This window comes from Stegastes partitus, unplaced genomic scaffold (assembly GCF_000690725.1).
Source record: "Stegastes partitus isolate 25-593 unplaced genomic scaffold, Stegastes_partitus-1.0.2 Scaffold29, whole genome shotgun sequence".
NCBI classification, from domain to species: Eukaryota; Metazoa; Chordata; class Actinopteri; family Pomacentridae; genus Stegastes; species Stegastes partitus.
This window is the reverse complement of record NW_007577760.1, coordinates 142943-215031: the sequence shown is the minus strand read 5'-3', so window position 1 is coordinate 215031 and position 72089 is coordinate 142943. Positions and strand designations below refer to the sequence as shown.

Below are 72089 nucleotides of genomic sequence, written 5' to 3'. Positions count from 1 at the left end.
GATACAACACTAGATGTCTCAGTAAGAGACATGAGATTCCCAGTGGATGACTGTCGATACAAGCCCTGTCACCCGCCAAACCCCAGGGATGAAACACAAGACCTTCTCTTTCAGCTATCTATCAACCTTAATTAAAATCAGAGTCACAACCTATACATACACAACCACAAGCTATAGACTCGTGTGTCAGCTGTTGGCTAATTAAAGTCAGAGGTGAGATAATGATACAAATGCTGCTGTTATCAGATTGTAAAGGTTTTCTGACCTGGTTTGCATCACAGCCTGAGAATGTCAAACCATAACATCTAAACCAACACGTCATCACCACCTACACTTGTACACTCACATGCAGACAGAAAGATGTGGTAGCTAAGTATTTCAACTCGTGACTTTTTTTGTTTGTGACATGTTTCAACGTAATTTGGCCAAAAATATGTAGGACTGCACAATTTTTAGAATTCCGCAGCTGAGCTTTAATCATTTCACCAAAGAAGTTATATATGGCATAGCCCAACAAAACATTAAAAAAAAAGAAAGAAATCTGGCCTATGTGGCCTAGATTCTTACAAAACAGGCGCTGCTACATTTCCAATGCTAAAAGAAGCTCATTGGCAAAGGGTTCAAAATGCTGCTGTTTGCCTTCTAACAAAAATAAAGTTGCAGGAAACCTTTTTCACCATTGGACTCTCTGCTAGCTGCCAGTGGAGTTCAAAATTCAATATAACATTTTTATTACCTATCAGGCTCTGGATGAAACCCCTGAGTACGTCTTTGAAATGCTGTGTCTGTGATGTAACTTAATGTGTGTCGGCCAAACAGCTTCTACTGAGAGTCCTTAGAGCTTGGCTTAAAATGAAAGTAGACCGAGCATTTGCTGTTTTTGCCTGCAATCTTTGGTGGAAGGATATATCTCTCACTATTAGATCAGCCAATTTAATGTTACAATGTCAGATTCATACTTAAAGTGGCTAAAGTTTCAAATACTGAGGTAAATGTATTTTAAAAGAATCTCTGAACACCAGTTTTTTAAACACTTTCTTTCATCAAGGAATACCATTTTGCCAGTTACATTAGCTTGGTATTTCCTGACAAAAGACGTCTTTCACTTTATTTGATATTTTAGACTTAGTGCAGTTCCCACATGTGCACCTACAAAAAAAATATGCATACAGTTTGTGACTGAAACATTAAATCCACTGTTATGTCACACAAAAAGCATGTAATGGACATATTTTTTATTTTTCTAATACTGAAACAAAGATAATTTGCTTTATTATGTTATATATTTTTTGTTGCTTCACGTGTTAGTGTTTTCTACACTCATAGATCAGATTCAGGCTCAAACATGTACAGATGATTTGGAGAAGCTGCCAGTTTCAATAAAAAATGAGAAATTATGTTACTTAGTAGGTTTACAGTTTGTTCTCTGAATCTCCACACTATTAAAATGATGAGTGTTCACAAGCACTGGATGCTGCCCATTGGGAGGCTTCTGGAAACTGTCCAATCAGAACAAAGAAGACGTTCTGAGGCTCTTAAAGGGCTGAACTCAGGGTCTGCTTAACAGCCAGTATGAGATAAATAAAGATTTTCATTAACTGTAAATTATGTAAAACTACTCAAGGGGAGACCCAGAATTATTAAGCACAATATGTCCCCTTTAATTACCTCTGTTTTGAAACGTTGCATACAAATATTTCTCACTAATCTTTATTTCTGCAGATCATTTGATTTTCAGGGCTGCAGGGTGGTGCAGTTGGTTAGCACTGTTGCCTCGCAGCAAGAAGAAGGTTCCCCCCGGTGGGGGCACCGGAATCTTTCTGTTCTGCGTGGGTTCTCTCCGGGTTCTCCGGCTTCCTCCCACACAGTCCAAAGACATGTTGAGGTTAATTGGTGATTCTAAATTGTCCGTAGGTTTGAATGTGAGTGTGCTCGGTTGTCTGTCTCTAAGTGTAGCCCTACGGTAGACTGGTGACCTGTCCAGGGTGTCCCCTGCCTTCGCCCTGAGTCGGCTGGGATAGGCTCCAGCCCCCCGTGACCCTAACGAGGATTAAGCGGTGAATAGATAATGGATGGATGGATTTGATTTTCAACCTCAGTATGACTGTTTTTTTTTTTCTCCTTTGTACAGTTCTAGCAGTTTTCCTGTTTTATACAACTGATAAAACAATGGCAATGAAATTTCTGTCTGTCCTTTCCAGTGGTGTTGCTAAAGCACGTGTGATGGCCTACTTCGGGGAGGGGACAGGGCCAATCCACGTGGACAACGTGAAGTGCAGTGGTGAGGAACGTTCATTAGCAGACTGTATCAAACAGATGCCCGGGACACACAACTGCCGCCACAGCGAGGATGCTGGGGTCATTTGTGACTATGGTGAATCACAACCTCACTACTCTAAAGAGGTCAAAGGTGAGTTAATTAATCAGATGTTTTTGACTTGTTGTTGCTCTGAAAATAAATAGAGCTGCAGTGATTTGTCAGGAGTGCTACAAAAACTATAAAGTGTTTAGTAAACACATCCAATACGTCATAAACACTGAAAAACTAATGAAAAACAAAGGACGATGAAAAAATGTAGAGGTACGATTTTTAACAGAAAGTGTTGGACTTCTGTGAGTGTATATGTCCAGATGGTAAAATTGTGAGAGCTGTATTATTGCTTCACTCTGTCTGTCACACGCTAGGGCAGAATCATGCAATGATATCTATTACCGTTGCTTGTGCTATCGCTACCATTTCTGTATCAGATCACACAGGAGGGTGTTTTGTCTTTTCGTTTAAACATCACGTACAACCGGACTATGAAACTGATCTTTCATTTATTTAATTTTTCATTTATTTCAGGTTCATATGTGGTACTAAAAGATGAATTTCAAACATTATCATTTTGAACCAGTCTAAATATGTAATAAGAGCATCTGAGCTGGAATGTATGGTTTAGTAATCATCATCCCCCCACACACTCTCACATATACACAACCAATGGTTCCTCTTTTGTCTCTGTCAGATCCTGTCAGCTCAATTTGTGGTCTGCGGCTCATACACACTCGCCAGCGCCGGATCATAGGAGGAGAAAACTCTCTGCGGTAAGCTGGAAGGGACAGGCGGGATTAATAACAGCACATAGAAAGCCTACCAGACACTTATTGAATAAAGAATAATGGTCACATTTTCAAGCCAACAAGTCTTAGATGGAAAGCAGCTGATTTCAGGCTTCAGGCAAAGACATTGCAAATTGAGTGTGTAGATAAACATGAAAATACACTACGTGTGGCTAAGTGAAAGCATGCAAGTAAATATGTGTGAATATAATGTAGGAATGTGAGGCTAAAATGTGGGTTTGCCATCTAGAGTGATTTACAGTATTTTACAAGAAACAGGTGTCTTTTATGTGTGTGTAATAAAGAGAGGGAGAAAGAGAAAGGCAGCCGGATGTGTAGATGTTTAGATCTGTATGTCATTCATGTATTTCTTAGTAAATGTTAAACTGTGTGTGTGTGTGTGTGTGTGTGTGTTTGTGTGTGTGTGTGTGTACACATTGAGAGGACATGCTGCATGTTTGTACTTGAAACAGACTCATATAGACTGACTCTGCCAGGTGAACTAAGGTTTACTGTCATCCCATAAATCCAGCACATAAATCGTATTTGGATGTTGCTATTTTGGCTGTTTACGGCTTTGTTTTTATGAATCACGGTACAATAACCCCATGTGCTGATTTTACAACACAGTAAAATGTCATTCGGTGTCATTGTGAGCATTGTCTGACCCAGTTTGCTCCTGTTACAATGCGGTACTGTTTACTCTATCTACACTCTTGGAAGTAAAAGAGCTTCAAGGGAACTTTAGGGTTCCTTACCATTGCCACTATGGAGGAACCTTTTAAGTTCAAAATGCCTCCTTGAGGAACCAATGCTACAGACTATTTTGGGGTGTTTAGGGTTACATTTTGATTATTATGGGATTTTTTTCCCTCTCTGGAGTTCCTCCAGTAACCTCTTTTCTGAACTAAGCTGTTGAAGGTTTCACAACCCCTAAGCCAGCAAGGTTCCTTGAATGTTTCCAGAGTTCCTGGAAGTCTTTGACAGTGTGTTTTCATCTCTTTTTTTAATTGCTTGTGTATTTATGTGTGTGTTTGTGTACATGCTTGGCTGCAGGGGCGGCTGGCCATGGCAGGCTGCGATTCGTTTGCGAGGATCTCGGGGAGACGGGAGGTTAGTGTGTGGGGCGACTCTCATTGACACCTGCTGGGTCCTCACCTCAGCACACTGCTTCAAAAGGTAAAAAAAACAAACACACATCCACTCATACACAAACTCAATTACTTGTTGCATACGTTAGAATTTAGAAGCTATTTTTTCCATGGAAATGTGAGTCTGCCTTCACATACTACATACGTTACTCTCTGCCTGTTCAGACTTAAAGATGTTTAGCATTAACTTGATGTTTTTGTTTGAAATTTGAACTCACCTTAAACTCAGCCACACAACTTACATTTGTGTGCAATATTTTCCCGGTCTGACAGAGGCCTGAACAATGTTAGCATTAATCAGAGGTGGTTTGGCTGTCGTTGTGGTGCAGGGGGTGGGGAGACAGGCAATGAGTTCATCTCAAATTCACCTAGTCTAGGGGCCTATCACCTAATGCAAACAGTAGGAAGGAAGTAGAAAGAGAGAGCTTAGAGACATGTTAAGACACCAATGATTGAGTCTGCATTTAATGTTTATACGGTTAATGGTAGATTGTCCGACTGTACTTTAAGGATAATACGTTTTAGCTGTGTTACCAGGTTTGGTTCCAATGTTTGGTAGGAGAACCTTCACTCTTCACAGGCCTCAGCAGCACAACCACTATAAATCCTCATGTTTCCACATTAACGAGAGGAAGAAGTCATTCACTAAATCTTTTCCAGTGTCATTACTTGAGCCATTCCCAGGCTACTTTCTCAGTCAAAGATGTACTTTTTATACAGGGACCTCTACTCTGGGATTTCAAACTGCAATCTACCTTCTTGAAATGACACAAGCAGGAACTGGGTGTTGCAAATTAAGACCATTTGGGATACAGCAATCGATTTCTGGGACTAATTATTTCTGTGATTATTTAATCAGCAGTGTAATCACAGGTTGACATGAAGAAATTTACTCTCACTCAGTGGTACGTAATTTAAAACCACACAGTCGGCATAATAGTAGCAAATTCAATTAGCCTCTAATATAATCCTGTCCTATCCACATGTCTTTGTGGTTGCATTCCACAACTTGCTTGCACAAAAAAAACATTAAACAAATGGTAGGCTTGAGCCAAACAGAATGATTTATTGTTATTGTGCGCTTAATGACTCACCTACATGGCTGTTACATCGAATCGCTTGTAATAGAATGCCTTTATTGTCACTATACACAAGTACAATAATGACAGATGCTCGTGGAATTAATTTGTCAGTGCCATTGTTGATCTGAGAACATTGTTATGACTGTCATATGCTAATGCCTGCATCAAATAGTATAAGGCCACATAGTTGCCACTCATTCAAACAGCTTCTTAATGTAACAGCTGCACCCCTAAATACCAAACATAATAAATAACAGACTATACAAATATGTTTGGATTTGCTTTTGTTATTGTAGATTATGTAATCGTACAAGAAATTACACAGACAATGCTGCAGACACCGTGATTTGATACATTGCATTCTTCGCTATTCATTTTATTGTTGAACAAATGCAATGCTCTGAGTGAATCTAAAATGTTATTGAACCTCAAACCTGAATGTTTAACAAAAGGAAACAAGAGTTTTGTCTTTCATGTAGGAATATGTAAGTGTGCAGATTTACTATGCAAAGTCATAAAAAAGTAACACAAAATGACTGTTACTGAGCATTTTTGGACTTTCAGAAATATTCAGTGATCAAAATAGCAGTCCTTCTTTTCAATAACTGCCATGAGCCTTCCATCCATGGAGTCTGTCAGTTTCCTGATTGGTTCATGGTCAAATACGACTGAAGCAGCAGCTGCAGTCTCCCAAATGCTGTTCAAAGTGTTGTCTTCCCTCACAGTAAAACCTACATTAGAGAAGTTCTTTATGGAATATAGAGAGCAGTACATTTGACGAATCATTGTCCCGCATAGAGGGCACGGCATTTCTTGAGTGCTGTGGACTTCTTCCTGTATTGTAGCACTGATTGAAGAAAGCGTTGGGAGTTGATTTTCAGTCCTTCTTTTGCCTAAAATGGTCTGTAACGTTGCCCCTCCTCCACCTTGCCGGCCCCTGACTTGATGTGGTACTCTTTGTACATTAGTGATCCAGCCACAGGCATCTCATCCGTTTGAGAGTCACTTTTATTTCATAAAACCTTTCAAAAGTCTGTCTTCATATATTTCTTTGCCCAATCTTGATGTGTGTCTCTTGACACCATCTACTTCCCAACATTCGAAATGGGTGTCAGTTCTTGAATATGTTGGCACTGGAGGATAATGGCTTCCTGATAGCTTTGCTTTTAATTGTTCTCAAGTCTTTTGCAGTTAATTTGCACCCTTCTTTTCATCTTTGCATACTTTTCACATGCATGTAGGCAACTGATTGTCTGATGGCTTTGCCTCAATAGTTTAGCTGTTCAGCTATTTTTTGACTCTCCGAAGGCATTTTATAATTTATTGACTTTTCAGTGTCAGTTACATCTCTTTTGAGGCCCAGTTCACCCAAGGTAATGAAGCTGCATAACAATTATGCACACTTTAATATAAAGTGTTATTCACTTTTGGCCATACCTACCCTCGTTACACCGAAATGATTTTAAAAAGTTGAAATGATTAAATCGAATAAGTGTTTAAATTTTTATGGTTTGTAGTTGGAAAGTGTACAGAGAAATACTTGCCTGCTAATTGAGCACAAAGTATACTAACTATGTCTCCCTCCTGCTTGGTCACATATCAGTCGTCACTGCTGCAAACCTGCTATGACAGCTTTGAAAAGAAATTTGCTGTAAGCAAGCCAGAGCATGCAAGCCAAGAGAGAGACTTCCGACTTCACAGTGTCACCTTTCATGTACGGTAACCGAAATAGGGTGATGCATAAACAAGTACACAGATACACACAGCAACAAACAACAAAAGTACACTTATACAGTCACACAGTGCAGAGAAAATACTTCTGCTTGTTCACATTTGCACACAAGCACAGACGAGTTAATAGTGATAAGTTCAGGTACAGCTATCCAACATTACAAGCATGATCATATTACGTGATTCCTTACACTAGCATTAGTAGGTTCATAAAAACTGACCTCAGGTCAGTGGTCACATGCAGTCAACGCATTAAACCTATTTATACCTTGTAACTATACAGCAGGGGGCTTACCGACATTAGCTGTAACTGTACCAGATTTTTAACTGTTTTTAGCAACAACAACAAGATGTGAAAGGTCTGTTCTAATCCTAAGATTTTGCCTTTAGCACAGGATCAAGCTTGGTATCTTGTGCTCCATTACTGCAATCAGCTATGTATAGTCAGAGTGATTTATTGTAGATCAAATTGTGTGTGCCTGTGTGTGTGTGTCTGTGTGGATATTGATGTACTTGAAAGGCTGGTTAGCAATGTCTCCTACCAGAAATGTCTACCAGAAACGCATTGGCTTTCACAGGTCAGGAGATCTTTCCGGAAACACTGCACCACATGTAACTGGACACAGAGACTTGGCTAAGTGAAAAGGCCTCCTTCTTCCACTCCTCTCCTTTTCATTTTATTTTCGTTGTACCTTGTGTATGACGACAATGAAAGCATTCTATTCTATTCTATTCTATTCTATTCTATTCTATTCTATTCTATTCTATTCTATTCTATTCTATTCTATTCTATTCCTTTTGTTTTTTTTCTCTGGCTCAATCTACTCTTATCTTTCTTCTACCACTTTTCAAAAAGGCCAAACATCCCTGACATGTAAACAGAAAGTGTACCTAACAATCTGTTACGTGAACCAAGGAGTCAGATAAAAACAACACACGGACAGAGTGACAGATTTATTGTTACCATTCTCTACACATTCTCCGTCCAAGTTAGAAATGTTTTAGTCTTTCGAGGTATTGCAAGAAGTGTGCAATCCTTTCTTATCCAAGGTGACTCACCCCCGGTAATTACGTAAACTGTCATGAGACCAGTGTGCTCAGATCTCCGGCTGCACTGTTTCTCATAAGAGGCCAGATATACAAAATCTTGCTAAGGGGACAACACTTTAAAACCTTGCAAATTTATAGTCAAAGTTTAAAATCTCTTCATTCCGTGCAGAGGATTTCACAGCTCAGTGTAGCATGCTTGTACTTTTGCCAAGTCTTTCTGAGGTATCCTGAATTTTATTGCCTGTGCTTTATGTATCCCCCAGTGGGATTGTCGATACAAACACACCCTTTATTTCTAATGGCCTCCCTCCATCCTTCCCACCGCAGGTATGGAAACAGCACCAAGCAGTATAAAGTTAGAGTGGGCGACTACCACTCCCTGGTCCCTGAGGAGTACGAAGAGGAGTATGGCGTCGATCAAATTGTCCTCCATCCAAGCTACCACTCCCACAGCAACGATTACGACCTGGCCTTGGTTCGTCTGTCACCGGGGGCACTGGGCCAGATGCCGGGGGAGTGTGTGTCATTCAGCCGTCATGTCCTTCCCGCATGTCTGCCCATGAGGAAGGAGAGAGTGCTCAAACAAGCCAGCAACTGTCACATTACTGGCTGGGGTGACACAGGTGAGGATATGTGTGTGATTTTGAGGGGTGACTGGGAAACACTGAGTGCATAATTTCCCAAACAACAAATGCCATATAAAAATAGTGATATGTTTGTTTTAATTAGTCAACTTTTAACATCTCAGGGTCACAGTATCTGGAAATTTGTCAGGTCTTCGCACCTTTAAATCCTCTCAAATAAAGGCTCGTAGAGAAAATAAAAGACAATTTCAGATAGATTTGGTGTTGTGCTCACTTATACAGTTTCCACAAGTTTTATCCATCATCTATACACCACTTAATCCTCACTAGGGTTGCGGGGGGCTGGAGTCTATCCCAGCTTACTCAGGATGAAGGCAGGGGACACCTGGACAGGTCAGCAGTCTATCACAGGGCTACACGTAGGCCACGTTTGTACACAGCTGGGTATTTACATAAACGATCTACGTTTTTAAAAATAACATTGTTTACGCCAGATCATTTTCAGAAAAAAATCTTTGTTTACCCAAACCCACATAAACACGTGGTTAAGAGCTGCTATGCGCATGCCAAACCTATAGGGGGCAGTGTCACGCGAAGCATAAAGCCATGCAAAAGCCAGCTAGCCACTTCCTCTTACTTCAACAGTAATGGCGCGAAAGTCGTTTGTTTGGACCGACAGAGAAGTGAAGCTACTCCTAAATGTGGTGTTAGAGTACAAAATAAGTAAAATACTTAAAAATATTGACTTTCTATCATAGTAGCTAAACTGTAAACATGGGTCGCACACATATGACGCCGATGACACTTTTGTCGCATATTGTGATGCCAAACTCCGTCTCCTCCTGTCTACATGCACCATTTTTGCTATGTGGGGCCTTAGAGACAGACAACCAAGCACACTCACATTCACACCTACGGACAATTTAGAATCACCAATTAACTTCAACATGTTTTTGAACTGTGGGAGGAAGCCGGAGAACCCGGAGAGAACCCATGTTGCACAGAAGAACTTGCAAACTACACACAGAAAGATCCCAGACGTCCTATCCGGGACACTAACCAGGGATCTTCTAGCTGCGAGCCACCGTGCAGCCCCACAAGTTTCATATTAATTTAAAACATTTCATAATAAATACATATGATGTCATAAAAACATTGATTTAAAAAATTATACTGACAGCTGGAAATAATCAGATGTCTTACAGTGTGAGGAAACCGTCATCAATCAATTCGCTGTGCCGTAGTGTGAAACAGGGAGATAATGAAGAAAAACAAAATAAGAGCACATTAGCTGTGGTTTATTATTTTGAGGTTGATTACGCATTTTTCAAAGAATATAAGGCAATTATTTCTTTCCTCCATTTAAAAGTGATTTTGAAGGTCAACTGCAAAGCGGGACAAAATTGATCCGTCACCAGTAAATAGTTTTGTCCAACCTGACTTAATCTTTTGTGTCTGACCAGACACCTGACTGTGTACACAGACACACATCTGTTAGCGATCTTTAAATTACATGCTGATGTCATTAATCATAGCAGCTTAGTCACAAAGGGCTTTTAAAGGTCAATGAACACGCTTATGCCGAAGCATGTACCTCCCACTGAGAGGTGTAACTTGTTTCTTTTAATGCCAGTACAATTAAAGTGTGACATAATATGTATGTCTGGATGGGAGAATGAGTTTTTATTAGCTTACTTAAGCGAGTCGTGAGTCAACACAGGCTTTTCAGTGTGTGTGACGTTCAGCAATGGCTATTTGACTTAAGGCCACATGTCTGCTTTGTACAGCTGTTTGTGTTTGGCTGTCTGCTGCTCTGATGTCACACACGCAAGCAAATTTTACACATGCATACCACTGTAAGCTGCTTTGTTAATAACACTGTGTGGTCATGGAGAGAGGCAGGGGAATAAAACAAAAAACAAAAAAACACCCACCACTGCAGAGGCTGGGGTTCGGTTTTCAGCAGTGGTTCCCTGCAGCTTGATTGCGTGTTCCAACTACGCAATCGTAGAAAGCCAGGACAGATAATGTCCATGCCGCTGCTGGTTGTTTGAGGTGCAAGCAGACATCTGCATGCAAGGAAATTGGATTAGTCTTTTTTTTTTTTAGGCACAGACTGGGAACCACAATGGAATGGAAGAAAGCTGCTCTTATACTTTATCAGAAAGCTTGAAATTGATTCATCTGTAAGTTAAAGCCCTCTAATTCCCTTAATAAGACTGTGATAAATGAAATTCCTCAAGTGGAGTCTGCTGCACACTGCTACACACTGCTCAGGCAAGCAAAATTAAAAAATATATTTAGCACAACTCGCGAGCATGTGGATCACTGTTTGCTTCACATCCACAAATCTCAAAAGCCCAAAGTCGGGAGTGCTAACATGCTCACAGTAATGATGATGGCAAGCTGATATTTACCAAGTTTAATGTTTAACATCTTAGTTTAGGGCTATTCAGCTAACTAAACCCAGATAGTCATGCAGGTTTTGTATCGTAAATCAAAGTGTTTGGATAAACAGAAATTGTTGAACTGAGGATTGCACTAGGTTTCATGTGCAATTAATCATCTGAATGTCTGTACCAAATGTCATGGCAACCAATTTAATGCTTATCCAGATATTTCACTGTGAGCTAAGAATATCAGGCTGCTGGTTACAATATGTGGAAAGTCTGAGTATTACCATCTGTCATTAGAAGACACAAAACTTCATGCCAAGTTGTGAAAATGTTGAGAGTGACAGAGAAAAAAAAAAAAAAAAAAAAGTATGCTGCTGTGACTTGAATCAGCGCCATTTCCCTTTGGGACATAAACTCCACAAAAACTTTTCCCAACCTCTCATTCTGAGCTCTTTTCTTTTTTACAGGCCGCTCATACTCCAAGACCCTGCAGCAGGCCCCTCTGTCCCTTCTTCCCCGTCGCCATTGCCAGCAGCATTTCCACAGTGCCTTCACGAGTCGCATGCTCTGCGCCGGCAGCATCCAGTCAGAGAGGCGCGTGGACAGTTGCCGTGGTGACAGCGGCGGTCCACTGGTGTGTGAGCGTCCTGGAGGGGGTTGGGTGGTTTATGGGGTCACATCCTGGGGTCATGCCTGCAGGACGCAACAGTCTCCTGGTGTCTACACTAAAGTCTCTGCTTTCAGCTCCTGGATACGCAAAGTAATTGGACGTGAGGAGAAACAGCGATGAAAGGTGAACGAAATGATGCAACGGACTTCTCAGTCAGATTAAATGACTCTTAAGACTCCATCAGCTGAGTGCCAGCTGACGCACCGCTATTTTTTTTAGCCATGAATATTGGATGTCATCATATCATTACCTGATTTTATGGTGTTGTAAGTTACAACATGACTTTTAAATCCAACAGACAAAAAGGCGATGCTGGACCTTTTTCTCCTGGAAACGTTTTTATATTCTTTGGAGAGACAAACACTTTTCTCTCATCTAAGTCATTAGCACTTATTTTAATTATTAAATAATCTTAGAAGGTGAAAGCTTTTTAATGGTATTCAATCAAGATTTGTAAAAACATGCCATTGTTGTGGCATTGCCTACTGCACAATTTTTTTTCATTTTAAAAAGTGATGTTTTCTGTGCTTGCTTTTGTTATGAAGGTGTATTGTAAGTTATGATATGAAACATGTGATTGAAAAGGGACCACAGTGTTAAAACAAACACAGTATACATGCATGCGCTCATGCATTCACAGTAAGCGATGGAATGACACTAATTTGCGTACTTGCACTAAGAACCCTTCTTTGGTACTTATTGCATGATATTCCGTGCTTCTGTGTTCAGCATTCTAGTCATATTGACATTTGCCAAAAGTGAAATACGTCTTTAAACCTCATTTCATTTATGTTTTTGTAAATTGTCTCTTTTGTGCTCTTTGCTTTACTTTGTGTGAAAGGCAGATTTCAGGTCTTAGTAATTCTCAGGCTTTTATCATTTATAGCAACAATCAGTGTTTGTCCTTGACTCGGTGCTGCTTGACATTTGCAGAGAAAGGAAGGGACTAAAGTGTTTCCAAATCAAAGCACAAATACAGTATTTCCAAGTGTTGATTAGTCACAGCGACACTTTTGTCAATTCAAGTTCTTTTGTCCTGGTGGGGTAATTCACTGTTGGCATGCTTATGACAACACAGAAGGGAGACAGTCCGGTACACTTGAAAAAACAGACACTACACTGCCTTCTTTTGTTTTGGTACTTACTTTGTGTTATGTTGTAATGTACTGTAACATCTCTTCACAAACTAAACTTTTGTGAAAAGTCTGCGTTTCCTGTGTGTTTAATTTCTACGCTTAAAATATTTGACTCGTGATGGCTGTAAGTTGTGTAAGTAGAAACATTTTTTTGTGTTACCGTATATGCTTTCTAAGTGGTTGCTGCACTGTAGGACACGTTGTCTCATTCATTCCTATATAGGTGACAACAGCTGGAACAAAAGAGCTCTTTCAAGTTTGCTTCTAACTGCAAACTGTCAAAGTGAGCACGCCCATGTCAGACAACATGTACCCCCACACAGTCGTACAGTGTGTCACTGGTATGTCGCACAGTGTCTACAGTAACGGCAGCCAGTCTCTGAGTTGTCTTAATTTACAAGGCAAACAAGAACTGGGACCAACTGTGACAGTAGGAACCTGCATGGAATCTTGACAACAGAAATAAAAATATGCCTTTCCAGAATTTCTTGTTTCTTTGGTTTTAATCATCACGTGCCTGAAAATATGTTGAACAACAGAAGCTATCTTGTGGTGGGATCATGCTAGTCGGGACGTCTGTGAATTCTCCCATCACGGCCTTCTCTGAAGTTTGGCCTTTGTTTTAACCTCAACTGCACTTCTGTTAGATTTCGTGTCTGCATCTTGTTGTGATGTTATTGAATTGATAAAATCTAACAGACGAACGTAAAATACCTGCCATAATACTCAAACCCAATTTTGCAGTAGCTACAATGGGTGTGTTCAGCAGTAGGGCCATGACGACTCATATACAGACTCAGAAGGTGAAAAACACACTGGTGGCTGGGAGATGTGCCATTTGTTTCATACAGTGTTTACAGCTTTGCTCCTCATAAGCCTAATACTCTTTTATCAGTGTACAGTATATATTGGTCTGTGTTTTTGTTTTTAACAAATGAGGGCTGCATGGTGCTTCAGTGGTTGGGACCGTCGCCTCGCAGCTAGAAGATCCCCAGTTTGCGTCCTGGTGAGTGTAGCCCTGTGATAGACTGGTGACCTGTCCAGGCTGTCCCCTGCCTTCACCCTAAGTCAGCTGGGATAGGCTCCAGCCCCCCACGACCCTAGTGAGGATCAGTGTTAATTTTGTCAACGAAACCCTTTCGTTGACGACCTTTTTTTCCGTGCCTCATTTGTGACGGGAACGTAAATTTAAGAAGTACTGACAACAAAAATTAAAACGGAATCTCTGTTTATTATCAACTGACGAGTAAAGATGTGACAGACAACCTGGATTACAACCATCCTCTATGCCAGTGTTTCTCAAAGTGTGTGTTTAACAAATGAGCCCCATCTTCTGGTCATGCACTGCAGTTCCATCCAACCAGAGTTCCAGTCTCCACATTTTTCCTTGACTGGTTGTATTTATTTCTCCTCTGCGTAAAACAGTTAAACTACAATAGCCTTATTAAAGTCAAATATATGATCATTTTAAAGAAACAAAATTGGGATAATCATTGAGTCTTACAAGGTCATGTCAAGTCTTGTCAAAAACTTTAAACAGACAAAAGCTGGTTCCAGTTTGGAAGGAATCTGTCAGCTATCATTGACATAATTAACTATTGTAACTCTAAATGATGTCTGTCCTCGCTCCGCTTCCAGATAAACCTTTAGATAAGATGACATGTTGAATTTATAAACCATATATGAAAATAGATAAAGTGTCCCCATGCATTTCTGCCTCTGCATCTCCAAACCGTCCCTCCTAGAGTTTTGCTAAAACCAAAGACGTTTAAAAACTGAGCTCCGGATGCACAATGTGTTGTAGATGAATGTTTATGAGAGAATTCGTCCAAATTTATATTGCTTTACTTCTGCTAAATTGATCACCTGAACTCCAAGAAGAAAGTCTTAGCCAGAACTTGGTTGTGTTTTCAATCTAAGAGCGCCCTCCTGTGGTCATTATGACTCACTGCAACAACAGATATTGGGTCTACTTTCAAATGGTAAGTATTATTGAAAATCCAAAACTTTTCTTATATTCAGTGTGCAGAAACACAGTGATGAAAGCTTTATGACATTACTTTAGATGATTACTACGACTAACTGACCAACATGATGGATAAAAAATAAAAATGCAAATGTAAATGCATTTATATGTTAACTGACTGTATGGTTTAGCTGATTTTAATATTGCCAGATATAAAAATACATGGCTTTATTGCATCAGTGGCGTTATATACTTTATATAGAAAGCAATTTGCTGACTGCACATTTGTTTGTCTCGTGTTGTTTTTGGTGACATAAAAAGCACTACATTAGTAGTATGTGCTGTTATTTTTACTATTATATGTCTAACTCAGGGGCTGCAGGGTGGCGCAGTTAGTAGCACTGTTGCCTCNAGTATGTGTGTGTGTCCTTTTGCTACACATCTGCCATTCTGATTTGTCGAGAAAGAGGGAGATTCGGTTGACCATTCTGACTCTGTTGCGCTGCAGGATTGTGATAAGGTGCCACACGCACAAAATCACTCACCTAGTCAGCGACTGCATTCGGTGCTGCAGTGGCCTGCATATACAGTAGATGGCGAGGAATATAAAACACGCGAGTGCTGCAGGAGCAACAGTTGGCTCAAGCTCGCGCCCCCAAACCCACGAGGCCTCCTTTCAGAGACCCCAGAGACCTCAGCCTCCATCCTAATACTCCTCCATTCCTTTCCAATTCACCCTCTCCTCTGTTCCATCCCTCCCCCTCCGCTGCCCTTCCCGCCCCAGAGAGTTCTCAGTTCTGACAGAACAGTTAATCATACACTCTCTGCAGGTCTCATCCGATGTGTGTGCATGTGTGTGTGTGTGTGTGTGTGCAGACATGGGTGTGTCCAGATGTACACCTTCATTTTCAGCAAAACAGAGGATCTGTCTTTCTCACCTCTGTTTTTTCTTATTTCCTCTCACTTTTTTTCAATTCCCTTTTCCCCTGCTTTCATATCTTACCTGTGTGAGAACAACATAAACTAAAAGACAGTTTTCAACATTAAAACACCAGTGAATGATTAGTGTAGTGGTGGTGATGATTAGTGTAACTTCTTTTTGGGTGGGGGGGTTGTTGGTGTAACCTTTGACTTCTACTTTGGTAAATTACCCTCCTGGCTGGCTCTAATTCTTTTAAACAGGGTGAAATAGCCAGCTTGTGTACATCAACTTCATTTTTGAAGGTATATGTTCCATCCAAAGGTTAATGATGGAGGTAACATCCCTAAAAAAAAAAAAAAAAAAAGTACTCCAGCAGCTTAGAATGTAAACTTCCCTCTTTTCACACCTGTCTGAAAACAACATTTGGGTGCCAATTAATGCTGATGTCCTGCTTCCTGCTCTTATTGGCCATAGCAAGATCTTTCCTTTAACAAGACCATGTCTAGAGAGGGGCTGCATGGTGGGTTGGTGGTTAGCACCGTTGCCAGAAGATCCCCGGCGTGGAGTTTGCATGTTCTCCCCGTGCAGTGTGGGTTCTCTCCGGGTTCTCCGGCTTCCTCCCACAAGGTCCAAAAACATGTTGAGGTTAACTGGTGATTCTAAATTGTCCGTAGGTGTGAATATGAGTGTGCTTGGTTGTCTGTCTCTAAGTGTAGCTCTGTGATAGACTGGTGACCTGTCCAGGGTGTCCCCTGCTTTCACCCTAAGTCAGCTGGGATAGACTCCAGCCCCCCGTGACCCTAGTGAGGATTAAGCGGTGTATAGATAATGGATGGATGGATGTCCAACTCAAAATAGTTTTACGAACTGTACACACAAAAGTGATCGAAAAAGGAGAAAATTATATCTTTTACTTTTTACTCCTCATTTTTTCTGGCTGTAGGTCTTCTTCTTTGATTAAAACACATGCAAAAGCCGTCAAACTGTGACAACATGGTGGAAACCAATATGCACAGATCCAAGGATACTGTCATTATTATCCCTTAATGAAAGTGATCTGTTGTACATCACCTTGCTGCTGTTGAAGATGGCTGAACATGCTGCTTTACTAGATTTGGGATTTTACGCTTTTTTGAGGGAAATCTGCAACACTTTGGGTGTGCACCTTTATCTATTTAGACAGAGAAACACTATAATCTTTTTTTTTTAAAGAAATGGGACAATGGATCTACACCATAAAATTTTATCTCCAAAAAATACGAAATCAAAAAAATTAACCAGTACATGTGAGTAGAGTCTTACAAAAAACAACAACACAGCTTTCTACGATTATCCAGCCCTCTCTGTAGTAAAGATCAAAAACTGCTGCTAATAAATCAAAACTGGAATACCTGAAATCGTTTGTTTCCTTATAATCATATATTGTGCTACTCGAAGGACAGAGCAACTCTAGATAAAGGTGACGATTTATGGGAAGCCATATCTGTAAAATCAGGAGATTCTCTGAATGTAAAATATTGTTAAAAGGCTGTTTAAAAAGTCAAAAATATCTCACTGGTGAGTGTTAATAGACTCCCAATGTATAAGTTTGATGCATTTTTTGACGTCCAGGCTAAATGACTTAACCTGCTGGTTTGCTAATGTGGGAGTCCTCTGTCACATTCATGGTTAGGTGCAAATGTTGGGTGTTTTATCTACAAAATCAAATCACATCAAGTTTATTATCATTTTGCTGTACATACACAGTAGTACAGGCAAGATGAAAAAGAGTTTCTTCAGGATCCATTAATTTAAAGCAATTTAAATAAGGAAGTGTTTGCATATCTAGATCAGCAGCTCAGCATTCTGACAGCCTGTGGAATGAAGCTGTTGATCATTCTGGAGGTTCTTCCTTTAGTGCTCCAGAAACGTTTGCCTGATGGTAGCAGTTCAAACAGTTTATGGAGAGGGTGTGAGAAGTCCCTGACAACATTCAGTGTCCTGGTCCTGCAACGGCTCTGGAAAAGTTCTTGGACAGAGGTGAGGGAAACTCTGATGACCCTCTCAGCTCCTCTAACTATCCTCTGCAGGGCTTTTCTGTCTGACAAACTGCAGCTGGAGTATCATGTTAAGATGCAGTATGTCAGAACGCTCTCCACCACACCTCTGGAAAATGTCCTGATAATGCTGGCAGGGAGAGAAGCTTGTTTCAGCCTCCTCAGGAAATATAGTCTCTGCTGGGACCGTTGGATGATCGCTGCGGTGTTCTTATTCCAGCTCAGGTCCTGTGAGATCTGCACTCTGAGGAACTTGATACTCTCCACTCTCTCCACTGTGCAGCCGCTGATGCTGAGGGGAGCACGCTCAGGACATGACCTCTGGAAGTTGATTATCTCCTTCGTTTTGTCCACGTTGAGCAGCAGGTTGTTCTTACTGCACCAGCCCTCTAGGTCAGCGGTCCCCAACCATCGGGCTACTGACCGGCACGTGGGTCATTTGGTACCGGGCCGCACAGAAGGAATAAAAACGTTTTACTGGTTTATTTTTATTTCCAGCTGAGTCTGCAGGGAGTTTCATTTTGAAAAATGACAAGCTCGTCTTCCCGCCACTTCCGTCTGTGCTTGTTTCCTGCACTTGACTGTCCGTTTTCATGCCCAGCCCAGAAAAATAAACCGTCAGTTTAACCACCGCCGAAATGAATAGAAAAACTAAGGTTTCAGGAGAACTTCTTTGAAAAGTGGGAGAGACTCAATGCCAAGACAGAAGAAAAAGTAAACACATATTTAGCAATAACAAGTAATTTTATTTGTTTATGACACTTCTTAATAGTTGAAACGATTATTTTTTATGTGCGAGATGACCGGTCCGTAGAACATTTTCTTGTTTAAAACCGGTACGTGGTGCAAAAAAGGTTGAAGAATGCTGCTCTAGGTGTTTCACTTCATCTCTCTACATTGATTCTTTGTTCCCGCAAATAAGTCCCACCACTGTGGTATCATCAGCCAATCGAGTCTCACGGCGATTCGTAAAATAGTCATGAAATTTTATCTATTGTTTCGTGTCCTGGAACACGATTTGCCCGACTTTTGACTGAGTGCAAGGTGGTGGATGTTGCTTCCTCTCTGTGGAGCATTTGGGAACTGAAGGGGGGTCAAGCGATGAAGGAAGGCTGGCTGTGATGTGTGGGTTGATGAGCACTTCATCACAATTGGTGTCAGTGTGATGGGGCGCACAAGCGATATGCATTGGTTGCGCGTACTGCGTATTGCTTGTGCACATTGTTAGCACGCATTGCATATTGCTTGTGCTTGAGTATTGCTTGCGCACATGCAAGCAATACAAATTGTTTGCATGTATTGTTTGCACTTGCAGGCCTGCATTGTTTGGGCATACTGCGTATTGTTTGGGCATACTGCATATTCTTTGTGCGTATTGTTTGAACTTACACGCGCGCATTGTTTGCGCAGACTGCGTATTGTTTGCACTTGTTTTCATTACGGAGAAAACCACCAGCAAATTGACAATAAGATCTGACTTGACAGCCGTATCTGCACTATATCAAATCAGTTTGCAGATTTATTCTCACGCCTTCTAACACTGACTGAATGTGATGTTCTTCCATGACATTTAAAGAATAGAGAAAACAAATTTTATTGTATTACACTTCTGTATCACGTGTCCATGCAGTGTGTGAATCATGTAGTAACACTATGTGGTTCCCAGAAGGTGCAGCATTAAAACCTTCACTTTCTAGACTTTGATTTTGTAATACGACACCGGGATAAGATCAATCCAATTTAGAAAGCATCTACATAATAACTTTACAAAACTAAATACATAACATAAAAAGGACTTCTACTGTTTTTCTTCTTTTATTTCCCTTTGTCTTGTCCTGGTTTTCTGCGTAACAGCATTTTCTATATGTTGCAATCTGTTGATGTGATGTAAAGCACATGGGAGAAGCACTCTTACAAATATAGTCATATATTCACAATGCTTAAAAAGAAAAACAAGTAAAAGTCTTATTTCAAAAGAATTACTTCTTGGATTGTAATTACTGATTGACTAGTGCATACTTGACTTTCATGTTAGTAAATGTTGGGCTGATTTTAATTATGTTATATACTGCTTGGTAAATTGTGAATTTTTCCCAAGAATCAAAAATGTATCTTAAAATAATACATAACTTATGAGTTAATCTATATCTGCAAAATATGTACCAGCTAAAATGATCTAATAAATAGTTGAATCAAAAGCATAAATATTTGCTCTGAACTATAACAAAAGTAAAATACAGTCGTAAGAAAAGCACGCCGGATATATTAGGTAAATTACAAATACTTATGTACTCCACGCTATCTTATGATATTGATGATAACCGGAAGAGAAAAATGCTTAAACTCAGTTATTTTACTGTAAGTTACTGAATGATGAACAAGACAAACCCTGATAACTTGACTCTTCAGATTCATGTGAGTTTCACTTACCTTAGAGGACAAACACTGACAGTGGTCAGCTATCAGAACAAATGTGACTTCACAAATGTGTGTCCAGGTATGCAGGGTGTGGTTCACGTGTGTTGTCATGCTCATTAAAAAAACGTCATATGCTGTCAGTCATATCCATTTCTTTAATTTTGGTTTTTGTGTTTGACATTTAGGGTTTTTTTTTTTTTTTTTGCATTGAAACTGAATCTAAACAACATAGGCCACTGGTTTTCAAAAGGAAAAAAAGGAGGTTGAGACTGAAATGAAACACTGACAAAATAAAGAAAGTTGCCTGCAGTTACAGCAGCTACTTAAAGAGTCTTGGAATAACGTGTCATATCCACTAGGCCGATTTTGGTCAGTCTACTTCCCACAAACTCATGTCTCCTCTATCCTTAGAGCTGAAATCATCAGCTCTCTTTCTCTGCTAAATGGACACAGCGTTCTTCTGCATGACTCGTCACAAGAGAATAATGAGCATGCAATGCTTTTTGCTTCAGTGACTCATTTCCAGTTCAAACTTTTCAGTGAAAGCCTCAAGTGACATCTCTAAGGGTGAACAAGGCTACCAGATCTACCAGAAACTAGCTTCACTTAAAAAAATTAATTCACAAAACAATGAGAACTTATCATGGAAAGTAACAGCCTGTCACTCACCCTGAGTCTATGCACTTCTCCTCCTTGGATTTTCTCTCTCGGTGTAACAAAAAAACAAACGAAACCCAAACCACACAGAGTGTGTTTTTTTTGTCTTGGAGATATTTGAACAGAACTTAGTGCAAAGTGATCTCTATGGGAACCATGCACAGCTGACCAGCGCTGCTCTGGCAACTTAAAGGTGAAAGTATAACAAAGATGAATAACCATCAAAGTCACTGCAGGTCTGCACGACAGTTCGCTGCAGTTTACAACAGGGTTTGGGCATCAAAGACTTGTCAAACTGTCATTGTCTCCCATAGTTCTCTTCTTTGTTATGATGTGGCTCTTCCTTTTAGTCCCACTTTCTTCAGAGCTGTCTTAGTCACCTGAAACAGTGATCCATCCATCCTTCCATTCATTCATTCATTCATTCATTCATTCATTCATTCATTCATTCATCCATCCATCCATCCATCCATCCATTCATTCATTCATTCATTCATTCATTCATTCATTCATTCATCCATCCATCCATCCATCCATCCATCCATCCATCCATCCATCCATCCATCCATCCGTTCTGTTTCAGTTTGCAACGCGTCTTTGCGTTTTCCTGACATCTTCTGCTCCCTTCAGCAGCATCACAGCTCCTAAGCGAAACAAGGCACCCCGTCCTTGCCTTTACCTCAGGGTGCACTAAAAGGCCACAGACAGTGCATCTGAAAGTCAGGTGCTCCTGGTCGCTTCCTGGTCTCTGACCCCTCGACCTTTAACCCTGGCTCATGGATGCAAAGGTTATCTAACCTTCAGAAAGTGGTAAAGAGAGGAAGGGGATGGAGTGGGAGACACAGACAGAGGAGAGGGGAGAAAATGGGATCAATTTAATTGCACTTTACTTATTAATTCAAATGTCAACGACAGGAACAGAAAAATAATATACTGTGAATGAACAAAAAACCTAAAACAGACATGTCAGTTGCTCCATCTGATCTCATAAACAATGACAACAGCTCCACAGGTCTGCAAACAAATGCAGAGATGAGGTGAGACCGCCACTGCCATTATGGAGCTTCATGCATTTAGCATGCTTTGAATACCTTGACGGGATTAGGAGGTAATCCGGTTCGGAAGATTACATTTTGCTTTTCAGCTCTCGCCAGTTTCATTTGATGTGTTTTGTGTTTTACATGAGGAATTGCTACTCTACCCAAACATTTTGCTTTTGTTGTTAGCTTTGTATTGTTTATCTTAGGGATTAAAGCTGCAGTAGGCATAAATCTGAAAAAGGCAGAAAAAAAGAAAAAAGAAATTTTAAATTAAAAATACAGCCCTCCTCTTGCAGCTCTTCTATCTCTTCTCTCTGTCCTAAGCCCCTCCCACCAGACAAACACAGGCACCTACACACATTTCAAACAGTCAATGTCAAAGTCAACATTCATGTGTGGCTTCAAACAAGATTCCAACACAGAAAGCCCACTGTTGATCCCAGTGCACCATCATGTCCTGTGCCCACTAAGGACTCTGTTGCTCTTTATACACTCTTACCTGATCTGGGTGAAAAGTCCTATAATTAAGTTTCAAGCTTGTTTTTTTGTTTGTTTTTTTTAATGCCTGAAAATTGAGACAAGAGGAGGTGCAGAAATCTAGTTTCCTCTCAGTAAGATTACAATATGCTGAAGGGTTATTATGGAATTTCTACCCAGTGACACCAAGGAGATACTGCCTACCCCGACTTTAAGAGTCCACAACAGATTTCTTCATCAAGTCCTCACTATAAATGATGGAGTCACAACATTTTCTCCAAAAGTGTGACCAGCTTTTACAATATTTCTGTGTTCTGTGAGTCTTACTGTTCTTAATTTGAAGTAAACAGAACAAATTTTGAAAAAAAAAATAATGTTAAATATTTCTGTGCACTTGAGTTTCACAATATTTTAATAAAATCTAATCGCAGTTGGGATTTTGCAGACATTACCAGCACTGTCAGTCAAATTAGGTAAAACCACACAGGCTAAAAATCAGTGCATCAAAACTGGCCTTGTATGGGTCACCACGAACGCTGTTGCTTTAACTACTACGAACTAGTGTTGGTGTTTTGTTTTATTGTAACATTGCTCTTCGGCAATTTACTAAAACTTAAATACAGTAATTACAGCCAAACAAATACTGACATGTATGCTATAACAATTCTATACAAATTTACTTAGCAAATTTTAGTTTGTGTGAATAACCCAGAACAGAAGGAGATATTTATATTAAGGTTTTGTAAACCATTTTGAAAATAAATCAATAAATGCATGATTTACAAGACTTTAAATGAAATTGTTGCACATTTTAGTCACGAAAACAAATGTTATATTGAAATACTTCAAATCAGAAATCAGGTTTTCAAGAGCCACAGGAGCAAAACATGCAACCGTCCAGTCTAATCCACTGGAAATCACTTCAGAGCTTGTAACTAGCATGTATCATGTCGGTGAGATGAGCATGCTGCTGACCTTCTGCAGCTCCTCTCTTAGCCAAGAGGGAAGGGGCTGTCCGAGGCGATGCAGCAGCTTCGACAGCTCCACATTGTGTTCCCTGTAGTACCTGGAGAGATATGCTCGTGCCTACATAGAGTGGCAGGGGAGAAAAGATGGAGGAAGTGGAAACATATAATAAGATACACGGAGGTATGGGAGGAGTAAGGGCGATGGAGTCAGGAAATAAAACAAACAGGTAAAGAATGCAAGGGTGACATGTTGCAGATGGAAAAAAAAACAAAGTATATAGAGATGTGGAAATGGGAAGAAAGAAAGGAAAAGGAGGAGAGGCATGGAGAAAAGGAAGGATTGAAGGAGAATAAGATTAAAAGAAAAAACATTTGAGTAGGGATAAACAAAAATTTCAGAGAGATTAATGATGTGCTGCAATCTTCAGATCAGTTTATTTCGCCTTAGAGCTCCCAGGTCACAAAGTGTTGAGTGCTATCAGCAGAGCTAAGAAAAGAGAGGAGGAAAATTACATGAAGGATGCATAAGATCCATTATCTCTCATCTCTCCCCCTCTCTTGTCTCTCCTCCCTGGTGTTCCCTCAATCTCCTCCCCCCTTCTGTTCTCTCTTTCTGTCCCCTCGGTGGAAACTCAAATACAGTTTAATTATAGGTGACACAGAGGCACAGCCATTCGCCACATGTGAGCACATGCGCGAAGATAAATTGCATCTGTGTGTTTGTCTTCATGAGAGAGCAAATGTGTGATTCATTGTCTGCAGGTCTGGTCTTTCCTCAGTGGAATCCACGGCCAGGACAAAGATTTAAGGATTGGATTTTCTCCTTCTACCTTACTCCCTCCATCCTAACTCTCCCCTATTCTCTCTCATGGGTGTAGTGTCACTATTGAGTCCTCATAATTAGGTTGTAAGTTTCTGGCTGGATCTGATTGGCTGACAGTTTCCAACCCTGTGCTGAGTCCTGTGGGAAATTTTGCCACAGCAATGGCAGACTATGTGTTGTCACTGTCAGTCAGACTGCTGCTTTTCCTGTTTTATTTTGTCTCTTTTTGAAACATTTCATTCGGTGCGTATATTCGTTTTGCTTTTTTTTCCCTGAGCATACGTCTGTTTTAATTAAAATAAAATAAGTTTACCTCTGGTTCCATGGGAGGGTACTTTCGTCCTTTGCTTTTCCCCAAGCATTTTGTCTTTCCGCCCTCAAGGAGCTGGCACCAAAAGCCCTTCTGAGGGTCAAAGCTGAGAGAAAAGCACAAAGGAGGGACAGACAGAAAAAAGAAATGAAGGGCACGAGAAAAACCTTAGTGAAAAATGTGAAATTACAAGCTTTGAATAGAAATGTCAGTGCGTTATCATTTTGAAATTAGGCCTGAAAAAAGAGCAAAAATCTTACATACACGTTCAACACATTTTGACTCTTACTTTTCAGCAATTGGTTTCTCTCTGACTGCTGTGCTGTCTTGTTTCATCTCTCCATCTCTATTGCCCTCCCTTCGCATGTCTGTTATGCGCCCTCTCTCTCTCACTATTGCTATCTTTCTTTATGCAGACACACAGCAGTTATTGTGGCAGAGACATTTTTTTCTGACTACCACATTCCCTGAATTATTCTACACACTTGAGGAAGAAAAAAAAAATGAAGAGTTTGTTATCTTTGTTCCACATGTAGGTTTGGAGTTGTTCTCAAAAGCAGCAAAAAAAATTGTCACGGAATGCATTGTGTTTTGCTATTCTTCACCCTGCCCAACGTGCGTCACAGGCCCACAAAAATATCATGTCCTGATTCTCTCCTCATGTTCAAGAGCTACGCGTCATGTTTACATCAAACCTCCTACAATCTCCGTTCAGCCTATCTCGTGTCCTGAACATTGTGGCTTTGCACAATGACTTCTGAGCAGGAGAAGTGACGCAGCGGTGGATACAAAACAATGTTATCAAAGCTGTCTTGAACAGTCTGCACATGCACCCTCCTCCTATATTATGATGTGATACACTTGATTGTGTTTTCCCGACATTATAAGTGAATAAGCTTATTGGATGCATAATAAAGTAATGCACTGGCAGTGGTAACTCTTTATGAGATGGTCAAACAGAATAAGAAACACGCGTAGGCTGCAGCTTGTTTTGTTTACTCCGTTCTAAGGAGATCTCATTTTAAAAAGTGATTACTGTACTTATTGGCTCGGTTCATTATCTGTAAAACACCCTGAAGAAGGCAACTGTGGAAACATGAGACAGTGTGTTTGCATAATAAACTAACCTGTCTTTGTTTAAAAAATCATAGATAAGCATCCAGTAAATTGCCTGGAATTGGACTGAAAAACGGTCTGTCTTATAACAAACAGTATATGGCTAATGTGTTATTTGTTGCTCAGGACAAAAAAACAAGTGGGAGATTATCTTGAATGCCATGAATGCGAGGTGCATGCCCAGGTGCACACTAATCGCAATCTTGTTAATGGAAAGAGCAGGCAACAGAAAACATGGCTCCCTAAGCAAGAACTAAGGTCACTGGGGAATGGATGCACCGTGCCTGAGATGAAAGCGCATTTTATGAAAAAGTACACAAATGTGAAGGAGAACTATTTTAATAGATTCAATGCCTCCACGATGTCCTCTGAACGGCTCTGTGAGCATCCCTTGTAATTCCAAATGTGTTCGTCTTATTAACAACGACGTTTGGCACCTCTGCAGCATATAATGTGACGACACGAAACAGACGAGGAGATTGTGGATGACTTCCAAAACAAAGTGCCTTTATAAATAACTGTGCATGTGGTTCTTGCCATCTGTATGTGCATGATCGTATATGCATGTAATGTTTATTTATGTATGTATATTAATATACAGTAAATATGTGTGTATGTGCAATACAGTGTGTATGGTTAGGAGCGCATACTCTGATATGTATGCACATTTGCTCATCTAGGGCATATATAATGTGATTTTTTAAATCATTTTCTATCTTTTATGTGTAACATTTAGATTTTGATTTATATGTATACATTCATGCATCTTTTTTGTGCACCGTGGGAGCATACAGTCGAGCAAAAAGAGAAATGAAACGATGTAAAACAACACACGTTGCTGTTAACTGCTATTGGCAGTCAGAAGATAAGGGCTAATATGGATGTGATTGAGAGATGCAAGTATTTTCTTTATCTGCATGCATCAGTGGGTGAATAAAAGAGAGAAAAAAGGAGTTAAGTGGTTCTTCTTCAGTTTTCCTCTGACAGGACAGCAGGAAGAAAGGAGAAGGGGATTAAATAAATAGGCTCCAGTGTTGAGGATCTGTCAGACCGCCGCCATGTCAAAAGAATGAGAAGTCGAGAAAAAAAAAGATTAGGCTTTTGGGTAACTCGGTCTTCAGCCAAAATACAAACTCACAACCGCACACACACACACGCACACACACACAAACACACACACACACACAGCTTGCTTATTATTCTGTCAAAATGCATCTCTTTACAAATTATTTGTATGCATGTGGGTTTGTGATTCAAGACAGAGGCACTCTCTGTCCCAATCTAAGCTACAAATTCTGGATGTCCCTGTCTGGAGGCTTGAGGGCTCGCAGGCAGATTGCATTCTGATGAGTGGTGCTTGAGAAATAAACAGTTTACCAGCCCTCCAAAACATAAAGGTCACATGCAACATCTTTAATGGAGAATGAGTTGAAACAGAGTGTCAAGAGGCGAAAGCTAAATCCCTTGAAATGCACTGAAACTCCAGAGAATTTGGTTGACATACATGTGCATATATAACAGAATAAACACATGATACTGTTTTTGAGTTGTATTAACCATTAAGAATGAGCATCAGCGAGCCAGTGACTACGACTACATCAACACATGTAAAGCAACTGGAATTTGAAGCGAAATAAAAAGATGTGCTGTATTTCCATCTGTAATGATCGTACATCAGCAACACATTTGAAGCCATTATCTCCCTCTTGCTCACTGCACGTCTTTTTTATCTGCTGTGAAAATCTGCAAAAATGTGTTCTGATTCATTATTAAACATTGTTACTGGCACTTTGTGTCTTTGCTATTTTAGTTCCTTTGGATTGACAACACACAGCAGAGCAATCATACTTTTATGTTTGCTGAAACACAGACAGGCAGGCTGTATATATGTGGGGACAGTCACTGCTCTGCAAGCTCACTCTTCACCATTTGACTGACTCCTGACAGGAATAGGCATCAGACTGGTGTTGCAAAAACAGATCTGTGTGTTTGTTATGTAATGTACATGTCATTATTAACACACCTAAATACGAGTGTGGATATATATAATATATAAAATGCTTTTGCATGATGAAGCAAATTAAATGAAATGTTAATATACTTAATGCGATCCCGACAAGATAAGTGTGAGCCACTTGAAGCATCGCTTGTCACACCTTGACTCCTACTTGTCTTGTTAATTTGTCTTAATACGTAAGAATTATGTTTCCACACCTTTCTTCTCTTATGTTTATATTCTTTTTCTTTTCTCATGTTCTTCCATACACATCCTATATACTTTATAATTATGAGCACACAATGGAATTTTTCTTTCCTTTTCTTTCCTCTAATACATAAGTCTGTGTAAAGACAGACAACGGCTCACAACAAATAGCCATGGTATGGTATCGCTGTCACACAGAGAAAAAGAGTGGAAAAGAGTATGTGGCCAGTTTAGCACCTGACCGTTCACCAGTAGATGTCAGACTTGACACAGTTTTGGGACTGGGGTCTTGTTACAGGTTTAATCCGTACTATTTTTTTTTCTACCACAGTGCATGCCAGGTGAAAGGTGCTCTCATCCCAGGACAACAGAGAACAAAAACACCAAAGAGGGAGAGAGAGAGAGAGAGAGAGAGAGAGAGGGGCACTGCCGTACTATGTGAGAGACTTACGTAAGGGCCTGGGAGTAGTTGAAGTGAGGAGTGACTCCCAGGAACTTCTGTACCTCATCCATCACTGCTGCAGGGTCAGCTCTCAGTTGGTGGCCATCTATGATCATCACCTACACATAGATACATTCATACTGTGACAATGGGTACCATAACCTAACTAACTAGCACAGGGTGTACGCAAAGCCCAGGGACAGTTGCGAACTTCAGTGCAACATGATCCGCTTCAGTGACGACAGCAAAAGTTGGAAAACTGACAGCAGGTTTAATACATCACTTTAATCTTTTTCTTCTTATGGTGAATAAACAATAACTGATTCCTACTGGCAATCTGCAACGCGTTACTTTATGCATTCACATCGAAGCACAAAAACAAGGACATTTTAAATGATGCAAAATACACTCAGTGGCCACTTTATTAAAAGTGTGCATCTGTGCAGTCTAATGCAATTCAATATAACAGACTTGGCATAATATATGCCTTTATGAAGCTTGAAGTGTTTCATATTTCAGGACAGCTTGGAAATATGCAAGTTCAATTATATCTTCATTACTGAGCGCATAGTTTAAAGGAATGCTGCATCGGATTACATTTTATTAGAACGTGTTTCAAATGGTGTGTCCCTCAGTGTACACAACATGTTTAGGCACATTAGATTCTCAACCACCACACAATACCATCAAGTCCTAAATTTAATCTGCACCATGACAGAGTCTCCAAACATACAGTCACAGTCAAACAGAACCCTCTTCAACAAGCATCACCAACACCAATCAAGGAGCCATGCAACAGATGGTTTGGCTCCCACAGAGCCCTAATCTCAAAATCACGCAGTCAATTTGGGATTGCATGAAGAGACAGAAGACAACGAGACAGTCTAAATCCACAGACGAAGCGTGACAAGTTCACCCAGATGCGTGGAGCAACCTGCCTGCCAAGTACCTTAAAAACTGTGTGCGAGGCGTACCAGAGAGAATTAGTGCTGTTTTAAAGGTAAAGGGCGATCGCACAAAATATTGATTTGGTTTTACTGTTTACTGCGCTTTGTGTGAAGTTAACTGCTGAAATAAAAACTCTTTGTGTCATGATTTTTGAAAGCATTCTTATATTACTTTTAGTACCTAATACTGCACTGCACAGTACTATACACGAGCAGCGCAGGTTATTAGAAGAATTTCTAAATATAATGGAGTCAGGCACAACACACCCACTGACTATGACCTCAATGCAAGAAAGTATACTTTAATTTAACAGCACAGGACTTATTAAAGTATTTTACAACAAAAAAGTTGCACTGGATGTGCATTGGATTGTATAAGTGCTCAGCAAGTGGATACGTAGATGCCATTGTTTCAGTTGAGAAAAAACTGTTGAGCCCAAAGCAAATCTTTTAATATGTTTCCTAAAACGTATTACTTTTTACATTTTACAAAACTAATACAAGGTTTCCACACCGGGGCAATAGAGTTAATTCATCTCCGTATGGGCATGTGTATGAGCCCCTGTCTGTGTTTGTGCATACCTGGTTAGCAGGGTAGTATGTGAGCCACCTCTCTAGGTGTGTGGCGTACAGTCCGGGGATGAGACAGCGACTCTGCAGGGAGCGTAGCTCAGCTGGCGCTCCCTGTCTCGCACTGATGACATCATAGAAGGTGAACCGCAAGGCTGCGTGGTCCTCGTGAGCTCTTTGATGCTGGGGAGGGTTCACAAGCACCAGTGTGAGTCTGCTTCATTGTCTTACACATCGAGTAATATATTCACATCTTTGCAAGAGAGAGATTTTTTACTGTGGATAATTACATAACATTTCAGCTGACATGTTGTTGGCATTTATATCTCATTAATCAAGCAGGATTAAGCAGAAGATTTCAGGATCTTCCTATACTGAGATGTAAAGATAAACAAATAGATGAACAGCCTCATTAACTCTGCACTCACAAGTGACTCCAATCACAAACTTGGATAAAGAACTCAATTTAAAGCAATACAGCGACACAGCGTGATCCTTTGATAAAGCAGGCAGCTGCGTGGAGGTAAAAAATAATACATGTACATGTAGTTACAGGTATCTAATGTATTCGCTGTGTGTTTGTGCACAGTACTTACCTGATACCAGCTGTAGGCCCTGTCAGAGGGGTTGATGAGCAGGGTGATGATCTTGGCCTTGGGCAGCAGGGCAGCAGCTCGCCGTGGGGACTCGTCTGAGGGGAAATAGTTTGCGCTCTTCTCAAACAGGAAGTCCGTGCTAACATTGGAGGGCACGGGGAAAAACTCCATGTACCTAAGGCAACAGACACGGCGAAAAATTGAGAAGGAATATAAACACACATGCACACACTGAAGATGTACGCCTCACACACAAGCATCCATCATTACTGTAAACTCAGTCACCCGAAGCCTACACAGCATCTTTACACATTTTTTCAAAGTCAGATACAACTGCTAAAGTCAGAAAGTTATAGTCTTTATCTGTGCCTTAGACAGTGATCCTAAAATAAACTTGATGATATAATTTAAACAGTGTTTAATGAAGAATTCTGAGTCAAGTCTTTATGGATGACTTTGGAGAACGCACCAGCTGTGTCTTTGTCAGTTAAGCAACCCATTTATGGGTCAATTTAGACAACCATATGTCTGTTGGCTTATGTTTGCAGGCTTAAAAGATCATTTTGAAGACGTTGTTGAACTGTTTTGAACCGCTTAATGTATCACTGACGTCTGCAAGACACATGACAGCCTGTAACAGCCTCACGAAATGAAAAAGGGGGTTGTTTGTAATCTTTCATTTCACCTTAAGCGCGGACTAATAAAAGGCAAAAACAAAGAATGAAAGACGGGGCTAAGCGCGTGTTTGTGTGTGTTCTCACCAGTCAATTCCTTTGTGGTAGTTGTTGGTGTTGAAGAACTGGACCTCCTCATAAGTCTTCGGACTGGGGAAGTTACTGGAGATGGAGGGATGCATGAGCAGGAAGAGATAAAGTGCTGTCGTTCCTGGAAGAAAGGGCATAATTCATAACTGGCTCGTTAATTCAGCTCAGCAGAGAGTAGTCTGTGTGCGAAAGTGTGCATCGCTGAGTGTGTGTTTCGGTGTGTGTGTGTTAGAGCTGTCATCCACTGATCCATACTGGATGATTTTTCCATCCGCAAGATTTATATCTTGCTGAGAATTCACTATGTGGGTGTGTGTGTGTGTGTGTGTGTGTGTGAGTATGTGTGTGTGTGTGTGTGTGTGTGTGTGTGCGCTGATCATAGGTATCCCCATCAAATGACTCAAAACCATTTGACACCAATCAGCACTGGGGCTCTGGTCATGCCCTCCATCTCACCCTCAACAGTGTCCTTCCACCCGGTATCTGCTCACACTTTCTCCCACACATCCTGTTACATTGGCCCCCCTTCATCTTGTTTCCTATTTGTTCCAGCTTCTCTGACACACCCGCTAATAAAATGAGAATTTATAGTACTGTAATTGCTGTTGGGTTTGCTAATGTTGCTCTAATGACCTCTACTCCCATTCAGAGGATTATCACCTGGTTAATTAGCAGCTATACGGAACCTCCTCACCTCTCACCCCAAACACCATCAATTACAATTTAGGAAATTGCACAGAGGCAAAACACGGGACTTACGTAATGTATACGCATTTTTTAATAAGCTCCTTTTTTTTTTCTCTGCTGTCTTTTTGACAGAGACAGAAAGATAGAAAGAGAGGGCGGTAGCTCTGTACTGTATCCCCATGCATCTAAAGTAGATAGCATGTGGGTGGAAGAAAGGAGGTAAGAGCCTCCTCCTTTGTCTCCCTCTGACAGGACCAAAGGAGCGAGGGGGATTAAATGAATAGGCTCTGATGTGGAGGATCTAGACACCTGGGCACACAGAAGGAGTCTCTTTGTTGCATGTGCATGTCTGAATGTGTGTTCATGTGTATCTCACCTGTTTTTTGTGGCCCTATGACCATGAACTTGGGCAACCTGTCGCAGGTTTTCTCTTTAGACCAGATGTCTTTATGTCGTTTGTCATCACACGGGTTCTACAGACGCACAGAAAGAAAGGATTAGAGGTTAAAGTAAGCATGTACATATTACACATAGAAAAGCAAACATGCCCATAAATCCACATCAGAGAGGATTTACTACATAAAGTGAATGAATTAAGTTTTTCTTTTTGCCTCATGAATAGTATTCCCAGACCGTATTAGCTCGCAAGGCACCACAAATTCATAAAAGCTGAATATACGTCCTTTAAGAACCGCTTTGAAAAAAGAGTAAAAGTAGAAAAACTACTTTCACAAGCAAATCTTGAGATTATCAATTTCGACAAAAATATTCATAAAGGTAAACACTATCTAACTGGTGAATCTCACCTCATTTTCTTTGTTTTTGATACAAAGTTGGCAAATATAATCACACTATCGCTCTAATTTTTCATCGTCTGCACACCAGAATATTTCAGGGCTTTGTTTTTCTGCTTTCTGCCTGAGTAATTTTGAATCTACATAATACAAATATGTTTTTAGACACAAAAGCATAGATTAAAGTGTATACACATACACAGAAATACACGCACAAGCCTGTACATGTGGGCAAATACTTGCAAACACACCTGCCAGAGAGGGTTCCTTTGTTCAGGAAAAAGCTGGAAGTACTTGTGCGCTAGCTGGAGGGGAGGGAGTGTGTGAAGTCTGAGGTTTGTCCACGAGCGAAGGAAGGAGGCCAGGTGAACAAATGTGTAGAGACCCAGTCGATCGTTGCCGTAGTTAGACAGGTGAGTCATGAATATACTTATCTGGAGTGAAGAAACAGAGCAGGGCATGGAGAGGAAAGGAGGGAAGCAAATACATATTTATTGTATTTTGCAAAATTGTGATAAAGTCAAAATCCCATTTCCCAAGTTCCCACGTTTGTTGATGTGGCTTCAATGAAACGCAAACAGATTATTCGTGTGTGATGGTTTTCAAAGTCGCCAGCTGTCCGGTGAATATCAATATTTGCTATCACTTTGCAAAGTGGCGCACAGTCACTTTTGTGAAGTAAGATTATACATTAACTTTTAACTCAACACAATTTCAAGTACAAAGAGGCAAACAGATAAACTGAAACTGATATATTCGCCACTCCTGACAGATAAAGCTGAGGAGGCAGCACAATGGTCCTCGTAGCCACCGGGTGATGGGAGAGATGCAGCTACACACGGGAGAGTATTTCAGAGTGTATCAGAGTGTGTTCATGACGGTTAATGTGTGTGAGGAGGCAGGAGAGACTCAGAGGGAGCAAAGGAGCGATAGTGTGTTGGTCTAGGCTATCCGTCCACGCCTCAGTGCTTTTATAGGCTGATCAAAGAGACAAGCTAAGATAGCTGCAGCAGACAAATGCGCACACACACACACACACACTCACAGACATGCATGCGCGCGCACACACTGACACTCACTAACACGCACATGCTCCTTTTGTGATTGCAGGAAGCTTGGGAATGTGTCTGGATGAAACGGTAACATCAGCCATTAATATATGAATTATTTGTTGAATGTGAGTATGTGTGTCTGTATGTGCATGGATGATTGTGTGTTACTATGTGGGAGAATGTCGATGACTGTGAACACACACAATCACAGACACACACATGCAGCCATGTTCCATCCCTTTAGAGGACAAAACCTTGCCTCACCCCAACCCAAGCATAACCTTTACGGTAACCAAAGCTTTACTCTGACTTTAAACTAAGTCTTAACAACAAAAGTTTATGATTTATGTGTTTTGTCTCCAAAAGGAAAGCAGGTCCCCACAATGTGAGTCTGAATAGTTTTATGTCTGCACAACAAGAGTAATGCAAGTACACATGCAAACACACAAAGGCTCATTGAAGCATACACGGTGAATTTCCTGGTGACAGAGGACTGTCGGTGCTCCTCTTTAGCGGCGAAGGTTGCTGTAGATACAGAGCGACACAGTGTCAGGGTTTGATGGATCAGCGTCCGGCTGACCTGGAAAGCTGTTCGGAATACTGATCGCCTCCGAATACTGATGGGAGGGAAGTGTCGGCGTGTGAGAGACGCCGTGGGAGGGAGAAAGGAGAACAGATGCGTGTGTGGCTCCTTTTGTGTCTTTTTGACAGAGAATGCAACAGAGAAAGAGGAGAGAGGCAAAGGTATGCATGTCAGAGTCAATTTTTTTTTTCCCTGCCTGTGTGTGTGTGTGTGTGTGTGTGTGTGTGTGTGTGTGTGTGTGTGTGTCAGTGTAAATGTTTATGCATTTGCGCGCTTGTGTATGCCAACGCAATTGTGTGCATCTGCCACTGCCGTCTTATCTTGTGCTCACTCTAAGCAAACCAGCGGTGCACCATCCAGGCTCGCCTGCTTCATATCAATCTAGCTGATGTTAGAGCAACAATGTGGAACCACTGTCAAAGCACCGTCAAGCACCAGAAACACAAACACATGCCAGTAAGAAGTGTTTGTTTGCCCCTCCTCTCCAATGAATTGTAATGTCAAAAAAAAAAAACCTCTCTCTTCGAAGCATGAATGGAGAACCTACTACTCTTGGAAAAGTGTAAAATTAAATTCAACCCTTTTCCTACAGCATATTGTGGTTTTATTTCTTTTTTTGAGCTGCGGTGCGTTATATAGGATGCGAATATTATATTGCATTGATACACAGTGAATGCAGGCAAATCTGACCTGGGTAAATAAGAACCATTTTTGTGTTGTTTTGTGCTTTTTTGAAAGCCGGCAGGGTGATCAAAAAGTGATTTATGTTCCCTTCAAACCACTCAATAGCCTATGATGTCTGACTCAGGCTGTGAGGGGACGGCTGTGTACTGCGTGTGTGTGTGTGTGTGTGTGTGTGTGTGCGCAGGTGTCTGCATGAAAGACAAAGAGAGTGAGAAGTGAGAGAGAAAATCTGAGTGTTACTGAACATGGAAACATTCATTATGGAGCTTAAGCACTGGCTGCCAAATTAAACAAAGGGGGAGAGGGAAGATGATTTGTGTTTGTAATTGGAGAGCTGCAGAAAAAGAAAAAAAAAAAACTACAGAGAGGTGGGTAACAAAGGAAAAGACAGAGTGAGTAACCTTGGCAGGTGAGTCTGAATTAAAAAACAAAAAAACAAAAAAGCCACTTGAGAGAATGTTAATCTCCCGACACCGTGCAAACTCCAAACCCTTTCGATGGAAGGACTCATTGTGGTTAAGAATTCAATTAACTGAACCATACAAACCTTTTTTTCGGCATCTAGTGCCATGTCTCATTTCCTGAATATTGGATTGCTTTGAGTCCCATATGTGCCTTTAATAAAGAATACCACTCTAATAATTTAACACCAAAATTGGGCTCAAATCGTACTTGGAACTGGACAGGGAAGGGAAGTGTAAAAATGGGAGAAATAAACGGAACCTTGCAGTCTCCCTGCTTTAATCTCTGTCCCTTGTCTTTTCCTCTCATTGCTCCTGCACAGCTTCATTTCCTTCACCTTCTCTCATCCGTTTAATGTCTTGTTCTCACTCTCTCGTCGGCTCCAAAAAGTCACTTCATGTTGTTTTTTTTTTTCTCCTCTCTACGATCTCATGCTGACCTAGATGCTCTGATGAAGCATGTCAGTCCAACATGGAGTGATGTTCTTCAAAATCCATGAACACACAAGCACACTAACACTCGCACACTAACACTCGCACACAAACGCAAATGCTGCGTCTTAGAAGATTAGGAGAACACCAGTCATGTATTTGAGTTTGTGACATGTTCCAATCCCCTCTAACATGATTAAATTTTTGAAGAAATTACTTGTTTTACTGGTCTTTGGTTGAGGCCAGATTTTAACCTTATCTATCTATCTATCTATCTATCTATCTATCTATCTATCTATCTATCTATCTATCTATCTATCTATCTNTATCTATCTATCTATCTATCTATCTATCTATCTATCTATCTATCTATCTATCTATCTATCTATCTATCTATCTATCTATCTATCTATCAGCATAAGCATGTTCGGCTTAGAAAAGTAATAAGTAAAATAAAGTATATTGTCATTTTTTGAGTGTACTGCGAGTGGACACTATTCTGCCAATGTGATGCAGTGCACAAAGGTAACTGCAGAGCTGCTCACAGTCAGCTAGAAAACTAATAGTAGATATTGTCAACTAAAAGCTTACAAGTTAAACAAATTTAAAAAACAACAAAAACAAACAAGTACTGAGCCTGGAGAAAAACATTTGGTTTGTCCCCGTGAAGCAGTGACACTGTATGCTAAATATAGTATTTTATACTAACCACTACAACATGCGTGGCGATTAATTACTTTACTGATTTTTTTGAGTGTGCTGTTAAGGAAGAATATTGTCCCACAATGCACTGTACAAGGAAACCACGGAGCGACCCACAGTTGGAAATTAAAAATGAGAGTGAAGATGCTTTAGAAACACCTTCAAATGTCTTCAGGTTAAGTTTAAGCGGCAATGGCAACTAAAGTTGTTGCAGTTTGATTGATGCCCAATGGTGTAAATATTAAATTCTTGACAGCAAGTCAGGTTATTGTATGATAATTGGAAAGACTGCATTCAGTAAGTACAGTTTATTTATAGTTTAGTACATAGTGTATACTGTTAGCATGTAGCATGGATTTGGAACACAGCACGGGTACGTATACTTATACTCCTACAGGTTTATACCTGAGTTCAGTTTTTGAAGGTACTTGAAAAGTTCTCCCAAGATGCTTGCTTGGTTGTTCCGCGCATCTAGGCGACCTTGCCACAGTTCTTCTGTAGATTTAGACTGCCTCAGTTGCTTCTGCATGTATTCCCAGACTGATTCCATTATGTTGAGCTATTTCTTCATGAATGTGTGTTATTCCCGTATGTTGCTGTTGCTGTCACGGTGCAGAACTTTTGTACGGTACTCTATGTATCTTATTGCCTCTTGCGCACCCCCTCCCACCACCACCACTCCCTGTCCTTCTCTGCTGCTCTTGCTCTCCTTCAATGTGTAGCTGCAGTCGCCTGTTTCCCATTACAGACCACTTAGTTCCACATACATTCGTCCCTGATTGAACTGTTATTGCTACTAAAAAGGAGTCAACACCCCCCAACACACACACACACACACACACACACACACACACAGAAGTCTTTGTCGTTCTCCATCATCGGCACCTCTCTTCTTCTCTCTCTTTCCCCCTCACAGTGCATCTCACTGTCTCCGTCTCATCAGCAGATAATTGAAAACTGAACGACAATACAGCAAATGATTTCGATTCAATTTATTCTGCCTGATCCAGTCAACATCTACTGGCCCTTTCCATTCTGCCATCTTTCAGTGCTCTTCTCTCACTTTGTAATTTCTTCTCCTGTTTGGATTGTGGCTTATAGTCATTGTGTGTGTGTGTGTGTGTGTGTGTTGTTGTGTTTTTTTGGGGGGGGGGGCCTGTATGTGTTGATGAGCTGCCAAAGCCTTCAGTTGCAATCAGCAGGACTCCGGAGAATGGAAAGGAAGGAGTGAAAATGAGACAAAAAAGAAGTGTGGAAAGATTCACATGTGCGAGAAAAAGTCAACATGCACAGGTTGAAATTTTTTTTTTAAAAAAGAAAGAAAAGATGGAGTGAGATAGGATTTTTGCCCTAGACAGGAGAAGACTGGTGAGAAAGCGGGTAAAACAGAAGGCTAGGAGGGAGGGAGATTCTGCTGATATTTGGTGTTTGGCTAATAAGCTTAGTGGCAGAGCTAAGCGCTAAATGTCAGCCCTGATATATGTCTATAGCTCTGCTTATGCCAGCGAGACACACATTTATACATAACCCGCACACACACATACGCAGATACTTGGATGCTTGGGGCACACAAACATATGCATTGCTGAGTGTTTGTGTGTGTGAGAGCCTATATGTGCATCACTTCCTCTCTGTATGTGTCTGGATTCTCAAGTGACAGAAGATGCCGTGACCTGAAAATTAAATCTCAATCTGTCTGCCACCTTCTCACCCCGCTCTCCCCCGTCTCCCCCACCCTCTCCTCTCCTCTCCTCTTCTCTCCTCTCTCTCCCTCTCTCTCTCTCTCTCTCTCTCTCTCCTCTCTCACCAGCTCTCTGGCCATTTATTGGGGAAAGACTTGTGCCCTATTGGCTGTTTGCAAAGTCCAATCAATTGTCGGGTGTACTGTGTACTGTATGTGAGCTCAGTGATTGTTGATGCAGCCTGGAACGATGCGAAACTATCCATACGGACACACATGCACGCACACGTGCACATGCAATGTATTGGTTGTTGTCAGTGGTAAACTGCCACTAAAGGCCAAATGTGATTTGAAGTCATTGAGCAGGAAGTGGCAATGTTACCAATGTGGAGATCATCAAACAATAGAAACCCCTGGGGGACTAAAGCGGCGAGCTACAGAACACTATTGATTACACGCACAAAGTGCATACACTAATTAAGCTTTTGCGTCTGCAAATGGAAACATAGCAGTGAGAAGCGAGAATGAATCATCAGTCTGTATATTTGCTTGCATATGTGTGTGCGTGTGTGGACGCAAGTCATGGCAAATGGCTCTCATTTAGTGCTAAAATTGCTTTTATGTTTAATAGGTCTCTTCATTCAGTGGCACAAAAAGAGGGGAGCTTCATCTCTTATTACACTGATTAAGAAAGGGAGAAAGTGAGAGAGAAGGACAAAAGATAGCAGAAACAGAGGGAGAAAAAAAATGTAATTAGCGTCTGTGTGTTTCTGGCTTTCAAGAAGAATTTCAAACCCTTGTATATATAAGTGTGTGTGTGTGTGTGTGGGTGTGTGTGTGTGTGTGAAAGAGACAGCCAAAGAAAGAGGAAAAGCAAGTGTGCAGATGACTCCCTCTTGGTTTGTCGAGCTCATGTGGAGACGATCTTAATGTAATGTTTCCCAATATTCTTCAGGGTTTTATTTACTTATGTACTATATTGCCATTTATCATAACTTCTGCATAATTCTACGATTGCATAATGCTGTTACATTCATACATTTATGATGAACATTACCATACTTTACATCACAATAGCAGCATGTCGTCATCACTAGAGTCACCATTAGAACAATCAGTACTACATTCATGCGCCTTTTGTGGCGTGATTATTATTGTGTTGTATTGTTCTTCCTAAATACATTAATATGACCTTTCAATGCAAGTCCCATCAGTAGGTTTGACTCATCAAGTTTTATTATATTCTCACTTCATAAATTATATAAATGTTTTGTGCTCATGCTTTTATTCTCAAATGGTACTTCCTTGGTCAGGTACTGGGTTGTGTTTATACATCCCCAAACAGAACTGAAACACATCTTTATGACATTTTAGGGATATAGAGGAAAAGTAGTATATATAACATAAGAAGAGGAATATACTGAGTTTTTAGTACACAGACCAGGAGTTTTAACGCTGTCCAGCAAACATAGGAGAATTTCCAATTTGAATACTTTTAATCTTTCAATTTAAATAACTCCTTATTTGTTTTCTCTTCAAAATTGGCCATATTAGTTATTCTATAAAAATAAAAGTCTATAAAAAGTTAGGCATCTGTTCCAGTAATATTGCTCCAATAAAAAAATGCAATTGGGCTCCTGTTATTTACTTTTTATGAGGCGTTCAGGGAAGTTTTCATTTCTGTTATCCTACCCTATCCCTGTGCTAGCGTCACTGCACTGGCTACCCTATCTTTGTGAATAGACTTTAAAATCTGTTTGCTCGTCTATAAAGCCTTACATAACCTTACTTCTTCCATATCACCAACTGCTTTCATTTTATGTTCCAGCAAGTCTGCTCAGATCTTCACTTGTCCTTCTTTCTAAGGTTCCTAAAGCTTTGCCACAAGAAAACCACCGAGGCTGCTTTCTGTTTTTACAGCCTGAGCTGTCGAACATGCCCCCTGTTATTCTAAGAACAGCAATATCCCTTAGTTTTTAGTAATAAAAAAGAGAATTAACAAAGGGTTGTTTTAATTTAGAGCAATTAAATCAATTTTAATTGTAACCGTTTTATTGTTTTATTGCGTTATTATAAGTGTTTTTATGAGCTTGCTCAAAGGGAATCCTTGGATTTGTTGGGTTTCTCATTGTAATATTATAAGATCTACTCTTAGTATGTGAGACATGCCTTGAGTTGACTTATGCTGTATGAATGTGACTCATGTAGATATCACTTATGTATCAGTGACATACATACAACGTAACATCGTCAACATCAATCTGACTGAACTGAATGAACATCCATCCATCCATCCATCCATCCATCCATCCATCCATTATCTCTACACTGCTTAATCCTCACTACGGTTGCGGAGGGTCTATCCCAGCTGACTCAGGGTGAAGGCAAGTCTATCACAGGGCTACACTTAGAGACAGACAACCAAGCACACTCACATTCACACCTACGGACAATTTAGAATCACCAATTAACCGCAACATGTTTTTGGACTGTGGGAAGAAGTCAGAGAACCCAGAGAGAACCCACGCTGCATGGAGAGAACATGCAAACTCCACACAGAAAGATCCCAGGTGTCCTAACAGAGACGCAAACCAGAGATCTTCTACCTGTGAGGCAACGGTGCTAACCACCGAACCACTGTGCAGCCCCTGAACTGAACATATGTATAACAAAACTGAGTTGAATGATGTTATATTTTTATGTTTTACTTCTTTTTTTAACCCTATTCAGGACTTTTGGGGTCTTTTGGACCCCAGGCCATTTGGTTTAGGTGACAGGTATTGTTTTTTTTGTTGTTTTTTTTAAGATTTTTTTTTTTTATATATATAAAAAGAGGGACATTTGTCATGCATACCGTTCTTCCTCAAATGTTACTTTGTTTTTAAGTTACTTTATTTTTAAGTTATCATGGCTTCAGTCATGTTGACTCGTCCTGCTCATGTCAACTACTGCAGAGTTGTGCTAAAGGCCACACAGTTACTGAGCTACACCTTATTATTTATTCAGTGGAGCATGTTGAAAATGACTAAGGGTACGGATTTTATAGTCACAGGTGAGTCTTGTGGTGCATTTTCCCCACTGACTCACTGCATTCATGCAATTTGTATCACTTATTGTTACAATACATGACAAGCAGCCTCTCTAATCACTCTGTTGGTTAGACAGAAAAATTATACTCCCTCCATATTTTGCTCCATGCCAACCACCTAGTTCTATGTCTATTATTAGAAAACCATTGTTGCTGCTAGAGGGAAATGTAAAACACTTCATGTGCACTAGAGATTTCTTCTCCAGGAAGGCTTTACCTGATACAGAGCAATTAGAGAAGTTCTACAGAACTGAATATGAACTAATTCCTGTTTTGTTAAATCAAGTGCCAATTGAGAGTAGAAAAAAAGCACAGTGCTTGCACAGTGCGATGCAAATGTCATGTATTATGATGCTTTTCAAAAAAAATAAAAAAGATTCAAGACCTTGGTGCTCAAAAGGAGAAACAGTGATGCACTGACACTCTGACACAGCGAAGACAGACGGAACAAAAGAGAAAAAAAAAGCATCTAAATAAATAAAACAGCTCAGAATGGAAGACAAAAGAAAGAGAGAAACAAGTAAAAGAAATAAAAAGAAAATATGAGACAAAAAGAAATAAAATTGAATAACAAAAAGATGAGACAAAGTGGTGCAGAGAAAGAAAGAAGAAAGCAAGATTGGGTTGTTGTACAAAGCTGCACTTGACTCTGTGATGTTCGGTGAGTCCTGACAGCTCCTCTAGTTCAGCACTCCCCTACCTGACACTTCAATACGGCCTACTGCTGGTCTATGAGCATCTCTTTGTGTCTGTGCATGTGCACGTGTGTGGTTGGAGGCAGAGAGATAGAGAGAGAGAGAGAGAGAGAGAGAGAGAGAGAGAGAAGAGGTAGAGGTAGAGGGAGAAAGAGATTGTTTGGGGACAGTTCCTGTGAAATGATATGTCTATCTTTAACTGTGTGCGTGCACGCCCTCGTGAGCATGTTCGCGTGGATGAGCATTTTAACTGCCACCTAAACCTAATTCTGTTCCTTAATTCAAAGCAGAATCGAGTTGAGCTGACACACACAGCAGGAGCAAGTGAGAGGGGGAGGATGTGTGTGTGTGTGTGTGTGTGTGTGTGCGTGTGTGCGTGCGTGCGTGCATGCGTGTGTGTGTGCGTGTGTGTGTGTGTGTGTGTGACAGCAACCCCCCTGTGGTGAGACCTAATTTAAAGTGGGGAGATGAACACAGCTCCACAGTGAGAAGCAGCCCCTGACAGGAAAAGAGACAGACAGACACACACAGCAAAAATAAAAAAGAACGAACCAGACAAGAGAGGAAGTTACCTTTAGAGGAGTGAGAGTGGGAAACCCTGTTGGTGCCTCTTTAAGGTGCAAAAATCAAAATCAAGTGTAACAGTCTTGCCTGTTTCTCACTCTCTATATCCGTTTGCATGTGCAAGTGGAGTTTGATTGTTTATGTGTGTGTGTGTGTGTGTGCTTTCTCTGACTCACTGGATTGAGCAGCACAGTGAGAAACAGCTCTCCCCCACGGATGCTTTTGTCCAGTTCTTTAGGTCCGCCGGGGTATTCCTTATAGTAGATGGTGTGAGTAAACAAGCCACACGTCTGGCGAGGCAGCACCTACACATACAGACATTCAATGAAAGAAGGATGTCTTTCATATCTTCAGCTTAAGCTGCAAAGTGCAAAGAAACAAACTGTTCGACCAAGCAGAGTCATGAAAACAGGTCCTGGCTGCGAAGACAAAAATGCATTTACAGCCAGAAAACATGACATTGGTTCGTTGAAAACAACAGTCAGACTCATGATGGACAGTTTAAATAAAATATTCAAATCAGATCCACATATTTTGTCTTTTTTTTACTCCACGCTTTGTTCTTGCTTGTCAAATTCTGCAGTTAGAGATTTGTTTGTGTTAAGCCAGTAGTGTCTAATGTGGCCTTGAGCCACTAAACTCAAGCAGAGTTGAGGCTGCAAAAGCATGGTGACCTCACTTCTTTTTTAAGTCCAGTTTGTCAGAGTTTCACTTTCAGATTCCTAGTCGTCAGCTGTCAACGCTTCAGGCAATTTATCAAATTTCGCACAGCTCACTCTGGAACCACAAAAGGCTTTCTGCTTTTTCTATTTTTGCACTTATGCAGTAGCACTCATGTAGACCTGTAAACACACTTTGATGTGCAAAACTGATGGAGTTCCCCTTTAAGTAGCATACGAAACCACCATGATGCAATGATTGGAGATTAAAAAGAAAACGACAACAAGTGGGGCGGTTTTTGAAAGTGCTGATCACTCGCGTGTGTCAAGTCCAAAGTACAAAAAAACGAGTACAAAGTTGGCTTAAAATAACAAAAATAATTCTGATGACAGATGTAAGGATGAAATGATGATGATGATGAAGATGATGATGATGAGATGAAATGTGCAGCTATAGAGTCAAGCCTGTCTGCACGGCAGCTTCGTAATATTAAAAAGCCGGCAGCAGAGCGGGGCAGGAATCTTCTGAAGTGTTGTGTCGTGCAGCATATGGCAGTGTTACCTTTATCTACAGATGGTTCGAGTCATATTCTTGTACAGTGTAACAGACTCTTTTTTTCACGACGGATGTTTTGACTTGCCATAGGATGAAAAGCAAAGGTGTAATTAACAACATAAGTGACGGCTCCAGTTCCAGGACATCGGTGTTATGCATGCTGGCTCAGTGACACTTAAACAGAATGGAGTCATTATTAAATGGTATTAGTTCTACCTGCGCTTTCCCTGTAATGACAAGACAACACGTCTGCAGTGAAAAAGGTTTATTAGAGTGAAATTAATGGTGTCAAAAGACACACCGGTTACTGCCCCCACTGCGCTTAAGCCATCGCTTCTAAAGAGCCGTCTAGCCAAGATGACTTCACTCCATCGGCAGAAACTCAATTTTTATGCAGGTGCGGAGCACAAGGCATTGATTTGCCCTACTGATTAGTTAAATCTTCCGGAGGCTCTGTTCATTTTTTTTCCATCACCTGCACCTGTTTGGTATTTTGGTGATCTGCTGTTTACCAGAGTGGGAGGAGATGATAACAGATTACTTTTAATCCCACCCCGAACAGATGCACTGTGCACCCTCGGCCACAAAAATACCAAGAAAAATACCACCGTGCCCCGTTTGAGCTGCACACTCAGCTCCTTTGGACGAAAACGGACTCCAAAATGTCGATTTCTTAGACTCTCTTTATCGCAGCTGATTCAACAGTAATGACACTGGCTTTGATTCCAAGATCTGAAGTGTGCAGTTTACGTCTACAGTAATACCAGCATCCATCAGCCAAGCATTTGTCAGAGTAATGAGTCTTTAGCCCAAAGTAAATATACATTTTAATGAATTCATGTTGTAAAAAAACACAAATTACGTGTTCAAAAACATGTAAACAACCATGAAGGACTAATAAGGAGCTGGATCAAGTGTTTAACAGCGAAGGAATTAAATGCTTTTTCATTAGTTCATCAAGAGAAGAGAAGAGAAGAGAAGAGAAGAGAAGAGAAGAGAAGAGAAGAGAAGAGAAGAGAAGAGAAGAGAAGAGAAGAGAAGGAGGTCTTTATAGCAAACTCCTTGTGGAGCACTTCTCTGTGTGAAATAGAGAGTAAAGGCTGGAAGCGCAGATATTGGTTTATCTATAAAACACTGCAGACTCGTTCACACTCACACGAGAGAGAGAGAGAGAGAGAGAGAGAGATGGAGGGAGTGAAAGTGAGAGAGAAGGCCACCAGAGCCACAGACACTCAGCACTATTTCACCAAACCAATTATCCACAGAGCTATAGCTCAAACTGATATAGTACATTTTAAAAAGAAATACACACACACACACACACACACACACACACACACACGCATGTTTGCGTGAGTATACACACACACACACACACACAACCCCATATCTCAGTCTGATTTGTTCTGATACTGTGGGTCCAGTGGGTGGCTCTCAATCTGCTGACAGAGACACACAAACACCAATTTTACAGCCTTAAGACAACTTCCTGTCCTCCTCTGAACAAACAAAGATGGAGCGAGGAGCGCAGGAGGAAGAGATTAATAGACAGAAATTGCAAGAAAAATTGGAAGTGAAAAATGTGAGAGGTAAAGAAAACGGGAAGGATGTGAGGATGGATGTCCCGGAGTAACCTTAGAAGAGGTCAGGAGGCAAGATGAATCTAAAATAAATAGATCAGCTGGTTTATGGTGGTGGAGTGATTAGGATTTACCACGCGCCGAGGTGCACGTGTATGCACACACCTAAACCGCCACGGAAACTGCCTCTCAAAAATATGTTCTGCCTCCATGAGCTAAGTTTTGATTTTGTTTTCTCCTTTTTCCTTGCCTCCCTTGCCTCCCTTTGCTATTTAGTCAGTGTAGCATGCAATGTCTTGGAGCAGGAGATGGGCCTTTTCAATATTTCCCTGCACTGGTTACACTTTCTACAGTTTTTTTTTTTACTGTGCAATGTCACTTCAAGGTCCACCCCGAATAGCTGTTGCTTTCAGTCACATCGCATGACACACACTTTACATCTTCATCAGCAAACAGAGCTGCAAATTGGACATTTAAATGCAAGAAATTTTTCCTGGCCGAGACATCCATTGATAGCGATTGCTTTAATCAAGTGAAGTGAAGCCTGCCGTCTCTTCATTGTGCATTGTTGTGAGGGTTGACATAAATTAGGTGCAGCATGTACTGGATACCTCAGGGGACCACCAGTGGCAGATAATTCTGAGTTTTTGCAGATGTAAAAAAATCATCATTCTCTTTTTCATAACGTTTTCCTCAACATCTAAACCAGCCAGCACCAGAGCGGGGCCGTCTCTCTCTGGAGAGTCTTTCCCCCTCGGTCGTGTTGGGTGTTTTCCATCAGCAGCCTGATTTAGAGTAAGCAAATGATCAGCAAGCCACTATAAGTCCCTTCATTTCCTGACAAGGCAGAGAGACCAGGAAAGCTCAACCGAATGAATCTGATTTGCATATGTCCTTGCTCCCCCTGCCAATGTGAACAAAATTTCCCACTTGAAAAATAAAAAAGAAGTTTGTTTCAGTTTTTAAAAAAAAAAACCCTCATGGAGAGCCTTTAGTTGAATTTGAAAAGACAACAGGAGCAAAAGTTTCAAAAGCGACGCCTGGAGAAAATCCATCTTCAGTGTCAATTGTAAGCGTGAGTGCAATTTGTTGAGCGGGGCGGTTATTTTATTTTATTTCTGTCTGTTATTTCTTCTGCAACTTTAAATTTTTTCTGGTATAAAACAATTTTTTTTTCTTGCTAATTTCTGTCAGTTTGTTCTTTGTTGTTTCAACCATTTTCCATCTTTTATTTGTGATGTATTCTGTTGTAAACTGTTGAGCATGCGTCTTTGTTCGGCGGCTTGTTATTTTATTGAATCCGGTGATTCGCCGATGCGTCTCAATACCTTACTATTGATAATGTATAATAGCACATTATAGCCTGTCAAAAAAGTGAGCTTGTTATTGTATCGAGAGGAAGTAGGATTAAGTGGCTCTCTTTTATGAAGCTGTGACAAGATGTCAAGAAATAAAAAGCAGACTTCTAGGACTGATTAGAAAATTGCCATAGCTGTCTGTTCAAATTGTTTTTCTCAAGACCCAGATATGGTAGAACAACATGGACTGGTAATTTCGATGTCAGATGTGATTGGTTCTTTTGTCAATAAGGGAACAGTTGTGCATACTGACAAAGAGCCTGACTGACAAGTGAATGAAGAAGAGGAGGAGGGAAGGCGGAGGGAGGGATGAAGGCAACTTTCTTAGGTGAAATGGGTGACAAAAGATTTATTCTATGGCTGTCTCAAACGCTGACTGATGAATTATTTATCACAGCATAAAAGTCTAAAAAATGCTCTCATTACTAGATCTTTACTCTATGGCACGCATCCTTCACATACACAAATACACATGCGCGGAAAAGTTCGCCCCTCAGCTGCATTGGGAAACCATTAAATATTGAATTAACGTGGAACTGAGCTTGCTGTGGTGAGACAAGGTCAAAGAATTCATATCACATGCATACGCGTACGCAGAGAGGTTACACACCATGCACAGCATCATTGATTTTTGGTTTAAGACCGCAAGAAACAATCAGCACACAATTTACTGTTCGGCAAACACTTATTTGAACAGAGAGACAGCAGTCAAACAGTTTTTCAAAGCCAGATAAAAGAGCAAGAGCGGCAGTACAGCATATGCAAACAAAGTCTTATAAGTAAATTATTCTGAATTTGAGCTTACTTCGACTTAGCTGCTCTACAAATTATATAATTCATTGTTTTCATTTCAGTCAAACGAATTAGACAAATAATTTGTTCTTTTCCTGGAGGGCAAAGAAACTGCGTATTGGGTCTTGATTTTGATTTAGGGACTTTGCATGGATCAGAAGTGACACGAGAATAGAGTTGGTTGCGATATTTATAATTTTTATCTGACCAACTTGACTCAAATCTTTATGTCAGGCAACACCCATCTGTGCTTTGTCCGCCAGGCCAACTCATTTTATTTCACCAACTCTGACTTCTGTCAAGAGATAGTTGCAACAAACTGCTGTGTAACAACAAGTAGCCTGACAGAAAGTGTAAATACTAGAGGAAAAGAATGCAAAGCAAAACAGCAGGGAAACATAAAACAAGCATAAAAATGTTGTGGTAAAATTTGTATACAAATGAGACCCGAGGCAGTCTTTTTGGCATAAAGCTGCACACAACACAGAGACGTTGCATTCTGAACATCCAGCAGGTAGATGCAAAGAGGCTGATCAGTTTTTATGCATGTGCTGAAACAATCGATCAAAGTGCATTTATGCGCGATGATGAGCACACACTTTCATGTGTTTGCTTGAGGAGAAGCCAATGGACATTTGTGGTTTTTTCATAAACAACTGATTGACAATGTTTTCTCACCATTATGTTGTTGTGGACGAAGCCCTTACGGTAGCGGGCCGGTTTGAGGTGGGGATACTCCTCGGTGCTGGTGACCCGGATGCTCCACACTCGTCTCCAGGCCTCGTACAGCTGCAGGTGAACCGGGTAGACGCCGGAGTGGTGCGGAGCCACGGCGTAGCCCATATCCACCGGGATGTTGTGCTCCTGGAAGGACGGAGACACGCATAAACACAGACACGTACATGAGGGTTATATACATAAACACAGAAATGATGGCACATTTACAACTGGCAGACAAAGGACTCTGTAGCACATAAACACACAGGCTGACCTTGTAGGAGAAGCACGTGCTTTGTGTTGTGTTTGTTATGACGCTGGCCTTCGGGTTGGAAATTAAAAAAATATATAGTTTGTGTGAGCATGTGGGTGTGTTTGTGTGTGTGTGTGTGTGTGTGTGTGAGGGTGGGTGGTTGCCGGGTGCTTCCCCAAGACTGATGGTGTTGTCCTTTGCTCTGACACACACCTACACACACTGTCAAAGCAAAGCATCGGCGGTCAGGGGATGAGGGAGTGAAGAATGCGTGTGTGTGGGTACAACAGAGGTTAGCAATCACGCTTTATGTCCACGCTCACCTTCAGTGGCGTGAGAACCAGCCCACTTTGCTCTGTTGTATGTGTGACTTCACATTCCAATATGGTCATACAAATCATCTTCACTCACTCACACACACACACACACACAAAACAAAGCAGAGCAGAGCAACAAAAGCACTCAACCTTTTGGATTTTGGATTAACCAGGAGACCTTAAATAGGCCACAGGTGTGCCCATCAAAATAAGTGCATTGCTCCCAATTGGGATATTACATTTTGTTTGTTTTTCAGAAGTAAAACTTTTTTCTACCCCACATCTCATATTATCAGTTATGGCGACATGGCGCACAATTATGTTGTACAAATGTCATTTTCTTAGTTGTACTTTACCTACAGCTTTGGTTTTGTGGAAACACTGAGCAAGAAGCCTGGTTTATTGTCTATGTGGTGTTGAGATGTCACACGTGTCAGGCTGGAAATAAAGAAACTTTTCGAATGAAGCTGAAAAGATGGTTTTGTCATATAATGCATTGTTATAAAGTTGTATTCTTTCCCCGACACTCGCAGCGTCTGAGTAAAGTCGGTTTGAACGGATCCAGCACTCTCACCTGAGAACATCATGTCTGTAATCGACTGTGGCAAAGAAATAACAATTACTTACAGCCACAGACGTCCTTGAAGAAAACGCAATCATGGGAGACGAGCATGATTAAAAGGACACACAAAGAAGAAAACGGCGCCGAAAAGAGACAGCTGCAAGAAGTACGCGCGTAATGCTTGTGCATGTATCTCACCAGAGCGAACTCCTTGTTGAGGACCATCTGCTCCAGCAGTGAGGACTCGTTGTGGAAGAGGTGAGGCTGCATGTGGCTCCACATGTGGGGGAACCACCAGAACTCATCTACATACTTCAGTAGCAGATCGTCTCCCTCATCCTCCTCCACCGTGCCTGCACGCAGATTAAAAAAAAAAAAACACACACACACACGCACAAGGACAAAAGGACAAATAATAAAATGTGCAAAAGCAAGCAGGCGCACAAGGTTAGAGAGTATCATCAAGCAACTGGGTTGTCTTAAGGTTGTGTTGCTAAATAAAGTGGTCTGAAACCATGGTGATGAAAAGTGATGGCATAGCTGTAACAGATGCTATGGTAATGTGTTGTACTCTGTATTAGATTTCTTCTAATTATAATCATGTTCAGTCTCACCCCTATTTTTCCTTTCCAGTGTATCCTACACCTTTGTTCTTTTACTGCGGATTTAGATACTTTAACGAGAAAATCAATAAAATCTGTCCTTGGAGCCACAAAACAGCCGACAATGCTCCGCAGTAGATCATGACCTCATAAATATGCCTGAATAAATATTACTTTATAACTCTAAATTTAGAATTTTTTTTTTTTTAATGACAGGAAAACTTGGCACAAACGAGTTTGCACACTATGCGCTGTTTAACCATTTGCAGCCTGTGTAGTTGTGCGTGTACTGTGTATCTCGATGCATAATAGAAATCAATAAATATACATAAACATAATTGACTTATACCAGACTGTAAATAGTATATTTTGTCTGATTGGTGACAATACAGGCAAACATGCATCAAACTGCAAATATGGTATATATAGCACATGCTAGAAGAACTGTGTTATTTACACTTTCACATAATTGTAAGCCACTCTTTCTTACTTATATATGAAACTGTATGTTTAGTTTGAACCACATGGACAGTTTTCATTTAATTAGGCTAAAAATTTTTATCCAAGTTTCTACTGTTACCACTTCACCATTTGAATATCTACATAAAAATCTACTGTAACAACAATATGTATGAATCATTCATTAAAAAAACAACCTACATTATTTTTAAAAAACCCATATATTTAACAGCAATGTTTTATAGTTCAAGTTGACATTTTTACATTCCTTATAGTGTCTGTGTTGATCTGGCAGTGATGGAAAACAAACAGAACACACCTGTGTGGTAGAACTTCCCAGAGAAGCCCAGATTGAAGGTAAAATTGGAGATTTGAGAACGCAGCTGTTTCTGAGTATCAAGGAGAGCCTGCATAGATAGATAGATAGATAGATAGATAGATAGATAGATAGATAGATAGATAGATAGATAGATAGATAGATAGATAGATAGATAGATAGATAGATAGATANAGATAGATAGATAGATAGATAGATAGATAGATAGATAGATAGATAGATAGATAGATAGATGACAGGACAATAGAGACAGAATTCCATTCAAATCCTTCAACTGCACAGACAGAGCACACTGTATCAAGTTCATCTCTCCCCAGCCTGCACTTGTGCAGATAAAAACCTGATCTGTCTGATTTAAATCGTATATCTGTCTGTTGTGTGTGTATATATATATATATAAAGCCGCTTTCAAACATGCACTCTTTTTCATCAATCTGATGGCATTTAAACATTTCCCCCTCATGTCATAATGATGAGCACCCTGGTCACTTTTCCATAAAGGCCAGTAGGTCAGACCTAGCAATGCTTTAACATGTCACAAGTTTCAAAATATAAGTGTGCACAACATATTGACATACATTGTTGTGTACAGTGGCAAACACAGTGCCACCAAATCCCAGCAGAAGCTACCGGTGTCACCTGATGTACTGTCCAATCTCTGGGGCTGTCCTCCTGCACCAAATTATTTTGGCAAGTGTTTTGTTCCTACATTTATGATAATATTTCTGTTTGTTCTGAAAACATATTCAGTTTGGCTCCCTTCCAGGATAACAAAAATATAGACCCTCATGAATTTCTAATCAGTTTGTGAATCTCAAGTTGTGGGGAACAATAAGACAAAAGTGACCAATGTCTGAATGACAGAACGTCGTCTCTTTAGCAGACTGATTAAGTCAGTGACGTATCCCATGTCTGGAAGGGGTGTAAGTGAACCCTTGTTCCTTTTAGAACTAGTATGAAGGCTGTACTCATCAGTGCTTTACCCTATGGCTTTACAGTGGCGTTACTCATTAACGTGCTGTTGCAGTGTGTTTCATTACTGAGGCCTGTTGTTTTGTTTTCTATGCACCCAATTGGGTTCCTGTCCTTAAATTTATAGCAATCTCTGGTTTCAATACTTGAATCAGGATTTTCTTCACTTATTTAATGACTTCATTAGTTTACTGGCCTTTAAACAAAGACTCTGTAATGAGTGTTAACTAAAGAGAGTTGCACACTCTGCACACACACCGATAGTAATGCGAGTTAATGAAGGTCAGTGCATTAGTAGCCTCTGGAGGGTGGACTAATAACCCCCACACACACTCCTCCCTTCTCATCATTCTCTCCATCCATCCCTAACACTACCAAGTGAAACCCTGTACACTCCCCCTCTCCCCTCCCCTCCCACTTTCTCTCCTTTCTCTCTTTCTGGTTCTCCCTCCATTCTTCCATCTTCCTGCTTCTGAGAACCTGCAGTCGCCTCTCTGCCCCCCCCCCCCCCTTCCCCATTTGTCTTCCACTCCTCCCACCGTTCTCTGAACCTCCATCTCTCCCTCGCTTGCTCCGTGAAAATGTCACATTCTCAGGAGACAGGGCTGTACTAATTTGAAATGAAGGCTGAAGCAGCATGGAGGAAACGTCGCTCGCTCCCTCGTTCTATAACTCCCTGCCCCAGCTCTTTCTCTCGCATCCTCGCATCCCATGTTCTCACAGTTTGTTCCCGCAAATATTTTGTTTATCTATAAAACTCTTTGAAGTCTCTTTATATTTCGGTCCGCAGGGTCTTTCTGTTGGGCTACGCACCACATCTCGGCGACCAATCTTTGTCATGCTGCTTTTAATCGATCCCTAGGAACCTTTCCTGATTTACGAGACCTGAGCAGCTGAAGCCAGAGCTAGGAGTTGGTTCCAGGCACTGCCTTCCCCCCCTACCCTCCGCCTCTCGTTTTTTTCACCCTCTCCCCTCCTGAGTGTGTGCCTTCCAAACTAACAAATACCCAGACACATGCATGGAGTGTCTTCATTAGCTCTAATCTAATGGTGTTGAAGATGGCTGCATGCTGACAGATGTGCACAATTCCCTAATCTGATCCCCTGTCTCCTCTTCTATGACATCCTCTACATCTTACCGAGACACACAGACACACAGACACACACACACACACACACACACACAGAGGCAAACGTGTGGATACAAAGACTTAAGAATTAAATTAAGTTTGTAGCTGAGTGCTTTGCATTGTAACTCAATATACACTCCCCGATGCACTTGGTCGAAATGCATTATTAACGTGCGTGTTGGTATCTGCGAGAGCTGGCGTAGGTGTGTGTCCAAGTGTGCAGTATATTAGTTTAAACATCTCATTTGTATTCTGCTACCTAACATCCAAAGCAGAAAACAGAGGAACCATGAAGGAAATGTTTGTGCTGTGTCAGTGAGACTCGGAGCAACAAACAGCCAAACAGCTGCTTTTTGCATGTTTTCACCCCTTTCGCTCTGACAGTCAACATTTTATCCCCTCTATTTCTGACTTGGTAAAGGTATGTTTTTGTTGTGTGTGGGACGCCACCGTGAGCAGAAAAAAAAATAAAAAAATTCAAAACGCTTCCAGTTGCTGCATTTATGGATGCTTTCTAATTTGAGAGCTCCAGCAAAAGATTGCACTGACAAGTCACGTTGTCAGAAAATTTTAAAGCAGACCACCGAAAAGCAAACGCGGATGTTTTTGAAAGGGACAACGGGAACTTGGCAATTTATTGCATCAAAGAGGGTGTTGTTCAGCAGCCAGCTCTCAAATCTTACACATCAGAGAACTAACCTGCAAGGAGACTTTTCAAAAACACTCCCCGCCTGCAACAGCGGTGCACATTATGAAACGTTCACAGGCAACAAATTACTCAGTGAGATAGGTCAGCTTTCTCCACCAAGTTTCAGTTCTTGAGTGATTTTCAAGCCATTTAGAGGGTACATTTAATAGTAAATAAGGAGAGCTGAGAGAGAAGGTCAACTCTGGTTCCTTTTTCACCTTCACAGAGCTGACCAGTTATTGTATGGAGTGAGTATGAATGTCGGAGTGTACGTTTTAGAAAGACGTGCTCAGACACAGGCCCTGCTAATCTGATTTCAGGAAGTGTGAGGGGGTTCCTGAAGCTATTTGGCCATACGACAAGTATGCTGGCAGTTTAACAGCCTTTCTAATTTGCATAGTAGCCTTACATTCCTGCATTTTATTTGGTGACTCAGTGTTTATAGCATATCCAGTGGTTTATATGCCAGTTGTGCATTATAGGTAATAAGTCGTCAAACCTGCAGATTATCACTAAATTATTCAAAAGACCACCACATCAGGACACTATAACCACACCCAATGGTAAAAGATTGTTTAATTAGAACCTGAGTATCAGCAAAACCAAACTAAAAAAACAGATCTGTGCTAATCATGTCAGTTTACTGCCCCAAAACGAATCCTCTACATCATTCTTAGAAACCTGACTTTCAGGAGCAGCTAGCATATGGAAGGACTACTGTAAGGGGAAAGAGCAGAACTGTGGTGACAAACAACAGCCAACAATAAAAACAAGTACACTTCTTGGACGGAAACATTCACACTGAGCATATGACAAAACCTTCAGTGTGCCTCTGAGGGACAATGAAGTCCCCTCCTGCTGTTTTTCTGAGGGTAACAGCAGCAGATCTGGGAGAATTGGGGGCTTTATGCAATACGGAGCCAATCTGTCCAGCGGATGCTGAGCTCAGAGCTGAGAATGGTTTTAAAATGGGCCATAAGAGATACTTTATAAGAAAAAAAAGGGGGAGATTTGGATTAGCAGGAGGTGGGACTATGTAGCATGTGAGAGATCTTGACAATCCTAGTGATGAAGGTAAACACACACTGGGATTAGTGGTTAGCGATAGCCCTCATTTCCGTGCCCAATCCCACAGCTTCCCAGCACTGTGAGTGTCAGAAGCAATGCCAGTTTGTTTCTGTGTACGTGAGACTGACAGCGGGTGTGTGTTTTAGTGTGTGCTTGTATGTGTGTGTGGTAAGCACTGGAAGAGGTGCCAGCTAGATGTTGGGGTTCAAACAGATGGGAGACAGGCATCTGGACAGCTGGCATTCACTGCCTTTCAAAAACCCTTTACACCAACCACCTCTTCACCATATCCCCATTCTGTCATTCTCGCCTTTGCACTGTTTCCCCCCCACCCCCCCTTTTCTTTTCTTCTCACAGCCTTAAGCCTGCCTGCGAGATCTAAAATAATAAAAGTAATTATGAAATAACCCTAAGTGGGATTTTATGCGCAAACACATTTGGAAGCGAGTATAGACGAGCAAGGAAATTGGACCCATTTATGAGGTTTAATTCTCGTGCAAAAAGCAGGTCAAAGTTCTCGATTCATCTATACGAGCGCTTTGTCTCTGCGGGTGTACGTCTGCACGTGTAATGTGAACACCAGACCAGCAAATTTAACTGGGTCAGGCATCTCTATTTGATGAGCATAAAGCGCACCTTACCAGTTAATGCCAGTCTTCCTTTTGCTTACTCTTTCCTTCCCTGTCACACTTCCAGTCTCGCTTGTCAGATTCAAGTCAGTGTAGCTTATTATATCGGAGCATTTTACAAAATCATCTATTCACTTGCATTTACGTATTCAAGGTACTTGTGATTGCTTTGGCATCGCTATACTTACACTAAATTCTACTTGGCAGCCCCTCAAGGATTTTGAGTTTCAGTGATTGCTGTGACTGCAAAAAAACCTGCCTCATTTTGTGGGAGAAAATGCATGGCACACGGCCACTTTCTCCCGAGTTTATTTGGAGTAAAAACAAGAGCACCACCAAAAAAAAAAGAACTTAATTAAACAAAACAAGTTATTAAGATAATTTTTAGATGACAAATGCTTTCTTTCGAGTGTTCTTTATAGTGACACCGTGATGAGTGTCTTTTTTTTTGTGCTGTCTGTCAAAAAAGGTCTCATACGCAAACATGTAACATCCATTTTTTCCCCCCTTCATAATAGCATAACTGTAAAATGTCTAGTTCCCTGCAAGGCTAACTGTGATCACTTGACTTGTCCTGATCAGGGGGATGAATGAGAGCAGATGTCAGGATACATCGTGCTGGAAGCATTATCCTGTTCTCCACCGCTGTCCTTAGTGTCATCTCTTTCTTTTTTTTCTTCCTTTTTCCACCTGCTACTTTGTCATTTATACATCATTAGGTCCTAACACTTAAGATTCCTTATCAAGGAGGCTTATCAAGGTAAAAGAGTATCACCTGACAAATTAAAAACAAAAAAACAACAACAAAGACAAGGTATGTGTGCCTCTTGTAACACAGACACCAAACTCAATCTCCTTTTCTCAAATTTCCTTTTTAAATCCTTCATTCATTGTTTATATCTTTCTTCATTACTTATGTAATAGCGTTGGGCAAAGTAGTAAACAGATATGGAAAGAGCTTAGTTTGATTGACTAAAACGGTAAATATGCATCATACTTAATTAGGTCCAAAGATTGACTCGAAATAGGACGGCACAATAAACTACTGCAAAGCCAAATATCTTGATTAAAATCCAAATAGCGCCCATTTTGTGTAATGCCATATTTTCAATTTTAGCTCAGACCAAAGTAATCACAAGGATACGAAAAACACTTTTGCCTAAACATCTATACTCATTCATTTCAAACATCCAGACTATGCATTCTTTTCAGTCTTGTGTCCCTCAGCGTGAGGCAGCAATACTGATACAAGAGTGAGTAAACAGCTGCGCAGTCCCATCTCAGTGTCAAATGATTCAAAACTGTATCACCTTACAGTAATTGCATTACTTCAACGTTAGACAGCAGGTTATTTCCTCTTGTGCAACATTTAAAACAAGCAGTTTAGATTTACTATATTAAAAATACAGGCCTCTGAGGCGGAACTCACTGCAGCAAAAGTTAGTACACCTCTCATTACTGAGACTCAAACACTTCACTTGCCCACCGTTATTTTTAATGACAGACTGGATCCTCCTCAGCATGGGGGGGTACCGGTGTTGAACAGACTTTTAGAAAGATGTTCTGCCATTCTTCAGAGACAAGGTTGTGTTCCTCTGCCTTTCTCCTTTTAAAATAAACCGAAGGTGTTCTATCAGATTCAAGTCAGACAACGTACTTTGGTCGTGTTGTAGTTTTCACTTTTTTCTTCTTTACAAACTTTAGAAACTTGTGTGATTTTGACAGTGGGCTTTGGAATATTCCCCAACTGCCAAGCTTCTGCATACCAGCAGTCATCTCGTCAACCACTATTTTTGTATATCCACAGGCATTCACGGTGCCATCTATAAATGTCATCTCGCCAATACCTCTTGCGCTCATGCTGCTCTATATGATCACACTCCCACCTCCGTGCTCCACTGTCATGACTATGCATTCACTGTGGTGGTCTTGGCCAGGTTCACACCAAACATGTTGGAAACCCATCTGTTCCAGACAAATTTATCTTGGTCTCATCTGATCAAAGGATGTGCTCCCAACATTAATGATTTTTTCTTTTTTTTTCATGTTCTTTAACCAAGTTTCAGGTTGTAACTTTGTGCCAACAAGCAGGCGCCTTATTTCCTTGGGTGCCATCCATAGAGGTTGATGTTGTGCAGTGTCCTTCACTGTCTGAGCTGTCACAGAAACCGTTTTTTTTTTTTTTTTACTAATAACTCCTGTGCCAAGTCTGAAGCACATGTTCTTCTATTTTTCAAAAATAGATTGTGCAAGTCGCATTCTGTCTGTGGTGACATTTCAGGAGAACGGCCAGTGCGGAGTTGACAGGAGATACTATGGTGCACTCTATGTCTCCTGATTACTGCTGCAACACTTTTTCAACTGGTTTTTATTTGGTCACAGCTTTCTGTGTTAGATTTTCATTTCTTCTTGCAGTCCTTCTCCAGGTTGAGCCATGATGCAGAACATGCAGCTGTGGTGTTCACAGGTCATTTTATAACCATGTTCGAGCATTTCGGCTAATTGGAAATCACAGGTGTACTTAGTTTTGTTTTAGTGATCGCATATGTATTCACTTCTGTTGCATTAAGTTTCTACTTCTACATCTCAGGTTCATCTTGTTTGTATGCTGCCTCTTGACCAAGTCACTACTGAAAATGAGAACCAGTTCTCAATTAACTTACCTGGTAAAATAACGGTTAAATAAATAAATAAATACTTTATGGCCTATATTTTCAATATGGTCTTTCTAAGGTGCTGTCTTTTATTGTTCATAAAAAAAGAAATACTCCACTTTTTTTTTTTTTTACTGCAAAATAATGCAAATAAAGAGACCTGATACAATTCTGAATCATTTGACATTTATGTGATGTTGCACACGATACTCAGTGCTATTGTATTCTCTATATTGGATAACCACTTTCTAGTTGGGTGAGATGCTGAAACAGGCTTTATGGTTTATTAGGGCACATCAAAGTGGTAAATATCTGTCTCAAAATGGAAAAAAAAACCTCCCCTACTGTGTCTTCGGAAACGCATTTTAATCTTATTTAGCGAATATTCCTTTTCAGAGAATACGAGATACGAACTGTCGCAACATAAAATCGGCGAAATACAGGGGATTTCATCTGATATGGTGACAGTCTATCACTGGAGACTCTAATATTCACCCATACAAACATGGGGACAGTCTGCACACAACACAAAAAGTTCTGAGTTGATATGAGGCAACTGTGCAGATCACTGAGCCGCTACTTGCCTTAAGATGCACAACAGTCCAAAATATCAAGCTCGAGTGAACGCAACCCCCATGAACCGACAGAGTGCGTGTGTCTCCACTTCTAAATCCATGTACGAGATATGTCTCCTCACACGCGTCGTCTAAACTTGGATGACACCACAGCAGAAAACACCTTGGGGAGGAAAAGAGCAAGAACGAGTTGAGGAGGGGAGGTTTAGCGAGGAATACAAATAGGCCGGAGATAGTGATCAATGACTCAGGCGAGGAGGGAGTGAGGAAGAAGATGAGTGGAGGAGGAGGAAGAGGAGGTGGGAAGGGAGAAAGGTGGAGGTGATAAAAAGGGATCTGAAGATGAGGATCTGACACCTCCCTAACGACCACTGCGAAGGAGAGAAGAGGAGAAAACCTACATGCATGAATTAAGAAAAAAAGAGAAAAAAAAAACACAGGCACTGGTCCGAATATCATTGATGGGAGTTTTTGACTGGCATCATCCCTCATTTTGAGAAATGTCATCTGTGGGGTGCCTCCCTGTGAATCATTTTAATAGAGGAAATACAGCTGTGTGTGTGAGTGTGCGTGCAGACAGAAGGGGGTGTAGGTATTGTTTGTCACCAGATGAACTCGTGGGGTGAGACTAATGAAGAGTGCAGAGAGAAGGAGGGTGGCATTTTAATTGGCCTCTCTCTCTCTCTCTCTCTCTCTCTCTCTCTCTCTCTGTCTCACTCCTCTCTCTTCTTCTCTCAGGGAGAACAGGAGATTGAATGTTGGCTTTATAGAGGTAAGAAGGGATTTCTAACATCGGCCCTGCAAACGCCTCGCTCGTCTAATGGTTCAATAACACCCCCTGTTACATACTTTGATTCAATGTCCGACACGGGCAGAGACAGAATTTTCACAATGGTTATGCGGCACTCGGAATTATTCATCATTAAATATTTCGACGTACGCTGGCTTTTGCTTACAATAACACAACTTCATAGGTCTAGAATACTATTTTGGACAAAATATTCAAAGATGTTTTGATGGACCCACCAAACACCAATTCCCAGATGTTGATTTTGGGTCTGTAATGTCATCCTGGCTTCAGTCACTTCGTTCTGACCCAAATTTAATCTAAAACAGTTTAAAATGTTTTGCTCCATAAAGCTAACACCGGGCCCAAGGCAATTTTTACACAACCTCGGTATCAGTGTGCAAACATTTTGCTTTCATGATTAAATAATCCCCCTGAATTCCACAAGCCTTCCTCTTTTTTAATGAAATGAAGAGACTTCTTTTCAGCTGTCACCTTCACCCGAAGCTAGATGTATATTTGACATGTGGTCATCCAACATGAGTCATCCTTTCAACAGCTATTCAGTGACATTTCGCTTGAAGGGAAAGACTTTCTTTTTATGAGATCATCTGAAAACTAAGCAACAGGATTTACTATTCAAAAAAAATAAAAATCCCTGCATTATGACAAAGACGAAGGAGAAAAAAAAAGTTAACTTAATCTGTTGATCACATGATTACGAATGTACGCGGTTTTACGCTTAGAGAAACGCCTTGCTCAAACTGTAATCTGACAACTCTACCTGAGGCTCTCCATCTCTGAAGGGAGGGTTGCTACAAATCATCATATCCCTGCTCTCCCCCGCCTCCCTTCTTCTGCTTCCCCATTTCCCTTCAGCATTTTGTTTGTCTGAAATCGCAAAGTTAGCTGCTAGCTCTTCCCCTAGGCGCCATACTCCACCTTCTCTTACTCTCTCTCTCCAACTATTTTCCTCTGTTTTTTCCTCGAGTCTTTCTGTCGGTGATTGCCAACTATCCTGAAGGAGAGAGAAGGGTAGAAATGTGGAAGAAGTGTGAGTGTTTCAAATGGCATCCCTCCTCCTTTTTATGACCCTCTATCTCTCTCACCATCTCCCCCCTCTCCTCCTCCTCTCTCTCTCTCTCTCTGTCTCTCTCTCTCCACATCTTCCTACATCCCCATCTCCCTGCCCTTCTGTTATGGCACTGGTTCATCCTCATGTATATTTATGCTACAAAGCTGAAGAGTCAGGCAGACTTAAAATGAAAACTCCAACTAGAGAGCGCTTGTGTGCTCATTTTGTGAATGTGTACGTGCACGGGAATGTGTGCACTGTCTGTGCGTGTGTGTGTGTGTGTGTGTGTGTGTGTGTGTGTGAGAGAGAGAGAGAGTGAATATGTACTCTTTTATCCTTTTTGGATACAAGCATCTTTTTTATATTCAAGGGTGGAATTCCTCTCCACTTCACCACCCACTGCATTCTGTTTTTTTCTTTCTTTTTTTTTCAGTCTCCCCATTCCTCTCATCTCTTGCCCAACTTTCAGCCACGGACAGGTGGCTCATTTTTTGTCAGTGGCAGTGACAGGACAGGTGAAAGTGACATTCTAATCTAAAGCAGTGATTCAGAAAACAACCACACACACACACTCACACACCACACACACATTTGCCTATCATGTATATCCTGTGGCTGCAGTGAGACTGGAAGACTCCTCTGTTCTTAGCTCATGCACACGTCCACAGAGCAGCATAAATCCCCACCACCACCACCACCACCACCACCACGCTCATACACATGCACACACTCCCATCTATGAAAACCCACCAAAACACAATTTATTTCCCTTGAACATCTCTCGAGTGTGAACACAGTGGGAGAATGTGACCATAGATTTCAAACAAAATTCCTCCTGCTGAGGACTTTTATCCAACCCTCCAGCAAACGTGAAGTGTTTTTTTTTCCCCCTCTTTCTCTCTTATAAATATTACATTCCTACAGAAATTGGGATTTGAAGTGTTTGCAAATACTGTATTTCTGTATGTATACATGTGCAGAGGTGCACGGCTGCCTGCGTGTGTGTGTTTGCTCATGCAAGCGTGTGTGTTAAAACAATAGCAGTCTTGAGAGGCGGGCTGCATGGCTGACTCTCCTTTAGTTTCCCTAAGAGGAGGAACGTGGGAAAAGAGGAATAAGTGCCATTCATCTTTTCACTGGCTCATTCACTACCTCTCTTTCTTTCTCTTACCCCTCCTCTTTTCCTCTTTCACACCACATCTTTGTTCCCTTAAATGGCCTCTTCTGGCTAAACCTCCATTCGAGGATACCCCCTCGTTGTACCCTGACACATATGCACTTGATACACAAACACAGAAAGCCATTACACACATACACAAGCCATTCCAAATATCTCCCCCGATGCACCCATGCCTGAGCTAAAATCCTCTGAAATACACTCCCGGAACAATCTTTTGCTGAGGTTACTTACACAGCAATAAGTAAACCCTCCTTATCTCCACCACTGCACTGCCATCAATTACTGTTTTTAGAAGTTGATACCAGAATGAAATATCTAATCCAACGCAACTGACCTGACATGAATTCATCCTCTCTATCATAAACTTCATCTCTGTCATGTGCAATATCACATCCCCCATCATCCCCAATACCTTCACATCCTTGGCGTTCATGCGTGTCCCTTCTTTCCCCACAAAAATGTCATCTATATCCACCAGTATGTGCCGGTCCAGGCCCAAAGTAAGCTTCCTGTCTGTGAGGTAGGAAATGGCGTCCACCAGGATGAGTCTGTGGAGCCAGTAGCCCAGTCCCTGGCCAAAGAGCACTCTCCTCACCCCGTCATAGAGTCCCATGTCCTGCACCACGGTGGCCTGGTGGCCCAGACTGAAGCCCGGCCCTGGATTATCTCCGCTGCCTGCCCCTGCTCCCTCCTTAGCCCGTGCATGCAGCACAGCTTGATACGTGGAGTGATTAGAGGAGAATGAGGTCCAGTCCTCCCCGGGTAAGGCCCCTCGATCTGTGCCGGGTTTGGTCAGGTGGAGGAGAGGCGAGCTGGACACCACGCAGCAGTCCCAAAGCGCCTGGTTGGTCCTAAGCACCAGCGGTAGGCCTCGCAGTTTGAGGATAGATGGGGAGTTTTCAGTGGCGCGGTAGAAACCTATGATGCCGACTCTGTACTCGGTGCAGTACTGATGCAACAGCTGTCTGTTCCACGTATCTGCATGTGCATACTTTAACAGGTTCTCGTAAATTATGAGCGAATATCGTCCGCGGCCCTTTTCCGTCAGCGGCGGAAGGTCGCCCTTTCCTGAGGCTATCTCCATGCGGAACTGGAAATGTGCTGACTCCAGTATAGCCACAATGTCCTGACCCAGCTGGGAGTACTGGGACTCCACCAGCACCAGCACCACCGGATCAGTGTGGACATGCGTGTGCGGGGGGTTCGGAGGGTAGGGGTAGGGGAGCTGTCGGTACGGGGACATGGAGAGCGGCTGGGAGCAGGCGGGCTCAGCGGATTGTCCAAGCTGCATAGACGGGGTAGAGTTCGTGAAGAGGAAATAGGCAGAGAGGAGTAGGGACAGGAGACAGCAGGAGGCCAGTAGGAGCAGGAGCCGACGCAAGTGGCGACGGAATCTCACAGCCACTGTCATCGCGAGAGGAAGAGATGCCCCTTTTTGTTTTGTTTTTTAAAGTTTGCTGGAGTCTAGAGAGCGCATGCAGGAGTTCAGGGAGGTCTAAGGAACCCCAGAGATTGTCTATGTGTGTCAGACACGAGCAAAAAAGCCACTCAGGGGTGTGTCATGTCACCATGGCAGGTGAGAAAGGGAGCTGCGCCGGATGTCGGGGAACAAAGGTCTTGATTGAGAAAACGCAGTCGGGGCGCTCTCCTTCCAAACCTCACGGAGGAATCACACGCACAGACAGAGCGAGCGATGATTAATTTCTGCAGAGAAAAGGGGGACAAGGAGAAACGAAGAAAGAGTGAATTTGTCGGGCAAGGTTGGATAGTATGCATTAGTTCACTGTGTGCATGCTCGCGGATGTGTGTGTGTGTGTGTGCGCGCCTAGGTTGTGCCACCCTGGGGAGTGTGAGGGCACAGCTGGTAACTACCGAGCTGATTGAAAACAACTTGCATCCTTAGGGCTTAGCCAACCTCTGGCGCGCACACACACACGCAAAGTGACATCACAGTTAAAAGCATAAACACAACAACACAGAAGTCAATCCCCACAAATAAACAACAGCTGGTTGTGTGTTAATATGACAGTGTGGGGAGGTGGATGGGATCTCAACTAATAGGTCCCATAAAGCTCTACTGAGAATTCCTCTAATTGTGCCAAAACTCTGTGCACCTCTGTCCTATTTCTGAACCTAATCATCTGAAATATCACAAAATTAGAGCTGGAATCCTTTTGCCAGGAGCACTAATCTGGGGGGAGCCCGTGACAGTACAGAGGAAATGAGGAACGAGAGAAAGTGCAAGAATAAGAGAGACGGAGAGAGAGAAAGAGCAGAGAGAGGAACAAAATGCAATGAATTATAGAAAGAGACAAAAAAGACCAGGATTAGCATCTTAATGTATGTGCCGGGAGCCAGGGAGAAGAAAAGATCCCACAGCATCTCTTTCTCTCTCTTTTCTCTCCACCCCCCATTATACCCCTCTTCTCTCCTTCTGTCTGTTTGAATATCAATAGTCTTTCCTCACGTTCTCCTCACTTTCTTCCCTTTGCCTTTAGAGCAAAAGCAAGAGAAGGTCACAGAGGAGGGGACTACAGTCATATTCCCTTCATATGAAACCAGAAAATGAAACGAGGCGGGGGGAAAACTGTTTTCTTTACAGCTGTGCCAACTCCGTGAGAAAAGTTGTATTATTTGCTTTAACAGAATGTGTGTCATCCAAATTGGCACTTGAATTATAAATGAGGGGCTTTGTGGCGTCAAGAATTTTAACACAAAGCAAAAACGTGCAGGAGAGAAAGGCATCTACTCTTATTCATTCTAAGAGGAGGCTGATTGAAAGTTATGTTTTCTTTATTTAAAAGGAGACTTCACAACTGAGACACAGCTGAGTTTGTGAGTTGATCTAACCTGTTACTAAAGGTATGTATTTCCTGACTGTCAGGAGCCACAGGAGGGCGCTGGAATTGGATTGAGACGGATAGTTCACTTGGAAGTTATTTTAATAACTCATAGTGGTAATCGAAGTTATCCTATATGTAAGAATAAGATTTTTTTTTTTAAACTGTTGTGAAATTTTAAGCCTACATTTAAAAAAAAGTTTTGAAACATTTTAAAATGCAAATTTAAAGCAAAGATGTGAAGTTTTTTTTTCCAATTAGTTTTTGAAATAACAACGATTTATTGTTATTATTATTATTTTTTTATTATGAATTTATAGCTTAATTTGATTTGTCATAAATATTGAAAGACCAGTACAAAAGACATGCAATATTTAAAACAGAGTCGTGTTGTTACAGCACAGCTAATAAAAACTAAAGGAAAAAACAAGAGCAGTGATAAATCTTCTATCTATTAAGTCTCTAGTAAAAATATAACAATTTAAAATTAAAAAAAAAAATACAATGCAACCTGCAGCACAAACATTCCTTGACTGTTATGAGGCAGACAAATGACAAAAGTCCAACTAACAGCAGGCGATCGCACACACTTTTTTTTCCCATCCCGCTTCCCTCCGCTGAAGTTTATGTCACCGACTCGCCCACTTACCTCTGACCGAGTCCGACGCGCTGCTGCACGGCGAGAGGCGAGACGGCGGAGCGGCGAGAGTGATGCTGCTGCTTCTGCTTCGGGTGAGTCCGGGGCTCCGCTCTCGGTGGCGCACCACTCCCGTGTCTTTTGGATGCTGAGGCGTTGTGCCATCTCTCTCTCTCTCCCTCTCTCTCCCCCTCCTCTCCTCTCCTCTCCTCTCTCTCCCCTCCACTAGAGCAGCAGGGGCGGCCAGCCGGAATGATCCGCTCTCCTCCCCCCTTTCATCATTCTTCGCTTTCTCTTACTCTCGTCTCTCTCCCCCCGCTGTTTCCTCCCCTCTCTCCGTGTGCGCTCACTTCTTCTTCTTCTTCTCCCGTTTTAGCTCAGCTTTTTTATTTAAAGGTTGGAGATGAAGCGGCGGCGACTACATGCGCCGAGATCCGGGGCTGCCCGTTAACGACTGAGTGCCGCGCGTAAAATGCTCCGGTTTAAGAGCGCCTACACAAGTGGAGGCGATCGAGGGAGAGAGAGAGAGAGAGAGAGAGAGAGAGAGAGAGAGAGAGGGGGGGGGGGGGGGGAGAGGCGAAAGACGGGGAGGGGGCTCGGTTTGATTGACACAAACAGCCTTCTTTCTCGGGCATCAGCGATCACGGGCCCGGTAAAAGCTCACGGCCCGTTAGTTGGTGTTAGTTGGATGAGGGATGTCACACACCTTTATACGCACTGGTGCAAGTTAACGGTGAGCTTTAGTGTTCCTCTCCATCTCTTGCTTCTTGCACAAGTATTCAAGGATAAAAAATAAAATAAAAAGAAGAAGAAGAAGAAGGGGAGCAACACTTACACCACAGCCAGGGCGAAAATAAAATTTCACCTACTCAAGATCAATGGAAATAAACCGACATTGAAGAGCCCACATTCATGCATGTTTGTATGAATCAGTCCCATTAGGCCTCCTCCTGCAGAATGTCAATCAGCCAAACCACAGCCTGTCAATCACAGTGTTTTTTAACTTGATTAGGTGTTCCCTTTTCACTCCCCACTAGTTCATCAATCTCTCTAACCCATTTGCACTGACACACTCTTGCTCACACAAATCTCGGTGGAGCTGGTGGGCCCCTCATTCACATTGTAATGGCCTCACAATGGAGCTTACTTAGTGATTGTGCATGTGCTGTGCGTTGGAGAGCGAGGACACAAGTCAGACGTGCGAAGGAAATGTGTCAACTCAAAGAGAGAGGCACACGATTGCGCTATTTCAGAAAGTGGCTCACGGAGGGCGATCTGCGGCTACATACGGCTTTAAGCATGTAGAGTACACACTGACACACACGTAATATATATCATCAAGCCGCAGCAGGGAGGAAAAACATGTACTTGTGTCTCTTTCACTTGCCCTTTACTTAAGCCCCTTTCAGACATGCACTCCTTTCCATTAATCTAATGGCATCTAAACATGCCGGCTTCATGTCTGAATGAGCACCTCGGTCGCTTTTCCATAAAAGTCGCGAGGACAATCTTGATTGTAACATTTACGAATCACTTTCAACAAGGCACAAATCTGAACTGCATGCAGGCGAACAAGATTACAATGCACTGGCTGTCCGATCTATTCAAAAATTGCACATGTACCGCGGCTTTCTGTCACTGCTGTGGGTATGCGTGAATGAAACCGTGAAGAAAATAATTGTAAAAGCAACCTACCTATTTCAAAACGTTCTCGGCCTCGTCTGAAATGGTCACAGGATTGTTCTTGCATTTCCGTAATTTTCGAGCTATTGAGCGCACCTGAATATAAGCCGCACCCACTAACTTTAAAAAGAAAAAAAATTTTGTATATATAGGTCGCACTTGTCTGTAAGCCGCAAGTTGTAACATGAGATATTTTCACAGTAAGATGTTACACAGAAAGATTTTTTTTTACTTTTAAGTAAATTTGAACCGGTAACATATACAAATACATAAATGCTTGTAACACGGCTGGTTAAGAAAATAAAAAATACAGTAGCCTACCAGAAAAAGTCATCGATCGCTATCTTCATCTTCCTCCTGCGCACTAAAACCACTGAAGTCGTCTTTTTAAGTGTTGGAACTGAACAGCCTCAGAATTACTTCGTCACACACTTCCTCTCTTTCGTTGTCGCTCTCAATGTCACTTTTGTCTTGAGGCAAAATCGTAAAAATCCATAAATTAGCCTCATCATTGTTTAAGCCGCAGTGTTCAAAGCGTGTGAAAGACGTAGCGGCTTATAGTCCGGAAATTATATATAATAAATAAAAAAAGAAATTACATTATACAATACATAATACTTCAATGCACTTGGTCCACTGGTGTCCAAGCTTTGCTATGCGAAGAAGGCCACATCTGAGCTTCAAATTTCTCCTTAGCAGCACGCATGACCTCATCATAGCTCGATCACGCAGGTGAGGTTTCAGTTCAGGAAACAGAAAGAAGTCAGAAGGTGTCAGGTCGGATGAGTACGGTGCTGCTTGTCCCACCTGTGCTGTGTGGACAACATTGTTCTGGAGCAACAGCAGCCACCTCAAAGGTTTTTTCGTTGATTGCTTCAAACATTAGAGCTTTTGTGGACAGTGACTTAAGGTGGTTTACATTTATGTCCCAAAATGGGAGTTTCTGGGTGAAGCTGAGAACTGTCTGAAGCACCCTCATGTCTGAATGATACAATGCTGTCACTTTCAAAGCTAGATGAAGCCAGCAATGTTATGTTAATGTCACATGTCTGAAAAGGGATTTACTTTGAGAAATTTACACATTCTCACTCAAAATGTCTCTATATATTGCTCTCACTTACCGACATGCACTCCTTTCCATTATTCTTAATGATTAGGCTTCACTTCTTCCACAAAAGTCGCGACAGCAGTCTAATTAGGTCGAACATTTACATATCCCTTTCAACACAGCACACGTCTGGACTGCATGCAAGAAGTGTTAACAGTTAAAAAAAAAAAAAAAAACTACCATGTCCAATCTCGGCACTGTTGCTGATACATCTGAATGAAGCCGCGAGAAACGATGACATAAAAGTGACCTACGTCTGAATGACAGAATGCCATCACTTCAACAGATTGATGAAGCCAGCAATGTTACATATCCCATGTCTGACAAGGGCTTCAGTGTAATGACTAAGCGGCGGTGGTGAGAAACAGAGCTTGAATGAAATATAACAGCCAAAATATCATGCCCTACAGAATGGAATCCGGAGATAATGAAGGTTTGGATTGGAGTGCGATTGTGTTTGTATGTAAATTAGTGTCAGTGGGTGAAGTGTAATTAGAGAGGCTGTTCACCCATTTCCTCCACATTGCAAGCAGAGAACCACTTCTGCTACGGTGGTAGTTGAAGACAATAAACCAGAAATGAGGACTAGACAGCTGCACAGAGGGTACAGTGTAGGCTACAGTGTGCATACATACATGAGTGTGTGTGTGTGTGTGTGTGTGTGTGTGAACCCTAAAGGTAATTACAGAGGCGTTTATTGCCACAAAATCATAACTGCTGAGAAAGCTCAGAACAGAAAAAAGGCGCCCAACACGCACGTGTGAGCATATGCTGCCTCTAACTCACAACGGTGCGCACGAGGATACAGTCGCTCACACAAGCGCATGTAAGAGCGCACACAACAAAGGACTATGTGAAAAGTGTCAGAGCTGCCATGTTCGACTAGCACTCTGACTGTTAAACAGAGGAGAGCCCAGAGATAAATGAGAGAGAGCAAGAGAGAGGCAGAGAGCGGGAGGGAGAATGCTTGTTGTCTTCATCAGAGGCTTTTGTTAAGTGAGAGATAAGAGAGGAGGAGCGACTGATTCCCCCCTCTTCTCTCTCCCCGCTGAGAGCTAAATGGTGGCTCTGTGAGTCTCTCGTCCTGCGTGAGGCCTGAAGAGAGCAAATGGAGCTCAAGTGTAAAAACAGGGAAAGACATAATCATCACAATGCATCACATCATCGCCGGGAGTCAGGGCAGCACGCATCCACGCAGCTCAGCATTCAAGCCATATCCTCCTAATTAGAAACCCAACAAAACACCGGGCAGATTGTTGCATGCTTTTGCCGAACACATTACTGGAACCTGTGCCCTGGCACTAATAATGATACTCTCTTCTCCTGGCTGTTTCCACAAAGCGCAGGATCTATTGCTCAAACGAGCAGCTCTCGGAGATGTATCAGCTCTTTTCCTCCCACAGTATAAACAACAACATGCTCGCTTTGCTAAGGTGTGTTGGCTGCTTGATGCTGTTGCTATTTCAATGATTCCTGCTCCTTCTTCTTCTCCTTCTGTATGGTGATCGAACCACCTACCCGCTCCTGACCCCTCCCCATGCCTGGAAATGTTGATAGATAGCTGTTCTCTTAAGAGCTCAGAGCCCAAGTGAAAGCTGCCCCCCCCCCCCTTCCAACCTCACTCCTCATCCCCCAAGCACATTAGAGGAAATATCTTTTGGCCAATCAATACAGCTCTTACAGATTGATAAGCCAAAGATACACATGCACAACAGCACACACATGTGCACGTTCACAAACACACACAGAAAAAAAAAAAAAAAATGGAGAGGGAGAAGACACACTTCTTCCATCTTTAGGTCTAGTGTATAGAATAACCAGACCTGAATCAATCTATTACTGGAATGCTGCCAGTTGCGGGATTACCATAGCAACATACACCAGAAAACTATACTTGGCAATGAATAATATCAAATGTATTTTTTTGTTGTTTTATTTATTTTACACACCCAGATAAATTGCTAATTTTAATCGAATCCGTCCCACAATATAACAAGATACTCCTGGGGGAGGGGGGGAACACAGTAAAAAGTAGAGCTTGGTGGTGTTTTATAGCACACTTTCAGAATAAAATGCAGAAAGAGAAAGAATAGGGCTAAAATTGAGTATTTAATACATTATCATGGATTGAAAGCTTTGAATTCTGTCTTTTGTTGAGGTTTTGGTGTTTTTGGTGTTGTGACGAAAGTGTTCCTCAACTTTCATTAGTTGAGATCATTTAGGCCAGACGTGCAACCTAATTACAAAACTGTTAATGATCACGGGGAGTAAGGAGAAAAAAAAATCAGAATGCGTCTACAGTACAATCAAACATACGTGAGTCGGTTCACATCGGCGTGTTTTGGTACGAGCATGTTTGTCTGTGTGACTCATTGAAAGACAGGATGTGGTTCACCAATAAGAACGTAGCTTTTTGACATATTCAGGAACAATATTGCCTCCACACAAACAGAAACACACATGAATGCACACACATACCCACAAGATCATGCTTGACGCCCACACATCTCTGTAAACAACCCGGCACTCCCACACTTTCTTACGAAGCCGCAAACACCGGCACGCTTGTTGCTTGTTAGGACTGACAGAGCACACCTTCGTTTCATATCGTATCAACACATCAGCTCAGCACTGATTACAAGTGATGCCTCTGACAAAGGAAAAGCAAAAAAAAGGCAGCAAGCGCGGGAAGACAAAATGTATGCAGGGGTGTTTAACAAAACAAACATGAGTCCGCTTGTGCTGTATGCAATCAGCATCATATGTTCACAAGAGGATTTAAAAAATAGAAAGCAGGACCGTAGAGAAAGAGAGAGAGAGAGAGAGAGAGAGAGAGAGAGAGAGAGAGAGAGAAAGACGGGGGAGGATGTCAGAAAGCACAACAGTGATCAGATCGCACAGCACTCAGGGGAGGGAGGGGTAAAGTGATCTATCTCTGTCTCTCTCTGACCTTGTTCACTCTCGCCAAAAACCTGACTTACAACCCCAAACTAAATATGATACCTCCTCTTTCTGTCTTCCCCTCTTCCCCCCTCTTTCTCTGGTAATAAATCGTGCTGTAATTACCAGGCAGGATCAATAACAGTCACATCACTCCTCTCCCTCTGCCCGTCTGCCCCCGTCTGCAACTGACACTAACGTGTTCATCCCTCTCTGTGCGCCACCGTTATAGATCTGCGAGTGATAGATCGCATCCTGTTTCGTCTGTGTACACACAAACACACATGCAAAAACAGCGACAGAGGCTGCACACACACACAGGCGCATTCACAAACACAAGGATAGACGTGGACACTCGCAAGCACAAGTATGAGAGCTGGACACCACGGGGGGGGGGGAGGTCATAGGTCTCAGTTGCTATTGGAGACGTCTCTTCAGCTGAGCAACCAACAAAGAGTTACCTTTCTCTCCCAGAATAGATCACTCGGCCCCCTATCTAATGAAATGGAGGACAAGGATGAGAATCACACGGTCAGTCACGGAGTGTGAACTTGGTGAGTTTGTCTTTGACAGAGAGAGAGAGAGAGCGAGAGAGAGAGAGAGGGGGTGTGTGTATATGTGTGTGTGCATATTCATGGGTGTGGTTTCCATGCATAATCATGCGAGTGTAATGATGTTTAATAGGAAATTAAAAATATCCTGGAGAGCAAGTGCAATTTTCACACCTCAAAATTGCTGACTTGTAATATTCACCCACACCCCACACTTCCACGTACGCTTGATGGATGTGCGTGTGTGAGAGTGTGTGTGTCCCTGAGAATATCAGCGTGAGGAAGAACAAGGATGGCTGGACTTACACATTCATTTATCTGCAGCCTTCAGTGTATGTGTAAGATGAGAATGTGAACAGAAGGTGTTTTGGGAAAGTGTTGTGTTTGTCTCCATTAGCAAATGGTAATCCAAAGCTCTCCTCAACATGTTGTATTCAGCAAGTAAATTCCTTTTTTATCCACATGACCAAACTCTGTTCGCAATGTTAAAGAGAGAAAACAACAACAACAACAACACATTTGTTAAAAATCAGATGTTTGCTCTTGTTGGACTAATGCTTTAGTTTATTTAAGATATTTAAATGTCAGTGAGACTGCCCACAGATTTTGTAAGAAAGACACATAAAGAAAAAATCCCAGCAAAAAGCCAACTATAACAAGTGGCTATAGTTAAATTGTTTGTTTGTTTGTTTTTTAAGCATAAATGCATGCACTGTACAGTAACTGAGGTAAAAGGATGCCAGACAGAAATATGGCTATTTGTCCAATGATTGAAATCTGTAAAACACACAAGTTTCCGA

At 41.5% G+C, this 72089-nt stretch overlaps 2 protein-coding genes across 2 annotated transcripts in view; one reads left to right on the top strand and one right to left on the bottom strand.

Annotated features, from left to right (window-relative positions):
* prss12 (serine protease 12) overlaps nt 1-13386 on the top strand; it is a 24971-nt gene extending 11585 nt beyond the window's left edge. Inside the window, exons 9-13 of the mRNA XM_008298500.1 lie at nt 2202-2410; nt 3009-3087; nt 4159-4281; nt 8444-8739; nt 11564-13386. Of these exons, the coding sequence (XP_008296722.1) occupies nt 2202-2410; nt 3009-3087; nt 4159-4281; nt 8444-8739; nt 11564-11886 (1030 nt within the window). The 3' untranslated portion in view covers nt 11887-13386. The remainder of the gene's footprint in view (nt 1-2201; nt 2411-3008; nt 3088-4158; nt 4282-8443; nt 8740-11563) is intronic.
* An 8053-nt stretch (nt 13387-21439) lies between these two features.
* Nucleotides 21440-65245, bottom strand: ndst3 (N-deacetylase/N-sulfotransferase (heparan glucosaminyl) 3). Its single transcript, XM_008298487.1, has 15 exons — nt 65020-65245; nt 61943-63234; nt 50755-50842; nt 49573-49727; nt 48204-48389; nt 42757-42885; nt 32890-33072; nt 32221-32317; nt 31155-31278; nt 30394-30568; nt 29810-29980; nt 28290-28399; nt 24523-24625; nt 23394-23504; nt 21440-21694 (listed from the first exon to the last, which is right to left on the bottom strand). The coding sequence occupies exons 2-15, from the start codon at nt 62939-62941 to the stop codon at nt 21665-21667; spliced, it is 2661 nt and encodes an 886-aa protein (XP_008296709.1). The 5' UTR covers nt 62942-63234; nt 65020-65245; the 3' UTR covers nt 21440-21664.
* Nucleotides 65246-72089: the final 6844 nt, after the last annotated feature.

What these genes read in the sequence shown, in the direction of transcription:
- ndst3 (XM_008298487.1), bottom strand. Translation starts at nt 62,941, where the DNA reads ATGACAGTGGCTGTGAGATTCCGTCGCCACTTGCGTCGGCTCCTGCTC. An exon ending in TCAACAAGGAGTTCGCTCTG is followed by an intron (nt 48,390 to 49,572) that starts GTGAGATACATG and finishes CCGTCCTTCCAG; the next exon opens with GAGCACAACATCCCGGTGGA. An exon ending in CATACTACCCTGCTAACCAG is followed by an intron (nt 28,400 to 29,809) that starts GTATGCACAAAC and finishes ATCTATGTGTAG; the next exon opens with GTGATGATCATAGATGGCCA.